General features: G+C 34.4%; 2 protein-coding genes across 2 annotated transcripts; both read left to right on the plus strand.

Annotated features, from left to right (window-relative positions):
- The first annotated feature begins 8,444 nt into the window (after positions 1-8,444).
- LOC149202725 (protein kinase STUNTED-like) lies at positions 8,445-9,730 on the plus strand. The gene is made up of 5 exons (XM_089400031.1): positions 8,445-8,731; positions 8,841-9,001; positions 9,154-9,233; positions 9,333-9,480; positions 9,587-9,730. Exons 2-5 carry the CDS (start codon positions 8,879-8,881, stop codon positions 9,704-9,706), a joined length of 471 nt encoding a protein of 156 aa, XP_089256157.1. The 5' UTR covers positions 8,445-8,731; positions 8,841-8,878; the 3' UTR covers positions 9,707-9,730.
- Positions 9,731-14,987: 5,257 nt separating this feature from the next.
- Positions 14,988-23,669, plus strand: LOC149202726 (disease resistance protein RPS5-like). Its single transcript, XM_089400032.1, has 2 exons — positions 14,988-15,859; positions 21,749-23,669. The coding sequence occupies exons 1-2, from the start codon at positions 15,099-15,101 to the stop codon at positions 23,571-23,573; spliced, it is 2,586 nt and encodes an 861-aa protein (XP_089256158.1). The 5' UTR covers positions 14,988-15,098; the 3' UTR covers positions 23,574-23,669.
- Positions 23,670-72,089: the final 48,420 nt, after the last annotated feature.

Consider the following 72,089-nt stretch of genomic DNA (forward strand, 5'->3'; position numbering starts at 1 on the left):
TGAAATTTTTTATAGGAAGAAAATTATAAAATAATCATTCAATGATAATTTCATAATCTTTCACTATTCTCTAAATATAATTCATTTTTACATAAACATCAAAATAAATCCTAATTATTAATTTTCACCACATTCCAATATTTTTTTCTTTTAATTTCCAATTTCTTATTAGCTTAACATTAAATATTTTCATATATTATGAATATAACAAGTATTTATTAAATAGAAGTTGACATCTAATTAATGTGATAGATACATGTACTCTCTCATGATGTGATTTTTTAAATATCACTCAATAACCTTCATTAAATCTAATCAATGTGCTTACTAAGCCAACCTCATTATATATATATATATATATATATATATATATATATATATATATATATATATATTCATTTAAAAGAGATGAGAAATCCATCCTATCAACTTAAGCTATACTACATAAATAAGTATAATAATTCTATAATTTATGATTTAGAATATTCTCTCGAAATAAAATATAAAATCACTTTTATAATTTCTCCCATATATAATGGCTTAGACATAAAACATAATTAAATTCATAAAAAAAATCACTTACAAAATTTAATTATAATTAATATTTAATATTCACCTCTATCACCATTACCTTTATCTTATTTATAATCATTGTCATTTAAAAATATTTTTATTCTTATACTTTATTAACCAAAATAGGACACTTCTTATAATACGCCGATTTTATTTTGATTCAAATATATATATTGGGTAAAGCATGAAAAACCCTCCAATACTAAGATCTCACTTAGATTATTAAAGCTATTGAGCCTAACTAAAATATCAAATAAATACTAAAAAAACGATGCTTGAGATCTTAGAAAAACATACTAGTGGTGGCCTGGGATGGGTATGACTCACTACAACATATTGGTATAGCGAACTCTTGTTTATGGGCTGTAGTCTTCCAATAATGGTGCCCTCCACACATGCTGGAATGAAATTGCTGCATGGCTTCTTTTGACTGTTCTTCGTCCAGACACCTTAACAACACTACAGATGGATCCCTCCAGTAGAGCAAATTTTGATTGATGCAATATTTAGCTGCTCTAAGTTTTAAAGTTCTAGCTTGACTTTGAGTAAATCCTGAAGGGATTTCTAGCCTCAGCAAGAAATTAATTATTACAGCATACTGATTACAAGAAGCTAGATTCTCGGCCATTAACTGCTTCCTCTGTGGTTCAGCTATTTCTTCCTTTTCTGCCTGACCATTTTCTGCAATTGTGCATAGGAAATCAATATCCAATGATCTGCAATTTTCTTCAACCAATAACTTAGCAAGACCCTGACCTTTAACTAGTTTAGTGGGCTTCAATTCTATATTAAATTCTATCATCTTTGCAATCCACTTTTCCCTTCTTCCATCAGCATCAGGTTGTGTTAAGACATCTTTTATTGCAGCAGAGGGTACATATGCAATTATCTTCAAATGCAAAATATAAACTCTAAAAGTTTTCAAGGATTTGATAAGAGCATATGCCTATTTTTCAATAATATCATACCTCAGTTCAGCATCCCTCAAGTTCTTGCTGAAAAATGCTATTGGATGCTCTGAACCTTCTTCATCTACCTGCAATAAAACAGCTGCAATGGTGTCTTCAGAGGCAAATGAAAATATATGGAACTCCTTGCTGTAATCTGGGCTGCTTAGTGTGGGAGCTTCCATAATGGCTTTCTTGATGGAATCAAATGATTTTCTTGCTGCATCAGTCCATCTTACCTCTGACCCTTTCTTCAACATGGAGGTCACGTGCTTAACCAATTCTGCAAAATTTGGAATAAACCTCCTGACAAAATTAATTTTACCCAGAAAGGATTGGATATCCTTCTTTGATCTTGGGACAGACAAAGTCTGTATTGCTTTTACTCTTTCTGGGTCAATCTGAACACCTGCAGCGGACACAACATGTCCTAACAGCTTGCCTTCTTCTAAAGCAAATTGAGATTTTTTGGGATTGACTGAAATTCCAAACCTCCTGCACTTCAGAAACACTTTTTTCAAATGCTGCAAATGATTTTGATGGCTGCTGGAGTAAACTGTTATATCATCAAGGTAGATAAGGAAAAATTTATCCTTCTCCCCCACAAATGCTATATCCATGGCTCTCTGAAAGGTTGCTCCAGCATTCATCAACCCAAAAGGCATTTTGGCATACATAAAAGTGCCCCAAGGAGTGGTGAATGTAGTCTTTTCTTGATCATCTGGATGCACAACAATCTGATTAAAGCCTGAAAAACCATCCAAGAAAGACATTACTTTGGCTCCTGAGACCTTTTGCAGCAAATGCTCCATCTTTGGTAAGGGATAATTATCTTTCTTTGAGCATTTGTTTAGATTTCTGAAATCAACACACAATCTGATTTCTCCACTCTTCTTCCTCACCACCACTAGATTGGCCACCCATTTTGAATATCTAAGAGGGACTATGATCTTAGCAGCCAACAATTTTTTGATTTCTTTTTCAATCAATGGAAGAAGCATAGGATTTATTGGTCTCAGCTTCTGTCTGAAAGGGATGGTGTCTTTCTCCAGAGGGATTTTGTGCTGGATTATGTTTTTATCATACGTTTTCAGATCACTATACTCCCATGCAAACACATCAGCAAACTGCCTCATTAATTTGCAGTATTCAGCACTTTGATCAGCTGACAAATGAGTGGACAAATTTACATATCTAGGCTGATCTGGACTTCCTATATCATGCTTACAGACTGCAGATTTGTCTTCTTTTTGGGCAGCCTTGTAAGGCACATCATTTTGGTCAAACAGTCTCTCAAGAGGAATTAGACCCTTAGGAATATGATTGCTGGGAAGCTGAACAATACTGTCTTTACCAATTTTATTTCTAAGCTGGGACTTGGGGTTTTCTAACAAGGCTTCATTATCTTGGTCAATTTGCATTTCGGAAAACTCATCAATGACTTGCAGAAATCTATTTATCTCATCATCATCATCAAAAACTTTCCAATGCTGGACATTATCAGGCAAGGATGGTCTATACTTCACTTGGACTTCATACACTAGTCTGGGAGGCATTGGAGGGATAAATAGACTAGCAGACACAGCAAGGGAATCAGCAAGCTGATTTTGGGCTCTAGGAATGTATGAAATACAGAAATAATCAAAAGAATCTCTGATTCTCCATACCTCATCTCTGTATGCTTTCAGCCTTGGGTGCTTTGCCTGAAATGTTTTATTTACTTGCTGAATAATCAAATCAGCATCTCCAAACACCTTTATGCATCTGATTCCTCTGTCTTTTGCTGCGTTGAGGCCCAATAGCAGAGCTTCATATTCTGCTATATTGTTGGTGACTTGGAAGGCCAACTTAAAAGACAGCTCTGTGCTTTCTTGTTTCGGAGATACTAGCACCACCCCTGCTCCTGCATTCTCCTTGGAACATGCTCCATCAAAGAACATCTCCCAAACCTGACTTCCTTGCTCTTCCTCGGCCTGAACTATTGGTTTCCTGATCTGCATTGAGGCCTTCTGAGATTCTTCTATTTGGAGGATACATGCTCCAAAATCAGTGTCCACTGCATATATGGGATGATTTGTAGGATTCTTCTCATCACTGATGATGTATGCCAACTATGCTTCTTTGTACAATCTCCTGCTTTCTCCTCCAAAAATTGGGACAGTTGCATAAGATAGATCATTTTGTAATGTCCCACCTAGTCTCTTAATCCATCCTCTGGACAGAAGCATGCCAAATTTAGGAGGGACATCTGCCACCACAATATCCATCATCATACTCTTCATGGGCAACTGAGTTAAGGTAATGGCCAGGTCTTTGATTAATCCTAGGCACTTCACTTTCCTTGAATCAAAAGAGAATAAATCATGATATGGTCTAGTGATATCAAGGCCTAACTCTTCCATGACAGCTTTAGACGTTAAATTGTGGCTAGCCCCTATATCTAGCAAGCAATTGTGAAGGATTTTATCATGAATGGTCAAGGAGACATAAAAAGATGGAGAATTATTATCAACAGGTTCAATCATGGGGCTGAGCACAATGCTAGGCTTATCATCTTGCAAATGAATAGAGTCAGTGGAGGTTTGTTTGGTTTCTAGCTCAAGGGCTTCAAGGATAGGCTTTCTAAACATTTCACTCTTTACCAACTCTACCAAAGGCACATATATTTTTAACTTCTGGACTTCTAACTCGAAGCTGAAAGAGAAAGGTAACTTATCAGAACCTCTTACCTCTTGAACTGGGGCTTTGAGGATGACTGGGCCAGCTGTTGGTCTTCTCTGCCTGATATTCTGTGACTCTATTTGGATAACAGCTCTTTGGGTAGGGCTCCCTTTGACATTATTTGCATGTGATCTTAGATTATACCTTTGCTGTTCACCAGTCTGCAGAATAGCCTCTCTGTCCCATTCTCTACTCATTTGGTCCTGCAACAATGACTCTTCGTATGCAGCTATTGTTAAAAAGGCAGCACTGCCTTTATCTTCCATGCAATGAATATCATCCTCATCTTCGAATTGTTCCTCCTCCATGACTACATTTTGGAAAGGAGCTTTAACTTTCTGTTCTTCTTTTGACTCTTCACCCCTCTGAATAATTTGTAACTGTTCATTTGCTCTTCTGAATGGATTTGTATTCCTTGGAGCAAATGTGTTCTGCTGCCTTGTTTTTCCTGAATTCTGCTCAACCTCCAGCTTAGATATCTTAGCAGCTAATGACTCCATCATTTTAGTCATTTTATCAAATTTGGGGTCGGAAGATGATGCAGATGAAGTAGAAGCCTGACCTCTCTGCCTCCTTCTGTCAGTTTGACTTTTTAGCTTTTCTGCAGCCATAATATTAGATTCCACCTCTAGTGCTGCATCCTGCATATCAACTAGAGTGGCACATCTCCTTTCTCTCAATAACAGGTAGAAATCAGAGTCAAAAGCATTGGCATAAGTGAGTTTGGCAGAGGTGGGGGTAGGCTTTACCTCAGCTGGTATTTTACTGTACATTCGATTGAATCTTTTATTAAAATCAGGCAAAGATTCCCCATTTTCCCTCTTCAGGCTACCAAACTCAGTATGATAATACAGCAAGTCCTTTTTGTCTCCCAAGTGCTTCAAAAATGCATCATCTAAGGCTTCAATATCTGTTCTAGATCTCTGGGGTAATTCTCTGAACCACTTCCTGGCCTCTCCATCAAGGCTCTGGACGAAAAATCTCATCCACACATCGTTTTCACTTATATCTAAGTTATCAGCATAACTATAGAAAGCTTCAAGGTGTTCTTCTGCTGTTACTCCCTCTGTACCAGTGAATTTGGGCATATACTTCTGATATTCCCCCACAGGCATGGGATTCAAAGGAACAAGCAAAACCAGGGGTCCATATCTAGCAGCAACAATTCTTTCTATTCTCGTGGGTGCTTGCTGGCCTGCCATGACTGGGGTATGTGGAAGGACACTGGCAGATTGAGTAATATGAAACAATGAAATGTATGACAGAGAGACAGGGATGTTATGGACTATATGGGAAACTTTCTTTGGACTGAGATTCGAAGGGGAAGTAACTGAACAAGGAGCTTTGTAAGTCTCTGCAGCTGATTCTTCGCTATCAGTACTAGGCTCTAAATCCTCAGACTGTGTATCTTCAATTAAAAACTTCTCATGCAGAGACAAATAAGATTTCTTGGGCTTACCTGATCTTGATGCTCCAATCTGTGATTGTTTCTTCTGCTTAACGATCTTCTCAGGGTCAGGCACTGGGTCAGCTGGTGATTTCTGAGGATTTCTTCGAGTATGTCTCACAAATTGAGCCAGAACTGCAATATGAAGTCGCCAAAGGTTGGTCTTCCTCCAGTGGAGTCGCTAGATAGATGATTACAACCAGAAATGTGCCCAGACTTTGTCTATCATCAAAATCTGGAACTGTGTCATCTCCCAGGGAAGCTGAGCTTCAATCTTCTCTCCCCGGCAACGGCGCCAATTAATGTTATCACCCCAAGAAACTCTCCAAGGTTGTATCTCAGAGATGCTCGGGAACATTACAAACTCAACAAAATGATGGAAATGGATGAATGGAAGGAATGATGCATATTCAAGCTAGATAACCACTCCTACTATGCTTGACTCCAGACATGGGTGAACACCCCCAGACTACAAGGCTTTAGACCACCAATTACTCACAGTTTGAGGATTTAGTGGATATGGAGAATACTGACCACACTAGCAGATGCACAGGACCCTGTGATGGCCGGCTGCAACCAGTAAAAGAGGTCTGCAAATATGTTTCTTCAGACAGGATGACAGCTCTCTATCACTAAGCAAACAGAAAATTGAATAACACATTCACTGAAATAATCAAGACTTTAACATAGAGGTGGGATGACAGCCCCTCTAATGCCAAACATCAAGAATCCAAGACAAATACATAACAAGCACAACCTAGAACAAGAAGAAGTGGAAAGTGAGCAATTAATAGCAAAAGAAGCTTGTATTAGCTAAAAATGAAAACCAAACGCTGCAAGTATCACAGTAGTTACAGTCTCCAGAAGTTGAACGTTACATCAAAAACCAAAACCATCAACCTTGATTATATCTGTGTTCTGGGTATATATAGAGTTTCTTTACAAATATGTTTTGCTGGGCTACATGAGAAGGGGTCATAATGGACCACCTAACATATTAATTCTCATATATGGGCCTCTGCTATGGTCTGCCTGTGTTTGCGCATGAATTCGACCTTCTCTGGTGCTATGCAATCCTCCTTTGAGCGGGTGGCGTGAAATATAAATGAAACCCATAACCATTGAATGCTTTGAACTGCTCGAGGTTGTCCTGTTTCCTTCTCGGCCTCTGTTATCTTCTAAATACAAATGGGAACTGCTTTCTGCTATAACAGAGAAATTATGCAACTGTGAGAAATCCCGCCAAACCTGCTTCTTTTGGACTTCAAAAGTCCTCAAGTATGGTTTAATTGTCTATCGGGTCCGCCCTTAGGTCGCTGTCGCCTATTGCAGATGGCATGTTCCCCTCGTTCCCTTTTTTCCTGGAAATACTTGAAAAACACGAAAAGAACATGAAAAAGGCCTCCCTCCGGACTTCAAATATTTAAACAATTTCATTCCGAAAACCCATCGGGTCCGGGTCTTATCGTATCGCAAGGCTCCAAGGCTCCCTTTGGTTTCCGCCAATAGCAATCCGACGATGTAATGTGGGCCGTCGATTTGCACACACGATCGACGGTCCATATTGCATCGCTGATCGCAATCGCTCAATGCACACTATCTGTGCCAATTTGCCTCTGCTGATGCGATCCGCCGATTAGATCTAGACCGTTGATCGACCAAATCGAACGACTGTCATGCAATGCCCAGTTTAAGCCTGCGGAAATGCATTTGCATGATTTTAGAGTGTTTTGAGCCTTCCGATAGTGCATTTCCGCTCTCCCGAGGGCGCTCCTCTTGCAACTATTTCGATCGGTGGATGACCTTTGACAAAAATTGGAGATTTCAACAGCATGAATGGATCCCTTGACATCATTTTAAGTAGATTTGCAGACTTTGGGAGTGTTTTGGATCCATTTTATCCTTTTGTATATGCAAGGGAAAAGATAGGGAAAAGATAAAGCGATTGGACAAGTCGTTATATTGGAAATATGCAAGGGAAAAACAATTATATCCATGAAACTATGATTTTTTGTTGTCTATTATCCAGTATGATGTGACTCCATCTAATCTAGTGATGGGCATCATCTCATTATGGATAGCAGATTCCTCTCACAGCAAAATATAGTTTCATATAGTATATATATGCTTGTTGTTTTGTGTTATATTTGTTAAATGTTTATCATCCTTATATGTAAGTTCATCTCTTTGTATTTTTTGCTGTTGCAGGAGTTGTTCATCTCTTTGTATTTTTTCTGTTGCAGGGGTTGGAGTCCATAGTCGTGGTGGTGCTGCTCTTCCTATTGCAATTAAAAACTTTCTTATTGATAAGGGGTATATATTCATCTCAGACTTTTAACATGAATTATCTTGTATTAGTGCTTTCATTGAAATTAACTGCATGTGGTTCAGTTGTATTTGCATTGATCATATTATCTTAGACTCTTATTGAACTGTGCCTGATTTCATTTTGATTAAACTTCTAGAATGAATAGGGAAAATTAGATATCCACCATGCACATTTCCTTACATCAAATCTAGCCAGTTATCATATCTTCTCAGCAGTCTATGACTTTGGAAGTTTTGGGTGGATAAGAATGTCTGTAAAAATGTTTTGATAGTTTGCTTAGCATATCTATTGGACGTGCAGGTACAAATTTAGTGAAGCTAGAGCAAGTGTGATTGTTGTTCGCCCTAAGTTCTGCTACAATTAGATTCCTCTTTTTAACTACCCAGCAGTTTGTATGTACATTAAAATGAGCGAGATGAAGAGAATGGTCATTGGTGCAGCATGTTGTCTGAGACAGGCAGCTCAGTTTCGACCTCAAATGAACAGAGTAATTACTCTTATTCTCTTTAGTTGCGTATATATGTTTCAGTTTCTGATCTTATGTCAAATTTAGTTGCTTGAAGATGTTTCCTTTCCTGTGAGGAGTTAGTGCTAGAATTGTTTTTGCCCATAACGAAGAAATTGTTTCATTAATTGGTTACTGTGTTGAAGAGAAGGAGTACTTTTTGGTCTACAACTTGTTACTGAGAGGAAGTTTGGAAGAAACTCTTTATGGTATGTAGTATGCCAATTTTCATGCATTTATCATGTTACGTCCTTGGAGATTTTTATTGTTTTTAGTGTTAAGTGTTGTTCCCAGTTCTTAAAAAAAGTTGGGTTATAGGAGGAAAGGACAAGCCACGGGCTCATTGGAAAGATAGGATGAAAGTGGCCATTGGAATTGCTAAAGCTTTGACTTATCTGCATGAAGGCTGTTCTCATCCTATCATCCATAGAGATGTGAAATCATCTAATATTTTGCTTTCTGAAGACTTTGAACCTCAGGTGTCTTGATCTTTGTGAGAGAAACAAGTTCTCAAGCTTCTGTTAAATTGTTTGTATTTTTTGGTTGGAGATGTTATAATAAGATTTGCTTGATCATTAACTAGCAAATCATCTTTCAATGGATTGCTTAACTAAAGATATTCTGTGAATAGTTGTCAGATTTTGGGCTGGCCAAATGGGCTTCAACAACATCTGCATATATCACATGTAGTGATGTTGTAGGTACATTTGGGTAAATATCCATTTTTTTCTTTACACCAGCTCTTTCATTCGGAAAATAAATGTCATTTATAATCAAGACTTCATAAAACTAGCTGCTATCATATTTCAGGTATCTGGCTCCAGAATATTTCATGTATGGCAAGGTTAATGAGAAGACAGACGTGTATTACTTTGGAGTAGTTCTTCTAGAGCTAATAACTGGAAGAAAACCAATCAATGACAAGAATCCTAAAGGCCAAGAAACCCTGGTTATGTGGGTAGGGCTCTATTGTCCTTGCTTGTTTTGTATTTGATAATTTTGGATTCTTTTGGTTTCTTTGTCTTGGTTCAGAATCTTAATCTCTTGTAAATTTCAAAATTTAGGCAAGGCCATTACTGGCAGCTGGCTTTGTAAAAGAACTTGCAGATCCACTTTTGGAAGATGCTTATGACATGAGCAAGATGAAGAGAATGGTCATTGGTGCAGCTTGTTGTCTGAGATAGGCAGCTCAGTTTCGACCTCGAATGAACAGAGTAATTACTCTTATTCTCTTTAGTTGCGTATATATGTTTCAGTTTCTGATCTTATGTCAAATTTAGTTGCTTGAAGACATTTCCTTTCCTGTGAGGAGTTAGTGCTAGAATTGTTTTTGCCCATAACAAAGAATGGCACATGAAATATCGAGTTGATATCCTTCTGACATAGAGTTAAGGATGTTTAGATCTAGTGTTTAGGGTTGTAATCTAAACATTTGTTCAGTAGTTCAATTTGTAAAATCATCACCCTTGAACAGGTTAGCCCTGAATGCTGATGGTGGATGATGGCAAAATATTCAAAGCCTCAATTGGCAATAATCTCTTTTTCCATTAATGAAATATAAGATTCTTTGAATATTAGCAAAAGAGATTACATCATATCTCAAACCAAAGCTTCAATATGCAAATTACCCCTCCCTGAATAGGCAAGAAGAGCCAGCATATTTGCTTTCGCTCCAATATCAAGAGAGCATATATCTTTCCTGAGAATCACTATCCTAGCTGAAATTTGGATTGCAAGATATGAATTGAAAGTTTTGGTTTCCCCAAATAAAGTGGCTTACCTTTGCATTAAACTGGCTTTGTCAAATTTCAAACAATGGATAAATGTTAATGTAAGAACGTGAACTTATTCTTCCTCATTGTTTGTCTGTAACTTATTATTGCAGATTTTGAAATTACTACGAGGAGAAGGAGATGCCCTACCTTATTGGACCAAGAGGCAATTGACAATGTCCATGGAATTAGATGAATTGATTGAGGATGAATTTGGAGCAAACTCTGGGAGTTGTGACATCCAAACTCATCTATAACTTGCAATGCTTGGAGTTGATGATGATTTGGTATCAAACAATAGTCCAAATCAAAGTGTAGATCTTGTACATGAGAGCAGAACCTTGGAAGATTATTTCTATGGATGTTATAGCAGTTCAACAAGCTTTGATTGATTTAAATCTACTTCTCTGAGCTTCATAATTTTTCTTACTCCTTGCTTCTGTAAAAGCTTCAATATTTTATACTTGGTGTATTACTATGAGCCAATGTCACTACTTAGCTATGTTCAATTTCAATCACTCTGCATATTGGCTGAAGCTGTGTTTGAAGTTGAGTGGAGTCCATGTAAAATCCCTTGCCAATTCCTTATATAAATGTGAAAGCCATTAGTGGTCACTCGTTTTAGTGACCCACTGGTGCTCACTAGAGCTGAAAATTTTCTTGTCCTTACCTTTAGAGCAATTATATGTATGTGGAAGGAAAAACAATTATGACATCGCTATTGATTTGCCAAACCATTGTTATGTACTTTTTCAGGTCTGAAGATGTGTAACTTGTGGTTTAGCTTGGTACATTCTCTTGTATACCAATTTACTTTGAATTTGTCAATATCATAAGCCCAGTAGCGATTTAAGTGTATGTCTGCATGGCAGAACTGCATTGGGCTTGAACTTTTCTAAAAATTTAAGTTGTATTTAAAGAAATATGGTGTCCAAAAAGCATGGAACTCCAAACATCAAATCTCTTTGCTCCTTGTAGGCTTGAACCAACATCTCTTCTAGAGAAATTCAACAATTCTAGTTTAATAATCCTATCGGCCTCTCTTTGTACCTTTTGGGACAATTGCTAGTATATATTATATTGTTTTCATTTGTCGAGTGCCATTTGGAATATTCGGCCACTAATTCAAATGTTTATCCAAATCCCAATATAATATGTCTCGTAGTGGTTTGTTCGACAGATTATTTTGAAGAAACCGAACTATAATATATACTAGCAATTGTCCCAAAAGGTACAAAGAGAGGCTGATAGGATTATTAAATTGGAATTGTTGAATTTTTCTAGAAGAGATGTTGGTTCAAGCCTAACGGATGAGCAATTTGAGCTGGCTAAAGGCTTTCTAATTGTTTTTTATTATGGTAAAATTATATTGATAATTCATTGGTTTTACTTTCAAAAGCTTGAAGGAATTTGAAGAGTAGGTATAGAATTGCTTTGTGGGATTTGATCCCAAAATCATTGATTTGTAAATACATACTCAATGAAATGTTAATTGGTTGAAACCCTGCACAAATGTTTGATATAAGCAAATAAGCCAAAAAAGTTGAAAGGCTTAGACCTGCTTGGGACAAGCATAATCCTTACTCCACTCCAAATAAGAGTTGCAGTATACGGATTAGGATACTATGCAGGAAAGCATGCCTTATGAACAGAAAAGGCAAAAGATAACAGTGTTTTAATTGCCATATGCAAGGCCTTCACAGATTGCCCCATGACAGCATAAAAGGAACTAACAACAGCATATAAGGAACTAACAATATAAAACACGCATCCATAACAGCAAAGGTAAAAGAGCAGCAAACATGCATTCATCAAAAAAATTGCAGCAGGGAAATAGCCAAACAGTATATATCTTCTTCCATTAATCATAGAATTTAATAATAGTGTGGTGACATTTAAATGGGGTTATAGTGGTGGGTATTGCTAAATTCTGTCACCACACTATTATTAATGCATGTCACCACACTATTAGTATTGCTAATTGCAATGGGGGTTATAATTCCGAAATCACACTATTAGTATTGCGAATTGCAATGGGTTATATTTCCGAAATTATTGTATAATAGATTTTAAAAAAATAATAATAATAAAAATCAAGAATATATTATTTTTATGTTTTATTTAAAAAAATCACGAAAAAAACTAAATAGAATGAAATTGATATTTGATTTAAAAACTCTAAAATGTCTGAATACTCGCTATGGAGATGACTCGCTGTTAATTAAACTCACATCGTGATAGTGATTCATTTGAAATTCAAGAGAGTGTTGAGCTTGGCTTGCGCTCGCAATGCCATCCTCCTTGACGCCAATTTCGCCTAATTTCTTGGTTTATTTGATACTCTATCTATTCTCTGACGACATATTTGAAATGAGGGCGATGCCCATCTTCTTGATGCTCATCAAGATTCTCGGTTCGAATCCAATGGAAAATCGGGGAGTGGGAGTGAGCCAGGAAGTTGTGAGTGGCGTGAAGCTAGCGTGTAGTCTGGTGGGACCTTTTTATATTTTAAAAATTTACAACAATAATAAAACTAAATTGACATATTATTTGGTTTAGATTAGAAACACCTCATAAAAGAATTACATAATAAACTGTGACATTAAACTCATCTCAATTCATAGTGATTTTTACCAAATCAATGTAAAACCATAATTGCCACAAACTTTTTGTTTTTAGTAATGAACACTTGTGATTAATGTTTATTTAAACAATGTATAAATATATTTTATTTACATATCATAAAAGAGTTAATTACATAAATACGTTATTTTTAAAATTATTATAAATTTACTTATCATAAAAGAGTTAATTACATAAATTAGTTATTTTTAAAATTATTATAAATTTTATTATATAAAATAAAAATATTTAAAATAATTTTTAGATTATATATATGAATTCAATACTCAAAAAAATCAAATTATTTAAATAATATTTATCACAATTAAAACAAATTTCTAGCCGATTTCAACATATTAAAAAAAAATTTTGCAAACATAAGAGAATTACTTGCATATGAGACTACGAAAAACAAATTCTAAAAACATAACACATCAGACTTGCATATGAGACTACGAAAAACACATTATCAGAAAAATGGAAATTCAAAAAACATTTAATGTGATGATCAATGTCCACTTCAATTTCCTTTTCTGGTCCCACTGATCTTCGGCGCGAAAGGAAAATATAAGTTCAAGTTAAACAATAAAACTCACATATTATTCAGTGTTCTTTGAAAAGATCCAATATAATAAGTTCAAGTTAAACAATAAGACTGCGATATAGATTCCCAAACAACATAATCTAATTCCTCCCTAATATACACATATATGATCTATGATCTTGGGTTAGAGCAAGGTTTTCTTCTTTAAAATAAGATCGCTATCTTGCAGATAGACATTGAAGTAAATATCTCCATGACCAGCATGAACGCCATATCTTTTATAACGATGAGTTGCAGGTTTGTGAGATCGATTATATGCAGCTGAAATTTACAAGGTTTATAGTGGATCTATTATATGCAGCTGAAAGTTACAAGGTTTATAGTGGAGATTAAATTCTAAATTTAAGTGTGATGGCTAATCCATTGATTGTTAAAACTGTAAATTGATGATCAAATCTTGGGATCGTTGTGATGTTTAGATCTTCAGATCTAAAAATGGCAGATCTAATTTTTAATAAAACTAAAGAAACCACTCATTGGATCGCCCACCCATATATATAGTGCATGCCATGGCCGGGAAAATTTGTGGACGCTCTTTGCCGGCGGGTCACTCACGGGAAATATGGAATCTAGGCCTCGGGAAGCCGACGGGTGGTCGCAGCCTTCCTATCTTGGAAATCCGATTTGTGGGATGGGAAGTGCAGAGCATCTTCTGAACTTGATAAAGCCGAGCGCGCCAGTTATGTTTAGGGCCACAAGCTTGACTTGGATGAACCAGGACAGGAATCTATCATTATTGGTGTGGGTTCCATTGTAGATTTTCCATGGCGTGCTTACAATAACTTTGAATTGTGTGTGAAAACCTAACCAAAGTCGGTGACTCATGGTTTCGGTCGAGCGCGCCAGTTATGTTTAGGCCCACAAGCTTGACTTGGATGAACCAAGACAGGAATCTATCATTATTGGTGTGGGTTCCATTGTAGATTTTCCATGGCGTGCTTACAATAACTTTGAATTGTGTGTGAAAACCTAACCAAAGTCGGTGACTCATGGTTTCGGTCAGGATAGTGATAATGTCTCTAGGTTTAAATAAGCGCGTTGTCAAACGATCCTGGAATTTGACAATAAGAATGCATTGAACCCATACAAGAAATTGTAGGGTTGTATGAGCTGTGCACACGCAAGCTCATTAGCTTTTGTGTTTAAAATCTTTGATTTTTCTGAGTTGTTTCTTTCAATCCTTGTTTTTTATGAGTTTTTTTTGGTGCTTTCCTGATTTATCAGCTTTTGTGTTTAAAATCTTTGCTTTTTCTGAGTTGTTTGTCAGCTATTGTTGTCATTTGTCGTGCCATCTGGAATATTCGGCCACTAACTCAATGTTTAATAACCACAATGATTGCTGATAGAATGCTTGTTTTAATCACACGCTACCTAAGTGAAATAGTAAAAAAAAAAAAAAAGAGGGAGGAAAATTGCAACATAAATATAGATCTTCATTCTTCAAGCGAACCCAAAGCAACTTTTGATCAATGAATTATTCATTGATTGATCTCAGGTTTACCTTTGGCCCCAGTTAGTTTCAGCCCTTTACTTCGATCTAACAATTCCCCTCAGCTCACTTGTCTTTAGCTATCAGCTATGGCGCAAATTGGGTTGGAACTGGCGACCAACGCCATAAGCGCCACTATTGTTGTGCTAGTGCAAACGATGAAGGATGTTAAGGAGTTGGAAGGTAACCTCCAAATTCTGGAAACGGACTTTAGCATTATGGAGGCCTTCTTAAACGATATCCGCGACCAGTTCCAAGATCAGCAGAGGAGTATCCCCGGATCGATCGAAATATGTCTCAAGAAGATGGACGACGCCCTTGGAGAGGCCAAACATCTGATCGATCGGGCTAAGCAGCATAGAGAGCGAGGGTGGTGTCTCCGTTGCTGCTGCTTCCTCTGCAACCCCAACATCCCCACTGAAGTTAGAGCATGGGAGACCAAATTTAATGGCCTCTTCCAAGAGCTTAAAACGTTCTTTTCAATACATGCCAATGCTTCGCAGGTTGTGTCCACTGCAGCCCCTGAGGCAGAACTGCTTCTTCAACCTGTGCCAGAAGGCGGCTTCATAGGCTTGCGCTTTCGATCAGCTCAGGGTCAGCTACAGGCATGGCTCACCGAACCTCAATGCCCAGCTCGCGTGATCGGCGTGTACGGCATGGCGGGCGTTGGCAAGACGTCGTTGCTGAAAGTCATCTATAACACCTACAAGCAGCAGGTCAGCGGTATCTTTGATGTTGTTCTCTGGTTTACTATTTCTGATAACTTTAAGGTTAAGGAGTTGCAGAATGCCGTTGCTGAGGCACTGAATTTAAAGCTGGACGAAACTTCCAGCACTGAAGAAAGTGTTGGGTATTTTTCCATGGAGAAAAATACCAAAACCAAACAAACTTAACACCACAGAGCCAATGCTCTGTTTCCTTTGTCCCGGATCATTTGCAGAGAACCTCTTTAATAAAAAATTAACTTAGAACACAGTCCATTACACAGTAAAAAAAACTTCTATTGATTTTAAACAAAAGACTGATACAAACTTCATCCTCTGTGCAAAGAGGGATTCAAAAATAAAACTCTGCTGCTCTCACAGATTTTCCACTGCTGTGGATATTTCAAAACAATTTCTTGCTGCTCCTATGTTTTACAATGACAAACAAACATTACATGCCTCCCCTGTTCCATTTTCCGCACTGCTGTGCGTTAACAAAAATTTGCTGTGCGTTAACAAAAACTTTCTCCACCGAGCGCAGCCACAATATAATACAATTACATAAAAATTGTGCGCAGGCACAATACACCTCACCCAAAAGAAACGCGCACAACACTATATGCTCCTGCAGCCACTCTGCACTAAAACTACTACACACATAGTCATATATGAAAACATAATAAAAAAAACTAACGTGGCCCATAACCATATTAAATGGCCTACACCTAAACTTACGTAAATGCATATATAAAAATATAAATGGGACGTATGCCCATAACCATTTAAAACAGGCCTCCACCAAACAATACGAACAGCATTAAAAGCCTCAGCGTTTCCTCCACGGCGGTCAACGGAAAAGACAAACCTTATACAATTTGGTTTTGGGAAGCCATCGGGTCCGCCCTTCATCGCATCACAACTTTACTCATGTCAAAGACCCCGACCCTATGACATTGCCGATAGCGATGTGCCGATAGCGATATCGGCGATCGCTCGTCGGAAACACAAAAGCTCCTTTATAATTCCTTCACTTCGACTTTGCCGATGCGATATCGGCGATCGCTCGTCGGCGATATTCATATCGCTGCCACTGCCTGCCTCCGATGCTCCAACCCGCCGATATGCCGACTTGCCGATATGCCGATATGATCTGGACGGTTTTATGGTTTCGTTCGGTGGTTTTTGGATGCAGCGTGCTGACAGAGTCGGCTGCCATTGCTGTCCCTGTCCGTCTGCAGTTGGAATTACCATTCCAACACTCCCCTTTAATTTCAACTGCTGGGCATTCAATCTTACCCAAGCACTTCCTCACATGGAGGGATTCACTAACTGCTGTTACAAGAATATCTTCCTCACATAGAGGGGTTCACCAATCTTCCTCGAATAGAGGGATTCACCAACTGCTTCTACTGCAGTTCATAAACAAACAAAGTTGTCTTCCTCTTAATAGAGGGATTCACCTGAAACTGTGCTTAAGAGCACCTTCCTCATGACAGAGGGATTCACCATAACAATGTGCTGAAGAGCACCTTCCTCTTGACAGAGGGATTCACCTGTGACTATGCTGAAAAGCATCTTCCTCTCAACAGAGGGATTCACCAAGGAACGCTTGAGTTCCACAACCAATTTCTGTTATCTCAGAAAATTACAGTTTCATCCACACAGGCTGTTGCTGAAACACGCCTGTAGAATGCATTGCTGCTCCAAAACACAGCGAGAGCATCTTCCTCTTAACAGAGGGATTTCAACATGCCTGCTTCAGAGGCACTTCAATCTGTCCAAATTGACACTACTGTATCTGCCTGATATTTTACACTGCTGTGTGTGAAAATATCTTCATTCGCATTGCTCTTCACAATGGCACTCAGGTTGCAATATGCTCTACACTGCTATTCATTACAGACTCTGTCTTCTCCTGAAAAACATTACACTGCTGTGTGTAAAATTTCAACACATTTATGCTGCTGCATATACAGCTGTCTCAGCACTGCTATCTCAGCAACTCTATCTCAGCACTGCTGTTTCAGCACTCTGTTTCAGCACTGTTGTTTCAGCACTCTCTCTATCACTGCACTGTTGTGCATAAAATAACTTCTCAAATTGCTCTTGCGCTGTTGTGCATTCCTTTCACATTTAACAACAAAAATACGCACTGCGTGCTCCCCTTCATTGATTACACTCGCACTGCTGCTGTGCCATTACCTTTCATTTCTTTAACAAAAAAAATTTCATGCTGCTGCATTTTCTTATATTTGCATTTCTGTGTGCTTCTCCTTCTTGCCATCATGTTGCTGTCCATAACTTCTTGCTGCTGCATTTTCTACACAAAAAAAATTAACACAGGCTGCTGCCTTTTCTCATGCACCCTTGCTTCACACAATCTTAGTCTTCATTTTTTTTAATTACACAATGCACTGCTGTGCAGTTCCTTTCATTTTTCTGCTGCCATACACATTCTCATTCATCCATGTGCATTAAAAATCTGCTGTCCCTGTTTTTCTTTATGCATTTCTTTGCATGCTGCATTGCATATGAAGAAAAAACATTATATTTGTTTTACTGCTGTGTGAGAAATTTCATTGCATTCTCAGCCACTGGGCATTTACGCTCTGCTGCGTTTTGCCTTCTCATTTTCTTCTCACTGCTTTGCATTTTCATCCCTGCTACAAAACATTTCATCTGCTGTGCATTACACTCATTCTGCTGTGAGTATATTCTCTCACATTACATAGAAGGAAACTACCTTCCATTGCTATGCATTTCAATGCATGTGCACCACAAAAAAAAAATTTCAAACTGCTGTTTTGTGTTCTATCTTCCCACTGCTGTGAGGGTCTCCATGCTTTGCATTTTTCTCTTATCTTGCTGCTGCTCTTTACATTTCAGCGCTGCCATCTTTTCTTCTTTATGCATTTCTGTGCATATTGCATAAACACAAAGCAAAAAACATTGCTGATTTCATCACTGCTGCATATTTCCTTTCAGAGGGATTAACAAAGATTTCATTTGCAACTGCTGCGCTGCAATACATCCTTCATCAACAAATGACTGTTAATACAATTCAGCAAACAAAAAATTACAAGCTCCCCTTTAATGTGTGCTTGTCTTCTTTTAGCAGACTCTTCTCAAAACAAATTTAGATCCACTGGGGAGTTCAAGGGGTTTTCAGATTGCCTTTCCTTCCTTCTCCACACTTGTGTAACTTTCTTCTTTTGCATGGGTCTAGCTTGCATAGGAGCCCATGTCAAGTTACAGTCACGTGCCATATGCCCAATGTTATGACACTTGAAGCATTCAACATTCTTCATGAATAAAGATTCATGATTTCTTCTTGTGAAATTATTTCTTGGAGATTGTCGGGGACCACAACATCTATCTCCATGAAATGTTCTACAGTCTTTTGCCATATGACCAAAGTTTGAGCAAGCATAACAATAACCATAAAATGAACTTTGGTACCTGGGAGATGGAGGTTTCCTTGATGCACTTCTGAAGCCTCGCTGCCTTGATATCCTTTGATGATCACCATTGCCTCTTGTCTCTTTGACATCAGCTACATTTCTTCTTGGAGCTGGTTTCCTACTTGGAGCAGGATCTCTTCTATTGCAGCCTTCATTTTTCTCCTTGTCTTTGCTGGAACTAGGAGCATCATACCTTCTTTCTGGCTTCTTCACATCTCCTTTGCTTAAAGCATCCTCATCCTTGTTTGAGGGTTCACCTACATATCCAAGTCCTGATTTGTCAAATGGAGATCTGTGATAGCTGAGCATGTCATCCAGAGCTTGAGAGCTCTTCATCATTTTGTTCATCCCTTCAACCTTCTTCCTGAGGAGGACAATCTCTTCTTCTAGCTTTTCACATTCATTATTTCTCTTTGCTAGTTGTCCCTCAGTTTCTTCCTTGCTACGAGTAGCTTCAGCTGCTACTATTTTGAAGGAGATAATCTCTGTCTTCATTTTGGAGATTTCTTCATCTTTTGCTTGACTGCTCTTCATTTTCTTTTCAGCTCCTTGTACCTGCTTCCTGGCTTCTTGTAGTTCGGACTTAAGAGAGGAGACCTCTACCTTGTACTGTCCAATCTCTTCTACAAGCTTATTCACTCTTATGTGCCTTTGTTCAAGTTGACTTGTCAAGACATCTTCCTGCTTCTTTGCTCTGTTCAACTGATTTGTCATAGATATGACTTCTTCATGATGTTTCTTCTTGCATTGGTCAAGCTCCTTCTTGAGCTTGGCTAGCTCTTCATCCCTTTCCTTTACTTGAAGCTTGATGAGGTCAAGCTTTTCATTCTCAACTTCTATGATGGGTTCTTCTTGACTCATTGTCATGGTCAGTGCTCCCTTTGCATGAAGGTCATGCAGTCTGTCCCATATATCTTTTGCTGATGAATATTTTCCTAGATTCCTCTTCACAGAATCAGGGAGTCCATCCAAAATTAGTTTTACTGCTTGTGCATCATACTCCATGGATTCTTTATCCATCTTGCTGTCATCAATCACTGACTCCCAGACTTCAATCCCCTCAGACATTAAGAAAGCCCTCATCATTATTTCCCATACATCAAAGTTTCCATCAAACTTTGGGGTTTGAAATAGAATGTATTCTAATGGATTGCCTTCAAGTTTAGTAGAAGGGGGAGACACATTTTTAACAGGCTTGGAGGCTTTCTTCTTTGACTTTGCCATTCTTATCTGGGCTTCTAATACTTGACTGTGTTTTTTTTAAAACAACTGACTGTCTTTAATAATAACTCAGAAACTTGGGAAATACCTGAATCCCTTTGGCTGAAACTTCACACTGCTGGAGAAGCTTTCTCTGCTGCAACCACACCTTCCTTCAGCTTCTTTGAGTCTTCAAAGAGCATGAACCTGCTCTGTCACCATCAAAGAGCCTGGACTTGCTCTGATACCACTGTTGGGTATTTTTCCATGGAGAAAAATACCAAAACCAAACAAACTTAACACCACAGAGCCAATGCTCTGTTTCCTTTGTCCCGGATCATTTGCAGAGAACCTCTTTAATAAAAAATTAACTCAGAACACAGTCCATTACACAGTAAAAAAAACTTCTATTGATTTTAAACAAAAGACTGATACAAACTTCATCCTCTGTGCAAAGAGGGATTCAAAAATAAAACTCTGCTGCTCTCACAGATTTTCCACTGCTGTGGATATTTCAAAACAATTTCTTGCTGCTCCTATGTTTTACAATGACAAACAAACATTACATGCCTCCCCTGTTCCATTTTCCGCACTGCTGTGCGTTAACAAAAATTTGCTGTGCGTTAACAAAAACTTTCTCCACCGAGCGCAGCCACTATATAATACAATTACATAAAAATTGTACGCAGGCACAATACACCTCACCCAAAAGAAACGCGCACAACACTATATGCTCCTGCAGCCACTCTGCGCTAAAACTACTACACACATAGTCATATATGAAAACATAATAAAAAAAACTAACATGGTCCATAACCATATTAAATGGCCTACACCTAAACTTACGTAAATGCATATATAAAAATATAAATGGGACGTATGCCCATAACCATTTAAAACAGGCCTCCACCAAACAATACGAACAACATTAAAAGCCTCAGCGTTTCCTCCACGGCGGTCAACGGAAAAAACAAACCTTATACAATTTGGTTTTGGGAAGCCATCGGGTCCGCCCTTCATCGCATCACAACTTTACTTATGTCAAAGACCCCGACCCTATGACATTGCCGATAGCCATGTGCCGATAGCGATATCGGCGATCGCTCGTCGGAAACACAAAAGCTCCTTTATAATTCCTTCACTTTGACTTCGCCGATGCGATATCGGCGATCGCTCGTCGGCGATATTCATATCGCTGCCACTGCCTGCCTCCGATGCTCCAACCCGCCGATATGCCGACTTGCCGATATGCCGATATGATCTGGACGGTTTTATGGTTTCGTTCGGTGGTTTTTGGATGCAGTGTGCTGACAGAGTCGGCTGCCATTGCTGTCCCTGTCCGTCTGCAGTTGGAATTACCATTCCAACAGAAAGGAAGATGAGATTGTATGCGTCTCTCCAAAAGAAGAAATTTCTGATCGTATTGGACGACATATGGACCCCAATCGATCTGATAAATACAGTGGGCATTGGGTTTGGCAGCAGTAATGGAGGCAAAATCATAATCTCCACTCGAAACAGAGAAGTGATAGAGAGAATGGGGACGCTTCAGTACTCCATGATCGTAGATCCCTTGTCCACAGACGAAGGCTGGGAATTATTTAGAAGAGGAGCTTTTACAAATGGGGTTGTTCCGGAGAGTAACATAGATGAGGCTACAGCCAGAGAAATTGCCTTGGAGTGCAAAGGCTTGCCGTTGGCCATAACTGTAGTAGCTGCAGCGATGAGTTGCAAAAAGACGGACGATGAGTGGAGACGTGCTTTGACTATGATGAAAATTGCAGATCCGTCCTTCCCAACTACTCACAGAACAATTGATGCAGAGCTCTATCAGCCTTTAAGATGGAGCTATAATGATTTGTCTGATCCTAATCTACAGATTTGTTTTCTATATTGTGCTGCGTTTCCTGAGGATGAATATATTAATGTGGAGGATCTCGTGCAAATGTGGAGTGGAGAACGGTTGATCTCTCAACGAGAACAAACTTATTTCATGGATATTGGGCGCGAGTACATAGATGTACTGGTAAGTAGGTGTTTGGTTCGGTGTATTGAAAGCTTAGGTAATAAGTACAGGTTTTTACGTATACACGATGTTCTTCGTGATATGGCAATTCATTTGGGTCAAAGGGAGGCGCACTGGCTACTTGAAGCTGGGCAAAAACTGAGAAATTTCCCCGGTGGAGGAAACATTAGGGATTGCAAAAGAATATCGCTGCATAGCAACGATGTCCGTGATCTACCAATGGATTTTAAATGCCCACATCTTCTCAGTTTGATATTATCCTCCAATCAAAATTTGACACAGGTTCCAGACGGATTTCTCTCAAATATCCCGTCTCTCAAGGTTCTCGATCTGTCGAGGACGTCCATAAGTTCATTGCCAAAATCAGCAGGGCAACTTACACAACTTGAATTTCTTAGCTTGTATGCGTGCAACTCCCTAGAGGATTTGCCAGAGAGCATATGCAGTCTTTCTCATCTTCAATTTTTAAATTTGGGACGGTGTGGCAGCCTACATTCGTTGCCCGCTACGATAGGAAAGCTTAAAAATCTGAAGCTCCTGAATTTACTCTTTTGTAGCAATTTAAAGACCATTCCACATGACGTCTTTCAGCTCACTTCATTGAACGAACTAATCTTGCCATATCAATCTAGTTGTGCAGTGAACGTAGAGGATCTCACAAATCTCTCAAATTTGAGGCAGCTCAGGGTTGTGATAACGCCACCAAATAGAGTGGGTACGCTTGGTCCTTGGTTGGACATGAGACACTTGTCGCTAACATATAACCATGGTGCAGGTCCATTGAATGGTGATGTAGACGAGCCTATTCTTTGCGAGAGCATCAAGCATATGAAGAAGTTGGAGAGTTTATATTTGGCGAATTATCAAGGCATAAATCTGCCAAATTCCATTTGTCAGCTTCAAAATTTAGGGTCCTTGTGTTTGACGGCATGTGACCAATTAAAGGAACTCCCTACCTTGGAGATTGGCAGCGAAAGTACACGTGGTTGCTTTCCAATGTTAAAGAACATGGAATTGAGAAATTTGTCCAAGTTAGAGAGTATGATAGGGTCATCAAATGAAAGAACACTGTCCAAACTTGAAAGTTTGCACATAGAAGGTTGCTTATTCAGAGATAAATTACAATTGGAAGCGGAGGGGCTGCCAAACTGTATAGATATTCTTTTGAGTTGATGAGATTGTTGAGGAATTGTCAATGTAGATGATGAAGCTTTTGAGTAGATTGTGAATGTAATGAATTATATTTAATAAGTGTTATAGGTTAGAAATTGTAATTACTTCTGTATGAGAAGTTGATTAAAATTAGAGAGTTAGTTAATTAAGTAATGAGTCGAGTGAAGTAATAGAGGAATTTAGTGTGTGGCTGTAGGTTAAGTTATTTTAAGTTAGTAGCTATGTAAAAATATTTAATCGTTTATCATCTTATCAATCAAGTTTTTGTGTGATATTTGTGTGATATATAGAAAAGCTGCCGCTCATGTGTTTTATATTAATTTGTGTTTTGCTTCTTATTCTTTTTCAACAAATTAATATCAAAACGAATTACAAAGAGCCAGAAAAAATTGATAACAACAATCCATAAAAGAGAAAAGAGAAATGCACTTTACAGTGGTATTCATTGCATTATTCAGTGCATTATAGCGTGGGCCTAACAAAAAGCCGCTTTACAAGTGGCAGCGTTAACATTTTAGCTTGGTGTTGGTGGCGTTAGAGCACTAACGCGATCGTGGGCAGCGATGGTACGCGGCCCAAATATATCACAAGCCGCGTTAATAAAGTTGAGATCGTTATTTTTTTGAAAGAACAAGGCGAAAGCATATCATTTGGCAAGTTAATAGTCACGTGTTGGATTGAGTTCTTATTAAATTAAATACGTGAGTGCATATTTTTTTTTTGAAAAAATTGTTTTTAAAAAGGGTCACACTAAAAAAGGGTTTGTTAAAGTCTCTTTAAAAGGTTTTGGTAAGACTTATTAAAACGGATTCTATAAATACTTGAGAAAAGATTTATAAAGGTTTTCTTTTATCAGTGGGTTGTTCTAAAGACATTGAAGGGGATTTAAGAGTTTTTTTGGAGAGATATTTATAAAAAAGAATTTTTTTTAATAATTAAAAGAAAAAGAAAAGGTGAGAATTTAGGGTTTTGCAAAGTCCATTGTTTTATAAAAATATTTTGTTTGTTTGTCAAGTATGACGGTTTTTGAGTGAAGATTATGGTTGAGGGGGTGTATATTGAAAATCATATTTTTTTCGGGGGCAATATGAAAAATGGCCTCATGCAATTAGGAAAGAAATTATAAGACAAAGGAAAGACCACATTCATGGGTCGCAAAGCGCGGTTGGGGCATATTAAGAAAAAAAATTGAAAAGAAAAGGCAAAGATTATTGCTATGGTTAGAGAGGTCCACAGCTGTTAGGTCCCTATAATACTAGTGATTACCCCAGTACTATTGTAGTTGTATCCCTTATTAATATTGTTTTGCCCCTATTGTCTCCATATTGTTATCACTGTGCCCCATAGAATCCCTCTATTGTTATTTTTGTGCCTTTATATTATTATTGTTAGGTCGGCTTGGTTATATTGTGACCCCTTAGACTCCTATATATAGAAAGGAGGTTTTGTCATTTGTATAATCAAAGAATTGTTCATTTATGTAATGTAAAGGAGGTTGCCCCCTCGAAGAGGCTGAATTATAAGGCGTTCATCTATCTTTTCTATCTTTTTTTTTTCAGCTGGTTTCATAACAACAGTGCATCCGAGGAACTGAGAATTCTAGCAGAAGATAAATAAAAAATCGAGCGTGATTGGTGTAGCTTTGATATGCTACCACCTCCTATGTTTACAATATGCGTTGTTTTAGCATTGAATTTTATAAAACAAGCATTGGATGAGAACTGTTTGTGCGAAGTAGTAATAGCTACATCTTCCAAGGAAGCATGGAAGATCGTGGAAGAAGAATTTGGTACAAGGGGGAGTGCCATGTAGTAACAAGTTATGTCACAAGAAAAGAAGTTAGTCACAGATCTGACAGTAGATGAGCAAGACTCTGAGAGGAAAACAAAGCTTGGAGAATCCCACTCAAAAGTGGATGATGGTTATCTTTTCTATCTTTTTTTTAGCTAGTTTCATAACATTTGGTATCAGAGCTTTGGATTCTAGGGTTTCGCTACTCCAAATAGGTCATCGTTTCATTTGCGTTATAACTTTTTTTTGCGACGTTTCAGTCGTTGAAACAAAAACCCATTTGTGTTGAAATTGTTCTGAACCTCAGGTTCGAAATTCAGAGCTTTTCGCGCTATATTTGTGGAGATATGATCTGAGGAAGTTTCCCTTTTTGCAGACTCCCGAATTACATTCCAAACAGGTGACCTGGGGAAAATAGTAATAACTTTTGTTTTAAGCATCAGATTGAAATTTCATAAGAAGTTGCAGAAAGAGGATGCACTGTAGTTTCCTATGTAGAGTTTTCAGATCCTAATGTCAAAACAGTGACACGTGGCACTTCATACAAGTTTTCTCTTCTAAAAAGGTATATAATCAGGTCATCTTGGGAGATTGTGCATAATTCTTTCTTGGAGAATCTAAATTCGATCAGACTAGTGACATTAGAAAGAGGACGCAGAGGGCTACTGCAAGTCGCAATTTCAGAACTGGAAGATCTGAAATTATAGAGATATATCAAATGCAATATCAAGCTCCTACAAAGTGAAAAAAGGTGTCTTGAGTTTTTAACTTTTTGCATAAGCTTGGTTTGAAAAATTAGTTGAAGAAATTCAAAGGGCATAGTGAAGCATTATTATCGGTAACTAATGCCCCTAGGAAAGAAAATGCAAACACTTAGTAAGTAACCTGAAAGCTCTAGCATGACTCATGAAGAAGAGGAAGAAATGCAACATGATATATCAAAATTACGAGACTAAGTGCAACAAATTTCACTCGCACAAAAAGTAACAGAATCTAAGATGGATGGTTTAAAGAAAGATGTAGAAGCTAAGATGTATGGCATGGAAGCTAAGATGAATGACGTGGAAGCTAAGATGGACGATTTGAAGACAGATTTGAAGACATATTTGACAAAGTTTCTACAAGAAATACTTATTAATGGTGAAAGGGTAGTAAAGGAAACTCATGATGAGAACAAAATAAATGTTAATCATGATTTCATAGAATCTAACGTTGGATCAAAGAACCACCATATTCCAAAAATCGATATGAGGAATTTTGATGGCAAGGATCCCACAACATGGATACTACAGATGGAGTAATTTTTCGATCTCCATAATGTGCAGAATACACAAAAGGTACGTATTGCAACTTTATATTTGGAACCAAATCAGTTTGTATGGTATCAATGGCTTTTCTCTCGTAAACAAATTATCACTTGGGAAAATTTTACGGAAGAAATGACAACACATTATGAGGATACAAAAAGCAACACTTTTTTTAGCCAATTGATAAGTCTCAAACAAAAGGGTTCAATGATGGATCACATTGAGGACTTCCAAAAATTGAACATAAGGGTAAAAAATATTCTAGAGGAGCATAGGATTGATGTGTTCATAGTGACTTTAAAGGATAATATCCAACATGAGGTTCGCCTTTGGGAACCTAATTCATTAGAGAAGGCATTCATGTTAGCAAGAAAAATGGAAAGCAAAATTATGGCAACCAGGAAGCCTACCGCTCACAACTATAAAGATGGAAGTGTTGTTTCCCTTAGCCTTCCACAACCTATAAGGTTGACACAACAACAATTGGAAAAAAAAATAGCAAAAGGGCTTTGTTATAGTTGTGATAGAAAATACACTAAAGGTCAGCTGAGAAGAAATTATTCTACATAGATTGTGAAGAGGAGGAAGAAAAGGGACAAGAAATGTCAAAAGAAGAGGATATACTCCAGGAACAAACCCTAGATAAAGAAGTAATGAATCCAACCACATCTTGTAATGCATTGGTTGGAATTACGACTCCTCAAACTATCAAGATAGAAGGACATATCAAGAAGAAAAAGGTAATAGTGTTGATTGATTCCGGAAGTACCCACAATTTTATTCATTGTAAGATAGCAAATGAATTGAATTGCTTCCTATATCCAGCACCAGAGTGTCAAGTGATGGTTGCAAGTGGAGGAACCATAAATTGCTCTGGAAAGTGCCATAATATCAAGCCATCCATGGGAGAATATGTATTGAATAGCCCAATGCTTTCCATTCCAATGGGAAGTGCTGATGTTGTACTAGGAGTCCAATGGCTACAATCCTTAGGTACAATAGCTTTTAATTTTCAAGAACTTTTCATGAAATTTTCTGCGGAAGGAAATGAAGTTGAATTAAGGGGTATTGCAGGGAAACCAGGAAAAATAATCAACTCTAACGGTATGACAACGCTTCTAAAAAAGGAACAATGAGGTGTAATTGCACAATTATGTTCGCTAGATGTTTCCACATCGAAATCATCTATTTCTCCATATCTCCAAAAAGTCTTGGACAATCATTCCAAGGTATTTGAGACTCCCAAAGGTCTCCCACCTATTTGTGATCATGATCATGCTATTCATTTGATTCCAGGAAGTGTTCCTCCAAACATCAAGCTGTACAGATATCCTTATGCCCAAAAGAGTGAAATTGAAAGTATGGTTGCAGAAATTCTAGAGGCTAGTATAATTCAACCTAATCAAATTTCTTTCCTTGCTCCAATAGTATTGGTGCACAAGAAGGATGGATCATGGCGCATGTGTTCGGATTATAGGGAGCTCAACAAGCTCACTATTAAAGATAAGTTTCCCATTCCTATCATTGATGAATTATTGGATGAATTGCATGGATCAATTTACTTCACCAAGTTGGATCTTCGTTCAGGATATCATCAAATCAGAATGAACACTGAAGACATTCTGAAAACAGCATTTAGAACTCATAAGGGTCATTATGAATTTTTGGTCATGCCTTTTGGCCTTACCAATGCACCTTCTACATTTCAAGGTTTGATGAATTCCATTTTCAAACCCTTCCTTAGAAAATTTGTGTTGGTAGTTTTGGATGATATACTAATCTACAGTAAGTCTTGGAAGGATCATGTTGAGAGGGTGCTACAACTATTGGACGAGAAACAATTATATGCAAAAAGATCCAAATGTTTCTTTGGAGCACAAGAGGTGGAATATCTGGGTCATATTGTATCTCATGAAGGAATTAAGGTAGACTCTAAAAAAATTAAAGCCATTAAGGAATGGAAAATACCCACATCCATAAAGCATCTGCGAGGATTTCTCAGGTTGACAGGGTATTATCGCAAGTTTGTTAAGAATTATGGGAGAATAGCAGCATCTCTAACAACATTATTGAAGAAAGATGCATTTTCATGGACTCCAGAAGCAACAAAGGCCTTCAAACATCTTAAAGAGGCAATGTGCCAAGCACCGTTCTTAGTTACACCAGACTTCCCAAAAACCTTTATTGTGGAATGTGATGCTTCAGGAAATGGAATTGGTGTTGTTTTAATGCAAGATGAAAGACCCATTGCTTTCGAAAGTTGTCCAATAAAGGGAAAGTTTTTACACAAAGCTATTTATGAGAAGGAAATGTTGGCAATACTACATGCACTTAAGAAATGATGAACCTACCTAATGGGAAGACATTTCAAGGTAAAAACGGATCATGATAGCCTTAAATACCTTTTAGAACAAAGATTATCCTTTGAAGAGCAACAAAAATGGGTCACAAAGATGTTGGGTTATGACTTTGAAATCATCTACAAAATCGGGAAGCAAAATGTTGTGGCAGATGCACTCGAAAGAAAGGATGAGGATGTGGAAGCATTGTTGTGTGCCATTTCTCTTATCCAACCAGATTGGATAAATGAAGCAAGGGAGGAACGGAAGAATGACAAAGAAGTGTGGGCACTTATTCGAAAGTTACAACAAGATTCCAGTACATCTGATACATTTGGCTGGAAAAATGATTCATTATGGTACAAAGATCACTTATACCTCTGTAAGAATTCCCAACTCAAATAGAATATTCTTATGGAATTCCACACTACAACTGACATGCACACCAACAACAACACGAACATGCTAGCACTGTCATGTTGAGTTGTGTCATGAGTCATGTCGGCCACATCACTACTATGGGCCATACTGTGTCAATCAATGTAATGTAACATGGAAGTCCAAGAGACCCACCTGTAATCTGAAGAGTCATGAAAGTCAAACAATCATGAGGGAAGTTGAACAGTCACAAGGGTCAGTTTTACCCTTGGCTATAAATAGCCCTCATTTGTACATGCAAAGGGCTTTCTCACTTTTGCTCCTCCCACATAGCCTTGAGAGTCTGTAATCTTTTCTTTGAGGAGTAAGTAGTGGCTCCAATGCCCCGTCCACGAGGTTAGTGATGTATGGTGAATCGATGTGTCTTGGAACTTTCGCTTAATTCAGAAGCTTGCTAATAGGCCAACACATTCACACATGTGTTGTAATTGTTTGTAAGATTTGTCTTGAACACTTGTAATACATGTTTCTTTAACCCGTGTTTAACACTTGAATTCATTCAACTATTCTAATAGATATATTAATGAAAATGTGTTGTATAACTTGTTAATGATGTCTTGCCCGTGTTGGTTACTTCTCAGACATCAGACAAAACCTTTAATGTAAACTTGCTATAACGACCGTTGCACTTGTGCGGATTGTCCGTTGAGTGTTGTATGTGCTATCTTCCCTTGTGTGTTTTGACTGCCGCATCCGTGTGGATTGCTCCTCTAGAAGCTGCAAACGTCTTGTTGTGTTTTGTGTTCCTAACAAAGTTGGGCTTCCTCCCATCCGACTTGGGACTCACTCCCACCCTCTCTCTCTACGGTGAAAGAACCTTGACACGAGTAACACTATCAATCACCAGGCACACAAACCTTGCCATTCAAAGACAAAGCAGACCACTCTCACGTGCTGACAAGCAAGAACGAAGGCATATCTTTAAGATAATGGCAGTCGGGCCATTGTACCGGATGGGACTCCTACACCAAATGGTGTGAGGTCTAGTTGGGACTTCAGACTGGGGAGATCCCCTAATGTTGGCGGGTCCAGCACCATCAATAAACTTGCAAGGAAAACTCTCCTGTAAGTAAACAAAGACAAATTAAATGAGTTGGGAACCTCTATGGGAAAGCCCCTTGCAAATTAAAAACACATGCAACTGAAATAATTGTTTACCTCAACAATGTAATGAAGGGAAGAGCCTAACGAGACAGAAAGACGAATTTTGGAATGGGATCAACCATAAGTCTCCATTCCTGTAACATAAACCCCAACATGAGATTGTCATCACAATGAAATCAAATAGGGTGAAAATTTGAGTTTAGTGGGTCAGAAAATACCTCATCATTGAAAACCTTAGTCGGAAAACAAGTTTGTGCGCACCATGACACTAATCAGAGTGTAGCAGAATCATGGAGGTCTTGACACCAATTAGAGTGCAATAGAATCATGGAGGTTGAAAGAAAGTAGTAAATGTTGAAGGAGTTGTAGATCAGAGGCCTAAAGCAAGGAACTTGCATAATGAGGCAACATAACATTTGCAAGGGGAGGGTAGTTACCCTCTAACTCCCTCCCCATAATCTCCACCGTCGATCCAACCCCAAATTCCACTCGTTGTTGATTTGGTTGTGATCCCAAAGGAAGTCTCCATCATGGATGAAGCATCAATCTCGAGGAAGGAGCAACCACGTGGAATCAAAGTTCTGGAGGGTTCAGAGGTTCTGGGTTGGGTAACCCATAGTTAATCGAAAAAGCTAAACTCATATAAGTACTAAACTTTAACAATGTGCTAAGATTGTTTATTCAATGATGCAAAAATAGAATATTTACCTCAATGCATGTCCCACAAATAGCAAGGAGTTAAAGAATTTTGTTATGGAGAAGTTCCGTAAGCGTATATAGGGAAAATAGTTGGGTAGAAAGAAGAAGTACTATGTTCAGGAATTCAACCCCACTTGTGATCTCTAACAAAAAGAGTACATTGGAGCCAATATTTCATGAAGAGAAAATATTATGATTGGTCAATTAAGAACTAACTCACATCAACTTTGGTGTGAAACGAGATGGTGGAAGAGACCTAAAGAAGCCTGGCAAGATTGGGTGTGTACTTTTTGGACTTCTGGGGCAGTGTAATAGGAAAAGCAGTTCAGTTTGGATTTGATGCTTTCAAAGACATCAGATACAGTTATGGCAGTATATTAGCCTCAATTCCTTGACATTGTCTTTTTAGTGAGGGGACTCTTAAAAGGTTGGGTCATCTCATCATCAATTTGAGTAAGAAAATGATTGAATTACAAAAAAATAAAATAAAATTGATAATCCCATAAATTATTTTTAATCTCATAAACATTAAAATATCATTCATTCATATGGCAAATAATGTAAATATCACACAAGCTTAATAATGTGCTTAGTTAAGTGTTGATAGCTCGTTAACTTTGTACATAACTCGGCGTATATATATATATATATATATAAAATAAATAAATTGTGAGGAATATTACACGTGCAAGCACAGACTCAATTCTCTTCATACCAAGAATTCAACACCGATATGGATATATACAGCACAAGTGCGTATGTGCATTGTGGACGGTTTGTAAGCTCACGGAATTCTTTATTAGTGAAAGCGACAGAACATAAATTCTTGGTGCTGAGATTGTTGGTTCGGGATGAAAATCTGGCTGCTAAGATAGTTTATGCAAGTACAGATGGGTGTATTGCACGCCAATTTGAATAGTAAGACTCTGTACAATCAGTGATTCCACCTCTAGGGACCTGTTGCATTTATTTATCATTTGTGAGAAGAGCATTATTGGGATGGAGCACTTACAACTAATATGATTTGAGGTACCTGGACGTTTTGCATCCCACCGACATATACCTCATTTCTTCTATGTAAAGTCTTATCTTGAAATAAAATAATTTCTTTTCACATATTGCCCAAATATTGTATTACTCGATTATAGCTGGAAGCAAGTTTCCATATACACACGGCCCCGCTTGATCCCATTTGAAGTAATGTTTGAATACTTTTTGCCCCGAGTTTCATATACAAACACAAGGCCCTGCTTGATCTGATTTGAAGTAATGTCCAAAGATGTTTTGTCCACATATCATGACTCCATTCCGATCTTCCAGAAAAAGGAGAATCCGTTCGAATCTTCCAAAAACTTGATACTTCCTTTCAATCACTATAGTTGGAAAGAAATTTGTTGTACAAATAGATGGCTGTTTGGCTCTTATTGGGAGGGTTTAATTTTGATCGATTATTTGCTTTTATCTAATTTTAATTTAACTTTTTAAAAATAAAAATAAATTAATTTAATTTCAACATATATAATATTTTATAATTAAATTATATATATAAACCAAAGAGTCATCGATTTGTATAATTCTTTTTTCAAATTTTTATTATTATTAAATAAGATAAAAATCATCATTAGGGGATTGCACTCGACTTAGGCCACATTAGCCCTTAACATGACTAGATTTCACCCATTGTTCTAGGGGCTTTGGATACAAATTTTACATTTTTTTTTTATTAAATACTATTTAATAATAATTTTATTTTCCTTTAACATATTATAATAATATATACAATAATAATTTTAATACACATTGATTGGTATTGATACTAAAAATTAACAAAAGCATATATATATATAAAATCTTAATTATAGAATATCAAAATCTTTTTGTCATGATCTCCCAAATTGTAAACTAAAGGAACGATAAAAGTTAACGTCTAGTATGTCCATAAACTAATAAATACATATAAAAATATTTTCTAAGTAAAATTTTATTATGCAAGACATTATGCCATAATAATAATAATAATAATAATAATAATAATTGAAGTAGAAAAAAACCATAAATTAATTGAAACCATAAAAAAAGACTTGGCAATATCAATAATACATATAATTAGTTAACAAGTAAAAATAAATATCAATTATACCTTTTGATTAAAAAAATAATAAAAGTAATCAAATTATACTCCTAATAAAAAATCCATAGTAATTTTCTTTTTTCCTTTTAACTAATAAACAAAATTGCTCTTCAAATTTAACCTTGGCCTCATTAGTTGTCCCTCCCTTCTATCCCACTAGCTTCATGGCCATAGACACAATTCCCCTCTTAACATGCATTAATCTTTCGAGAAACATTTCCACACCCTCGTTGTGCTCCTTCACGAATGGGTGTCGAGAAAAGAAATCTTCTCTCCATTTTAGAACCTTAATGAACCATGATTGACCATGATTGATTTTATAAAACATGGTTGACAATTATTGACTAATATTAAACCCAAGGGACTAATATTATAAACCCAAGGTATATGAACCTTAAGATAAATATTATAAACACTAAAATAAACATGGTAGATCTAGATGATTTTCATATTGAGACAATCCTTGTCACAATGTGACATTGGACCATGATTGATTTTCAAATTGAGAAAACCTTTGTCACAATGTGACATTGGACCATGGTTGATTCTCATATTGAAAAAATCTTTTTCATAATGTGACGTTGGACCATGGTTGACCATGATTGAATTTATAAAACATGGTTGACCATGATTGATATTATAAACCCAAGTGAATAATGAACCCTAGATATTAATATTAAAAACCCAAGAGATTATAAACCTAAGGGAATAACATTAAACCCTAGGAATATGAACCTAGGTGAATAAGATTAAACCCAAGGGACTAATATTATAAACCCAAGGTATATAAACCCTAAGATAAATATTATAAACACTAAAATAAACATGGTTGACCATGGTTGATTTTCATATTAATACAATCCTTGTCATAATGTGATGTTCAACCATGGTTGATTTTCACATCGAGACATTCTTTATCACAATGTGACATTCAACCATGATTGATCATGGTTGACCATGTTTGATTTTATAAAACATGGTTAACTATGATTGACCATGCTGACCATGCTTGACCATGCTTGATAGTATAAACCGAAAGGAATAATAAACCCAACAGATTATGAACCCAAAGGAATAATATTAAACCCAAGGGATTAATATTATAAACCCAAGATATATAAACCCTAAGATAAATATTTTAAACCCTAAAATAAACATGGTTGACCATGGTTGATTTTCATATTGAGACATTTCTTGTAACAATACGACGTTGGACCATAATTGACCATGATTGATTTTCATATCGAAACAATCTTTGTCACAATGCGATGTTGGACTATGGTTCACCATGGCTGATTTTCATATTGAGACAATCTTTGTCACAATGCGATATTGGACCATGTTTGACGATTATTGATTTTATAAAACATGATTGACCCCAATTGACCATGGCTGACCATGATTGATATTTTAAACCCAATGGATTAATACTAAAACCTAAGTGATTATAAACCCAATAAAACAATATTAAGCCCAAGGGAATAATATAAATCCAAAATATATAAATCCTAAGATAAATATTATAAACCCTTAAATAATCATGGTTGACCATCATTGACCATGGTTAATTTTCATAATGAACAATCTTTATCACAATGCCACGTTGGACCATGGTTAACCATGATTGATTCTATAAAACATAGTTGACCATGGTTAACTATAATTATCCATAGTTGATTAATAATAATAATAATAAAAATAAAATTTTGCTCCAACTCTAAATTTCACAATGAACTTTATTATATAAACAAACCAATAGTTCTGTTTTTTTTAAATAACATAATTTTGAAAAGATTAAATGCAATTTTGCAAGGCTATTTTTTAAAATTAATAATTTATTCTCTTTTCTTATTTTTTTTCCAAAATACAATGTTCAATTTTTTTATTGAAAAATAAGCCACTAGGTTCATTAAAAAAACTCTATTATATTTTTTAGAAATATGATCATAAAATTATTATTTAAAATTTTACCTTATTTGATTAATGACTTCCATCCATCAATTTTAATATCAAAATCCCTGCCAAACATTCCAAGACATCCAAATTATTCCTTTTAGGGTTAGTAAAAATTTAATGATAACATACTTATATAAATATATTATATAAAAAAAAATGAAATTCTTAACGTATTAAATTCAAATTGAAATTCATTTAATTAAAATAAATTAATAATTTAAATAAAATGATAATGTAAGCTTTCAACGAGAAAAACAAAATATGACGTTGAAAGAGCATTTAGTATTGTTTCTAATTATCAAGAAAAAGAAAATGTGGTACACGGTGACAAATATGAAAATCCCTTGAAATGTAGAGCCGTTACAAAACGAAAATCACTTTCATCGTGTCATTGACTCTAATATTTAGTTGGGCTACATAATTTCTTTTCGACATTCTTTCAAATTATGAGGTACGCTTTGAGAGAGCATCTAATATTGTTTCAAATTAACAAGAAAAACAAAATGTCCAACACCGTGACAAATATGAAAATCTCTATTGACCCCTCCTAAAAATTCCCTACTTCCGTTCATGACCTATAATATATAAAAATGAAAAACACATTTTTAAATTTTTTTTTACATAAATGATATTTATTTAAAATTTTTTAAATTTTAAATATTAAAATTTAGTTTTAATAAATATAATCATTTATTTTATTATATAAATATGTGCATGAATGTCATTATTGACACATAAATATTAGTATGAAGATAACATAAAATTTGATAATTACGAAAAAAGCTAGAAATGAACATTTCAGTTTTACCAAAAAATGGTTCCTTTTAAACTCTGAAGGGATAGAAGTTGTGTGAATGTAATTATAAACAAATATTTTTTACACTTAAAAATTAAATATAATAAAATAAATATTTTTTATTATTATAAATAATTAAAAAAATATATTTTATTATATTTAATTTTTAAGTGTAAAAAATAAAATAAAATTACAATTAGAATCTATATGTGTAAATTTTGGAATATTTTTGAAATTAAATAGTTAAGTCGTTTGACTTTGTTCATCGTTTTAATTTCCAAATTATTTCAAAATTATCAGTATAATTTCATTGCTTACTCATTAACCTAGGGTCATTTTTCTTGATAATCTGTTGATCACATGAGTATGTTTATTTTTAACAAATCTCTGTTGTTAAATTTTCAGTTTGAGTTTAGAACTTGAGGAAAGGTTTGCACCTCGTGAGATTTGGTTTTTCAGAGCTATGTTCGTTTTGAGCAACACACTCTTTATCTTTATATCTTTATACACAAATTAAATATTTTTGTTATTAATATTTTTTTATTGTATGCATATATTTAATTATTTTTGTTAATAGTATTTTTTAAAATGTTATATAATCAGATCCAGATTAAACATTGACAAAATTACAAATTTCCCTCATATTTTGAATTAGAAAGCACCTATTAATGGAATAAGAGTTCTCTCTCTTAAAATGTTTTACTCAACATACATGTTGAAATATTTGATGTATAACCCATATTAAACTTTTCTTTATTTATTTTTTTAAAATCTTATATATAAACTCCATCTTAAAAATAAAATAAACTACACGTGTGCATAGTAATGGGAAGTGAAATATATAAGATTTTATTTTATTTTTTTTAACTTAAATTAATGTATTTTTCCTCAATATAGACGTTGCTAATTTTTTTTTTATGATTGACAGTACTATATCTATATATATATAAAACTAAACATGAAATGAATAAAACATCATGTAATATCAATAATCTTATTTTTTGTCAATTCCATATTAAATAGTGAAGAAAGTACATATCTCCCTCATACTAAAAAGTAAATTAGTTTTTTTACTTTCAAGTACTTTATCTCTTTATACAAAGTTGATGTAAAATTAAGGTGGAAATTAAAGTATTTTATTTATGGCCTACATCAATTTTTTGGTTATTTCTATTTTTAATTTGTTAATGTAATTATTACTTTATTATTTTTAAATGTAACGTTACACGACAACATCTCTCCTATACTAGGTTGTAGAGCGCCTCTCCACACAATAATTATTACGTGAATGACATAGATTTAACTTTCATAAAATATTCAAAAATATTCATTATAGTATACACGAAAGAAAGTTTGATATTTATCTCCAAAGTAGTTATGCCCTTTTTCTCTTTTAATTAAATGGATTAATTAAAAAAATGTCATATGAACAAGTGTCATATGAACTAAGCTATGGTTTTTTGGGCATATGTTATTGTTAATCCATATTATTGGTCCATAATATTGTAATAAATCCTATTTATAGATTAAGAATTTATATGATAAAGTGGGGATAAATCTTCATGTTTAAGAATTTTGTTCCATGTTTTTTTAAATGTATATATGTTTAACTTGTATATTAATTCTTTTTATTATATAATAATAATATTTTAAAATAAATTTTTAGTTTAGTTAATTTTGATATATTTATTTTTAATTTTGGCAATGTGAGATATATCACGTAGTAAGTGTTTTGATATTCATTAATCTCTGCCCACGCATGACTCTAGTGATCGATTTGCAGTTTGACTACTATTAGTTTAGCTTTGACTGATACAAATCCTAATGTTAAACTTTAGAAATAAATAACGTATTTTTTATTATAATTAAAAAAAATAATTTGTAAACACTTGATTGGAAAAGAAATTGATGTCTTATTTCAGCCTTAATGCGATTTGTCCTAGTCTCACCGATAAGCTCTGCTAACTTTGAGAATAATGCAATATGGATAATTCCTTCCCTAATTTTCTATAATAATGTGTAGAAAGTGTTACAATTAATACCTGTCATTAAACAACATTGATACTCTAATTAATATCTAGTTACCATTAAACATTATTGGTCGTCGAAAAATAAGCTCACTATACCCAATTTGTTACTGACCCAGCCATCAGATACATTATCTTCATGAAAAGAGAGAGGCCGACTTTTTTCTCGCACTTTCTACCCGTCATCCCATAGCTATCTACCTAATTGCATGGGAATAACGACAAATGGAAAGTTTGAGTCCGAGGGTTGTTATCGATTGGGCTGAGAACATGCATGTTTAAATTTTCTTTTAAGTTTTGTGCCTGTTGAATTTAGAGAAGAGAATTTGAGGGAGACATTGGAGGTATGGGGTCATGTTTGTGCATCGAATTTAGGTACGAGATGAGAAGGACTTGTCAAAATTCTTTTTCATGATCTTAGGCATGCACAAATAGGATTAACGGGAATCCAGGAGCAACATTTGATGCAGCAAGCTTGAAGTAACACTACAATGCATATATGACACTCACATATTGACCTTCGAGGAATTCCATGTATGTATTATTTTGTTTGTTTTTTGGATATATATATATATATATATATACACTTTAGCTCACATTTGTTTGTTCCAACATCACCCTCTCAAAAATAAGAGATGCCATCCCTTGTAGAATGTCTGCTGAATTAATTCCAAAAATTTTAAGTTGATATATGAGAGAATTTAACTTTTCTGGAGTTAACTTGTTAAGAATCCCTATGACATTTTTTAAAACATGATCATTTTCTCTGAAGGCTCCCCTCATGACAAACTAGGGAGAATTAACCATAACAAGAGCACAAGATGATCCAGGCCCCAATGATATGAATTCAATCATTATATTGTTTGTCATCCATCTCGATGCTTTTAGTGTGGAAAAGGTGGAGGACTAAACTCACAAGACCATTTTTATCGGTGGGACCCAGTTTGGCAAATAAGGGTCTCAAACCTTCCAAGAGCATTTTTAGGCATCAAATAATATTTTTCGGGGGTAAAACTTTGTTGCTTTAGTGTGGCACCTTCTTTTCATATTATACACACAAGGACCTTTCCAATGATGCAAGAATAGCCTCAATATGAGTTCGTATGTAAAATTTATGCCACTCAAAAGTTGAGCTTCTTGTTTTCACTACCATAAGTTGAGAGGATGCCACTTCAACCCCCATTAATGAAAAGGGGGCTAGCCATATGGTTATGATGAAGAAGACTCTAGAAGATTCCATTTTGTAACTCTAGTTAACAGTTGAAGTGGTCAAACCTAATCACTAGTATGCTATCGGGTTGTGTTATAATCAAACCACTAAGAGAAAAAGGGGTTCCATTTCTTTTGAGTGCATTTATTGCATAGATGAGCAAAAATATTCTAGAAGGATAGGAGATAGAGCACATAAAGAGTATTTGTGCGTTGTAGTAGCCCATGGGCCACATACCATACTTCTTTATACTCACAACCATTTTCTATTTAGAGAAAGAGAATAGAACGACCTCACCTTCTAGCTGAGTTTTCTCACATAAAGGTTTCCCATGTCATATTTTGTATCAATGGTGGTTTTTGATATTTTATTTCGTTGTTCTCTATTATTTTGCATAATTTTAATTTGAATGCATGCATAATTAACCGTAATCTACAGATCTAAAAATATAAAGAAAAATAAAACCCTAATAATGTAGATTTCAAATTTTTAAATATAGTTTTATCAGATATGTTGTGATGAACTGGCCAATGGAATATCCATGCTAGTTTTTAGATCATATTGGTATAAGAGTAGGATTCTTTAGGTATATTGTGGAGATTTTTAGGGGATCTAAATCAACTGAGCTAAAAGTCATAAAATCCTAGTTATGGCCAACGAATATGTGAATAACCCTCCTGACCTTGTAGAGGAGAGGTTTTTGTAGTTGGAAGCATAAGTTGTAGATATAAATCGTAATGTAAATCTCCTCATATCATCCTTGAGTAATAAAATTGGGTTATTTAGAGAATATGAGCGTTCTAATGCAGAGGAAAAATCAGAGGGGAGGTTAGGAGATCAATAAGAATTAAAGAACTAACCAAAGAAGGGACCCAAAAATATCAACCCAATTCAAGTGTCATGAATCATTCACATTCCCTATTCAAAATGGAAGTGAAGGTCGATATCAAGTTGTACGAAGGTGATATTGATGCTTTGAAGTTAGATCACTAGTTGCAACACGTAGAAGTGTATTTCAATGTCCATCATACTAAGGAAGAATAAAGGATTTTATTTGCGAGGCTGAAATTAGAGGGCCATGCCCCAATTTGGTGGGAAATCCACATGAAGATCTTGAGTTTGGAGGGATATCCTCCAGTGACTAAGTGGGAGGGCATCAAAACCCTCATAAAGTCACTATTTTACCCTATTGGGTATGTACAGGACTAGTGGATCTCGTGGCACTACTTTAGGCAAAATCAAGGGCAGAGCATACATGAGTACATTACAGAGTTCATAAATATCCACCGAATGCTGGGTATCTCCCCAAATAACCCAAGTGTACTCCTCAAGTATTTTTGGGGTTTACATAGCCATTTGTGAAATAAAGTGATGTTATTCAAGCCCAAATCGGTAGACGAGGCTTGTGATTTAAACACAATACCTAGAGAACATATACCTAAAAAAAGGGAAATCAAGTGGATCAGATCAGAAGGAGCAACAATACGCTTCTAAGGAGGGGCAGAAGGAGTAGAAAGGGGGAAAGATAAAAATACAACAACCATAGTACCATTTAAATTTTTATGGGTTAATATTCGTAGGTGGGCTAATTTTCCATGTTTTTTCCAAAAAACAATATACAACAATTTCCGTTTTTCTAAAATTGGTTCACCCAAATTTTATAATATAAAATTATTTTACCTTAAACATTACCAAAATTTTACAGACATTATATAGAAAATCATTATAAATTTGAATATGTTTACTGAGATATCTCCAAATAATTATAGTTTGCATATTAGGAACTAGTAAGATTCACTGAGGTTTCTAAACTTTAAAATCAATTTCCATCCTTAAAATTTTCCCTACATAGCACACTAGTGCAAAGATCCCAACAACCATTGCAACATTGATGGTCATACATAGGAGAAGTGTTAGAAGTTGTATCAAGAGCTTAACCCAAAGAACAAAAAGAAAGATAATAATAAGAAGAATCCCATGGCCATTGATTCGAGCAACCAAGTTGAAAGTAGCTCAAGTGTGGATTATAATATTGTTTGTATGTTAGTGTACAAGAGGTGAGTTTGAGTAGCCTTTAGAAACAAGAAGAGAAAGAAATGACTAAACTTTTCCACATAAAGATATATGTCAAGAAGACAAAGATTGATTTCTTCTTTGACTCAATATCATAGGTGAATCTCATTGCAGTAGAACTGGCCCACAAATTGGAATTGGAAGTTCATGATTATCCGATCCCATATCCATTAGGATGGGTAAATAAAGATTTGGAGTTGAAGGTAACAAACTAGTGCAAAATTAGATTTTCCATTAGTGTTGATTTTATTGACGAAGTAGAACTAGATGTAGTTCCCCTTCATGTATGTGGAGTTGTATTTGGAAGCCCCTACATGTGCATGTGATATGCAATATTATGTAACAACCCTAATTAAAAATATACAAATAATTATATCAATTTATGTGATTAATACTCAACACACAACTATTCAACTATTTAATATAGGATTTTCAAAAAACACGAGTAGAGATGACTTACCTGTATCGACAATATTCCTTACTTGTGTTTTTGGAGTTGAATGCTCTTTGAATTCCGCTAACAATACCAAAGTTTTTGGGGACAAATCCCCTCCCAACCGTAGGCTCAATTGCACATAATCTCTTTATAGTTGGCCACCCTCAAGCCCTCAATCAACGTACTATTGCTAGGGAATCCTTTATTTCAGAACACTTTTCTCCCAAGAGAATGAATGAATAAATGGATGAATCTCATATTCTTCATTGTCCATTAAATAGACCAAAAAATGGAAAGGGATCTGCATGCACACATTCCATGTGTCAACATGCCAACTTTTATTTCTTTATTTTAAGTTTTACTTAATTTATTATTTCTCTTAATTCAACTCTTTCTTATTTTATTCCTTTTTACATTTTGTTAACTTTACTTATTCTTACTATTTTTATCGTTTACTTTCATATATATTTATTTAGAACTCCAATTTATTATTTTCTATTTAATTTATTTGTTATTATTTTTTTCCAAAGAAAAAATCAGTAACTTTCTATTAGTGAAAATGAAAAGTTACATTGAGTATATGCATAAAGAATTTAGGATTCGTCCTAAGGGACCCATGTCTGAACAATACACACGCATTGTAGTTGAGATACCAAGAAATTAAAAATAAAAATAATAAAAATAAAATTACAGATTGCCAGATGTGCTGGACTTTTCTTTTTTTCCTTTTTTCTTTTGAACTTTTTGCCAAACCCCAGGTGATGGGGTAGTAGTGACAATTTCCAGTTCATTATTTTCGAAAATGTTTGAGACTTCTTTATCTGAATCAGAACTTTTAGATACATGATTTCGCTTAACTCTACCTGCGCCTTGATCATTGTTTTTTTCCTCTAATGGGTTTTCAAGGGTCTGATCAGTTATAAATTTATTTGAACTCTTTGCTTGGTATTTCTGTCCTTCCTCCTCTTCTTCTCCCTTCTCTTGAGAGCCTTGTTGTTTTTCTATCTTCGGATGTTGTTGAGTTCCCTCCATTTCTTCATCATCCTCATTTGACGATGGGGGTTCTGAAAATTTCCATCCTTTTGGTTTCTGCGATATCTTTTTTTGTTTTTTTCTTTCCTTAGATGCATGTGTTTTGCAAGTGCGCTATTTGGTGGCACACTCTGCATCTAAATGCAGTGTTTTCAAAATCTAACCATCGTGTCCACTTGAAATCTTTGTGTGTCAGATGAACACATTCTGGAAGGCCTTTGCTTAAATCCATCTCTACACATATGTGAGAAAATGTGAAGACGCCTTTTTCCATTCTTTCTCGATCTAGCTTTAAGAATATTCCCAAGGAGTTTCCTATGCCTTCTAAGGCTAGATGATGCCAAAAAGGTAGTGGGAGATTGTGAAGTCTAACCCAAACTGGCATTTTAGAGACCACCATTGAGTTTGCGTCAAAACCAGGGAACCATGGGGTTATGAAGTACCCCGCCCTTCCCCAGAACCATGGTTCGTTGTTTCTGATATGATTGTAGTATTTTTCATTATCAAATTTAAACACGAAAAAACCTTTTGCACACATATAAATAATTTATTTGTTATTATTATATTCTCTTCATTATTTATTATTTGTTTACTATTATTATCTTTTCTTTATTATTTATTATTTACTATTATTATCTTCTCTATATTGTTTACTATTTATTTATTATTATTATCTTTTCTTTATTGTTTATTATTTATTTACTTATATTTTAATAGTATATTATATTATATTATTTATTATTGTTATTATTAGGAGGTATTATATACTCCCCCTCTTTAAGAAACTTCATCCCAAAGTTAAGTTGAATCATTTAACAATTTATTTTATTTAGTTATTTATTACTTCACATTTGCCCCACACCTTCTATTAAACTAGTATGACCAACAAGCATCGAAAGTTTCCACGACACCTAGGAAATCCCAAGGAATCTCTGTCATTTTTATCACTTTTGGAACCAGGCATAAGCCTCATTGGTCTATACCATAGCCCAAGGCTCGCACCCAACTTAGATCTCTTCGGTTCCAAGGCAGGCACCCGGCTCAGTACGCCATGCAATAGTACTCTAGGCATATCGAAAGGTTAGATCACTCCCTCCACACTCACTAAGGTGCACAACCCTAGGCATCGAAGTCCTTACACCTCCACCAAACATCGGCATATCAATCCATTATCAGGCACTTGACCTACAATATCAGGCACTTGGCCTCCTCAAGATGGTCCCATAACCCCTCAAGAGCTATCCATCAAGAGCTATACAAGACAAATGAACCACTGGAATATGTTGTGTTGATTGAGTATGTCCCCAACCCATATGATGTTTCATATTCTCCCTCGTAGGTATGGGCTCCCACGAGATCATCAAATAATTGGCACTCTCGATCTATTTGAAAATTTCCTATCAAGCACCACATCTCAACATGCAACCAATGCATTAGTTATAACATCATAGTATCATAGAAAAAAATTCACATTCCAAGTCTTTCATGTCATCATAAGAACATAGCATCATTGTTAATCACAACATTATGAATAATAACGAACTGCGTGCTCATGTATGACATAAAATTTGCATACAATTACCACATAAAATACCATCATAAGTTATAACATCAACATATCAACATCAAATACATATCATGACATCAGATAATAAACTAACCACATGTCAATATAACATCATATCATAACATCATAATCCCTATGCATATCATATACGTCATGAACATACAACATCATTATTATAACAAAATAAATAAATAAGAACCACGTGTGCATAATTATCCCCTCATCAAAACTATGTCTAATTACCACGTAGCTTCATATTATGAACCCTCTTCTCAACAATATACTTCAACAGTCCTATGTTGGCATAAAAATTAAGTGAAACCATAGTGTATGATTTAGATGTATAAAAAAATAAAATAATCAATAAGACATGATTTATACACTCCACAAAAGTATCTATCTAAGCTAAGTTATGCAATCATATCTAGTTCACGACACAATTTAATGAAATATATAAGGAAAGTCATGAAAAATAACATCTACATCTTCCCAAGTAGCTGACCCTGGGCTATATTGGTCCCATTGGACTTCGACTTGCTCAAACTCACGATTCCTGAATCGATGAACCTGACGATCTAGTATACAAAATGGTTTGACCAGAAGGACTCTCTCCTTCGAAATTTGTGGACTCCAAAACAGTGGCTTGGTTCTCATCGACAATGGTTTACAATGACATGAATTTGATGTTGGGTCTATGGTTTTTCTCTTTTTTCTTGGTGTCCTTGTTGTCTTAGCCTAGCTTGATACTTCAGAAAATCCCTTATGTAATGTGGAATCCCACATTCCCAACATTCTAATTGAACTTCATCCCCTATCTGTCCTTGTCCTTGGCCACCAACTCCTCTAGCTCTACTACTAGTTATTTTTAAGTACGACTACCCCTATGTTCTTCTATAGACAACCCAGAGGTTGCACTAGAAATCCTAGCAACATTGTTTTGTCTTCCTTGGGATTCATATAGGTGTCCCCTTTTCTAATTACACCCTCCTTGGAGGACTCCTTCTCTCTATTTTCATCAACCACCATTTAAATTCCTTTTCATATTTATCTCCTTTGGACTTGTTTGACCAAACTAGTGGTTGTTTCCATAGTGGTGGGTTTCCACATGGAAACTTCCACTTGAACCAAAGGATCAAGTCCATGTAGGAATCTTTCATCTTACCATTTATCATCTGCCACATAGTCCACATGATGGACCAACGCATAGAATTTTGCTTCATAGTCTTTGATACATCTACCATTCTATCGCACTGCATGGAAAACCCCTACTTGTTGGTGTTTGTATTCCTCTGATAGGTACCTAGTTTTGAAGTCTTCCTCAAACATTTCCTAAGTAATTGGCAATGGGGTGACTTGCATCTTCGTTTCTTCATTTACCCACCATAATAAAGCTTCTCCTTTTAGGAGACTCATTACTATTTGGGCCTTTTCCCTTGAAGTACATGCCTTAAAGCTAAGTGCTCTCTTGACACCTATTACCCAATATTTTTCTATTGAACCCCCCCATCTTGACTTGTGAACTATGGTAATTTGGATTTTGGACTTATCTGATAATATCAAGGTTTGTTTGTCTATCTTCAACATTGAACTAAGAATTTAAGTCTTGCCTCCGTTTTTGTTCCAACTCCCCTCCTTGACCTTGATCATTTCTTTGACCTTGACCTTGGCTTGTGACCCAATCCTTAAAGATATTTGTCATTTCCCCAAGGGAACGTAATATAGCTTGCTCAGCTGGGGTTCCAATCTCTGTAGTGGCAGGAGGTGGGGTTTCCACCTCAAGGGTGACTTGGGTTTGTCTTCGACGCTTAGGAGCCATGATCTCCCCTGTAGCGAACCAAGTTTGAATTCCACATCACTTCCAATGTTACATTTATCTGATACAACATTGCATAGCAAATTCACACTTACACAAAATAACACATCGCGACCATATAATAAGACAATCAATAAGCATTCAAAAATTTTATAGGAAAAAAATTATAAAATAATCATTCAATGATAATTTCATAATCATTCACTATTCTCTAAATATAATTCATTTTTACATAAACATCAAAAGAAATCCTAATTATTAATTTTCACCAGATTCCAATAATTTTTTCTTTTACATTTCCAATTTCTTATTAGCTCAACATTAGATATTTTCATATATTAAGAATATAACAAGTATTTAATAAATAGAAGTTGACATCTAATTAATGCGATAGATACATGTACTCTAATGTGATTTTTTAAATATCACTCAATAACCTTCATTAAATCTAATTAGTTTGATTACTAAGCCAACCTAATTTTATATATATATATATTTTTCATTTAATAGGAATAAGAAATCCATCCTATCAACTTAAGCTATACTCTATTCTGACATAAATAAGCATAATAATTGTATAATTTATGATTTAGAATATTCTCTCAAAATAAAATATAAAATCACTTTTATAATTTCTCCCATACATAATGGCTTAGACATAAAACATAATTAAATTCATAAAAAAAAACACTTACAAAATTTAATTATAATTAATATTTAATATTCACCTCTATCACCATTACCTTTATCTTATTTATAATCATTGTCATTTAAAAATACTTTTATTTTTATACTTTATTAACCAAAATAAAGCACCTCTTATAATATGCCGATTTTATTTTGATTCAAATATATATATATATTGGGTAATGCATGAAAAACCCTCCAATACTAAGATCTCACTTAGATTATTAAAGTTATTGAACCGAATTAAAATATCAAATAAATACTAAAAAACGATGCTTGAGATCTTAGAAAAACATACTAGTGGTGGCCTCAGATGGGTATGACTCACTACAACATATTAGTATAACGAACTCCTGTTTATCTAAAATAGGAACAATATTAATTTTAAAGTATTTTTAGATCTTTATTTTTACTAATACATAACTTTTATATTATTAATAATTATGTATGTCATATCAAATTAACTAAAACTTCTCTTTAAGTTTTGGGTTTTGGTTTCCAAGTTTGAGATATAATTTTAGTTATTTATAATCAGTTTACAATTTAGAATATAAATTTCAATTATTTATAATTAGCTTTTATTTTAGCTATTTCTAAAATAATTTTTAATTCCAAAATAAATCATAAAGTTTAAGATAACAATCAAATAACTTTCGGCCTGGAGTATGCCGTAAAACTGCTTCTGCTTGGCTAAGAGCTCGTCTTCCTCGGACGTAAGGAAACAGGTTAACGGCCCAAGACCCAGAGGCATCTGGCAGGAGTGAAAGCCTGCTCCCTTACGGACCACCAGCGGGTTATTTCAGGTGGCGTGGCTTTCCTTGATAACGGTGATGAGTCAAACCGACATTCGCGGATAGCAGCCAGAGATGGCTGTCCTCACTGTTGGTTTGACACCTGAGTTTGATAGGTTTTGCCACCTTCGGAAAAAAAAAAAAAAAAACAATCAAATAACTTATATATATATATATATATATATATATATATATATATATATAAAACTAACTTTTTTTTTTTTTTTTTTTTTTTTAAGTGTGGTTCACGGGCACCGGAGTGGCCGCTACGTCCACATAGAGAAGTGGGGCAGCTCCACCCGAAGGGATCTGCCGGTCGGCCATATCAGGCCTAACCCCGAGGGCGTTGAGGAGATTTGACCCCGTGACCTCCCAAACCGGGAGAGTACTAGCAACGGGAACTCGACCATTTGAGCTATCCCTCGGGGCTATATATAAAACTAACTTATGATAACTTTTTATTTAAATAAATAAGAATAATAAAATTTAAAATACTTTTTACTTCATGGTAAGGCAACCCATCTAATTCTTTATATATTGTTATTGTTTTTAAGAGTCAGTTGCTCTATCATTTCAATATTTATTATATTTTTGTTTTATAGTTTGCACCAAAAGTAATAAACAATATATTTAATCATAAAACTTAATATTAATTTAAAAAAAAAATATTTTATTACAATTAGTGTAAGATTTCGCACTCTATTATCGTTATCATCGCTGACATGCAATTTCTAAGTAAATTTATTTGGACACTACTTAATCCTATATATATATATATATATATATATATATATATATATATATATATATATATATATATTATTTTGAATGCATGTATTGAAAAAAAGTTTTAAAATTTGTATTTATTTTTCAATCATTTTTTACTAAATTCCTCTTTGTTATTAGAAGCAAAATTATTGAACTTCGGTTTATATATATATATATAAATTGTACCTAGAGGTCACATAAAATTTTTAAGTTGTTGAAGAATTTTGAAGACGAAGATGGACAATAAAAAACTCCAGGGACTATTCTCCTATAGGAGTAGTAATTGGAAATTTTAGAAATAATCGAAGTTTTCTACATTAAAATCCCCATAGACCCTAAGGGTTGAGCCTAGACTCGATACCATATGTAACAAACCCGATTTAAAATATACAAATAATTACATCAATTTATGTGATTAATAATCAACACACAACTATTCAACTATTTAACATAGAATTTTCAAAAAACACGAGTAGAGACGACTTACCTATATCGACGATATTCCTTACTTGTGATTTTGGAGTTGAATGCTCTTTGAATTCCGCTAACCACAACAAAGTTTTTGGGGACGACTCTCCACCCAACTGTAGGCTCAACTACACATAATCTTTCTACAGTTGGCCACCCCCAAGCCCTTAATCAATGTACTACTGTTAGAGAATCCTTTGTCTCATAACACTTTTCTCCAAAGATAATGGATGAATCTCATCTTCCTCACCATCCATTAAATAGACCAAAAATGGAAACGGATCCGCATGCATACATTCCATGTGTTAACATGCCAACTTTTATTTCTTTCTTTTAAGTTTTACTTAATTTAATATTTCTCTTAATTTAACTCTTTTTTATTTTATTCCTTTTTAATTTTTGTTAACTTTACTTATTCTTACTATTTTTATAGTTTACTTATATATATATTTATTTAGAACTCCAATTTATTATTTTCTATTTTATTTATTTATTATTATTATATTCTCTTCATTATTTATTATTTGTTTACTATTATTATATTTTCTTTATTATTTACTATTATTATCTTCTCTTTATTGTTTACTGTTTATTTATTATTACTATATTTTCTTTATTGTTTGTTTTTTACTTATATTTTAATATTATATTATTTTATTTATTTATTTATTATTATTCATATTCATGTAGGGAGCCTACTAGTACCAGTTCGTCAAGGATGGAAAATCATTCACCAGTAATGCACACAATGACAGGTTAAAATTTTTGTTGGTAAGTGCCAACCAAGCTAAGAAATCATTCAATTCTAGCAAGAGTATGTTTTACTATTTTTAAGAGAAAAGAAATCTATAGAAGAGTCTTTAAGAGGTAAGAAATCCCTAGAGGGGTGTACTAAGAAATAGAAAAAGAAATTAGACGCATTTCTATAGGGATATAGGGATGTGTCCTGGGAGCCTAAAGGGTTACCACCCAAGAGGGAAGCAAAGCACGTGATCCAACTATTTCCAGAATCCCCATTGCCAAACATTGGGCTATATAATAAATTTGCTATAGAAGCAAGTGAGGTGAAGAAATAATTGCAGCAACTACTGGAATAGGGTTTAAGTCGACTGAGTTCATCACCATGTGGGTCACCAACCATCATTGTGCCAAAGAAGGATGGGACTTGGCAGATGTGTATTGATTACAAGGTGTTGAACAAATTCACACTCAAGAATAAACACCCCTTCCTTAGGATAGATGAACTACTAGATCAATTGCAGCAAGTGAAATACTTCACCAAGCTAGACTTAAAGTCTAGATATCACCAGGTTCAAGTCAAAGAAGAAGATCTTGGAAAACTGCCTTCAAAACCAGGCAAGGTTTGTATGAGTGGTTAGTAATGCCATTTGACCTATGTAATGCATGAGTTACATTTATGAGGTTAATGAATGATATATTGCACCCTTTTATGGATTCATTTGGTATTGTCTATTTAGATGATATACTACTATACAATGCTATTGACATAGGATTTTAGACCTTAGTCAACAAAGGGCATGTGACCTAGAACAAGGCTCTTTAAATAGCCCAAGTTGTTTGGGATGGTCACTTGCAATAGGTTTATAGGCTCCATTGGCCTAAATGTCTTTTCCTCTTCGAAGGAAAATACAGGGGTTTGTCTATCATTATCCTACAATTAATCTAAAGTTTATCCTAAAACTATTGTTTATGTTAATGCACCTAATCTACAAGTTAAGTGATCAATAAATTCAATACAATAATGTAATTAATATAGCATATCAGAACATATGGTAGAAAAAATGTACAAAAATATAATACACAAAGTAAAAACCAAAAAACACTGTAACTGGTGAAGAATAAGTAAAAATGAATTTATATGAAGCTAGATGTTACGAAATGAAAACTAATTTTAATTTATATATGCAACTATAAATTAAAATTATCAATAATCCTTAATGCAAATAAATAAAAGACTTAGAACTACAAAAATGTAAGCTTCATATATTTTAAACTAAAAATAACATTAGTGTTCGTTTGAATAATTCGCATAAAGAATAAATCATATATCTAGAGAACAAACTAATACTATCTAAGGGTGAATGCATGATGATGGGTTATACTTTTGGGTAAAATGTGGCGATGAAATTTCAATTTTTTCCTCTTTTATCAAATTGAAGCCCTCAAAATTCATATAAGCATTATGAATTTTGATTCAGAGTAAAAAGACAAATTATGGAGAATTATGCTGTTGTCCTAATGATGTTTTTGCAAAAATATTTAGTGTCGTATAACATGTCAATTTTCCATTAAATGAAATGCTTGTTCTTATAATTTTTTACACATCTTAAGAGGTATGTGTGTGCTCATGTAGCATAACTTAGTCTAAATTGTGTAATTTTTAATATATATATATATATATATATATATAAACATGATCTACATGAAGAGAGCTAATTTTTCATATTATAAAATATTTTTTATACAAAATTATATTTTTTTATTATTTTTTGAAGTTGGCAAAGTAACATTTCAATTGCCTTTTGTAGACACATGTGCTCACATAAGGTATTTTCAACTATTTAAATAAATTGAAAAACCAAGAGTACCCTTTTGAAGTGGACTCATAAACAAAGATAGTGGTATCTTTTGAAAAAAAAATTGTGTATATTTTATGATATTGATTTTTCGTTCAACCTCTTTAAAATTGTTCAAAAATTTTTCAAACATTATGTTTAAAAGAAATTAGATGAAAAATATCATATGAATTCAAAAAATGACAAACTCATATGCCATTGGATAGAGGATTCCTTCATGAATCCAACATGATCAATTCCGCCATCTAACGACAAATTTTGCTCTAAGTCTGCTAGGGTACAAAATGGTGTTGCAAGAAATTTTGTAGAAGGGGTGTTGAAATTGTGGATTTTAGGACTTCAAAGGATCAATCGAGTGATTAAAGAATTCAATCGAGCGTTTAAATTTCAAATTCAAATAACTTAATCAAGGGTTTCACAAACCCTCAATCAAGCCATATACGTGGTTAACAAGGGCTCAATTGAGTGCTATGGCTCGATTGATCCTTTATAAAATAAATTTTGAATCCCGTAATTTAGATTTTAGAATCAATAAATATCTAAAATTCCAATTTTTACCACATTTTAGAATTCCAAATTTTATTATAATTTTTGTTATCATGTCATGTAGAAACCTTATTAAATTTAATGTTAATATTACAATTTTATTATTATTATTATTATTATTATTAAATCTAATATTAATATAAAAAATTTAATATTAATATATTTTAATGTTAATATTAAATTTATTAATTTTGGACTAATATAACTTTAATATAATATAAAATTTGTTATATTATAGTATATACTAGCACAACCACATTAATAAATGTGAATGATATATGCCATATGCGTTAGCAAAAGAGCCATTAGCACAAAAAGAGTCATACAAGATGTCTCAATATGTTAATTTTATTTAACCTATTTTTCTAATAAATCTGACATAATAAAATATATAATATTTTTAAAATATTGAAGTAATCATAACCTAAAACTATCTAAAGAAATAAAACCTAAACAGTTTAAATTGGAAGACATGAAGTTATGTATGTATCTCCAATGGAGATAGCTGGAACATTAATATTTTGAAAAATTTTAGATAATATTTCCATGGAAAAATATCATTTCCCCTCCAGGTGAATGTACAAAACAAATTTGAAATGTTGCATTTTAAATATGTATTATATAAAATAAATAAATTGTAGTACGACATTAAAATTATATATATATATATATATATATATATATATATATATATATATATATATATATATATATATATTTAAACATAATATTTTAATTTTCAAAGTATTTTAAATTTTTGAAATATAGAGGAGAGAGAGTGGGAGAGAAGGGTAAGAGAGAGAGGGGGGGACACAAATATGGAGAGAGGGGTAGGAGGAGAGAGTATCTGAGAAAGAGAGGGAGCTCGAGAGATGGAGTTGGAGGAAAATATAGGGAAGGAAGAAGTTCAAGACATATAGAGAGAGAAAGGTGGAGAGAGAGAGAGGGAGTGACAAGGGAGAGATGGAGAGAGAGTGTGTATGTTTGGGGGTGAGATAGAAAGACAAAGAATGATAGATGGAGAGAACAGGGAGAGAGAATAAGGGAGGGAAGGAGATAGTCAATAAAGCTGCAGGATGAAGCTCAAGAGAGAGAGAGAGAGTGAGAGAGAGGCGAGGGGGAGAGATACAGGGAGGTGGGAGAAAGGAAGAGAGAGAGATGAGGGGGAGAGATGCAGGGAGGTGGGAGAAAGGAAAAGAGAGAGGACTTGAGAGGTAGGGAGAAAGAGAGATGGATTTGGAGGGGGAGAGAGAGGGAGGTAATAAGAAATACATATAGAGAGAGAAAGGTGGAGAAAGAGAGAGGGAGTGATAAGGGAGATGGAGAGAGAGGGAAAGAGGAGAGTTGGAGGGAAGAGAGATAGAAGGAGAGACAGAGGGAGAGAAGGGGAAGATAGAGAGAGAGGGAGAGGGAGGAAGATATAGATAGATATGGAGAAATAATGTGTATATTTGTGAGGTGATATAGAGAGATGAAGAAGGAGAGATAAAGGGATATAGAGATATAGATGGAAGGGGGAGAGAGGGAAAAAGATAGAGATAGAGGGAGGGAGGGAGAGATATATAGATATGTAGAGAGAGAGAGAGCATGTGTGTTTGGGGGGTGAGGTATAGATACAAAGAAGGAGATATGGAGGGATATATCGATATAGATGGAGGGGGGAGAGAAAAGGAAGAAAATTGCTTGCACTAGATATATTGATTTTAGTGTACAAATGCTGATTTCTAATCCTATTTGATTTTTTGCATTAGATGCATTAATTTTCATGCATTATATGCATTCATTTAATTTCCAATCCTATTTGATTTTTTGTATTATATGCATTCATTTCATTAAAGATGTTAATTCCTAATCTTGTTTGATTGCTAGCCTTAGATGCATTGATTTCAGTGTAGATATTGATTTCTAATTCTATTTGACTGCTTGCAGCATTAGATGCATTGATTTTAGTGTAGATGTTGATTTTTAATCCTATTTGACTACTTGCGACATTAGATGCATTGATTTCTAATCCTATTTGATTGTTTTAATTAAACAAATTGTTTTTAATGTAGATGTTGATTTCTGATTTGATGTAACTAGATATATGGTGTACATTAATTCCGAGGTAATTATTTTAACATTGTACATTGATTTCACTGTAAGCACAAAAAAAGTATTGACGATGTGCATTATGACTAAGCTTTGGTAGAAAACCTCAAACAAAATAAAATCAAATAAAACTTGTATTTCTAAATTTTACATCTCCACATCTTTTAAAATTGAATATAACTTATTTCAATCATATTTGAGTTTTTAAAAATTGAATAAAACTTATTTCAATCATAAGGAATTGATTTATATACTTGGACAACTACTTGTAAATTTAGGAAAGTTTATAACATTATATAAAATTATAGATATGTTGTCATATATTGTTTTTTGACCTATATATTAAATTTCTATACGATTGACTTATATCATGTTATGACTATTGCACTTGTAGATAATTTCAAAAGAAATAGTGTTGAATAAAACCTATTTGTTGTTTGCATGACATCTTCTAAAATTAAATAAAACTTATTTCAATCCTATTTGTGTTTTTTAATTGAACCTTTAGATAAGAAATTGATTGAAATACTTAAAAAAAGTTGTCCATGCAATGGTATATGGGTGGGACACAATTTTTTTCATATATATAAATATATATGGATGACTTTATTATTTAAATAATTTATTTTTAAAATTGAATTGTAATAACATAGATGTTGATTGCACTAAAAGAGATTTTCTACAAGCCAATATGAAGCATGATTATAAATATTTCCATGTTCAATATTAAATTGATACATGATATATTTTAGTTCATTTTAAGTATCAAAGTGACTTGCATCATAGCTTAAGATTGTATTTATTTTCTTAGTCTATGAAACGAGAAATCAAAATTGTTATATTTTACTAATAAAAGTTATAGCCTATATATTTTATTTTTTATTTATTTTTTTTAAATTAGAAAAATAATTCTAACATATCCATAAACTTCAATTAATGAGCATCCATAAACAAGATTAATACAAATCCATAAAGTGAAATAGTGAATACATGTATCAATAAACTATTCATATGAAAATATATACAAATTACAAATATCAAATTAAATAATAAGCATCCATAAACTAAAATAATGTCCATGATGTATATCCATAAACTGAAATAATAAGCATTCATAAACTAAAATAATGTCCATGATGTACATCCATAAACTGTCCATGTATGAAAATATACAAAGTCTGTATCACATGTGAATGTGACCTATGAAATGAGCCTGAAAATTTACAAACTATCGACTCTAAGTGCCACCAGAACTCATATGTCAGTTGCGTTACGCAAAGTAAGTGTCCATAGGCTAGTATTACAATATAACACATCCAAATTCAAACTAATTAGATCATTATTTATACAAAAGAAAAAATATGAAAATAAATGATTTTGAACCACACTTTTAATTACATATAAATGAATCTACTAACCTCAGTCGAGTCCAGATGCAAATCAGATAGGATGACGATCTAATGAATCTAGGTTTGGTGCTCCCCTACCTATGGCTCAATGATTGGGATATCCATCAATGGACCTGCATCATCAGTGCCTCTAAACCCAACATTCCCACTCATATCTCCACATAATAGTGGCATCAACGACACTTTGCATATGGGCATGTGTACATAATGGCAAGGAAAAATCATAGTTAGTCGACAAATTAATTAACATATATGTGTAACTTAAAAAAAAATGTTGAAACCTTAGGAATAAAAAAGTTTACCTCAACTGTTGGTCCATGTGGTTGTACATAATGACTCTCCTCCACATTAATGAACATATAAGGTGTAGGTGGAGGTGGAGGAGAATCCATGGAAACATGCTCTGGTCAAGGATGGTCTGGCTAATCAACTTCCCCCTCGGTTGACCTCATAAGCTCATCCATGTAATTGGGATGTCTTTACATGTTATCATGAACTTATTAATATAAATGAAATCTAATACGAACTATAATTTTTAATATTAATAAATTATGCATAATTTGAAAATAAGAGTAAAAAGTTTTGTATATATATGTACATGGTCTGTGTCACGTAAGCCTTGCATCCTCTAAGTCTCACGAATGACATCACGATACATACATTTATATGCCAAAAGTTGGTTAAAGGGTAAACTCGCAATAAATGAATCAACATATAAGGGAAATGGCAGGTCACGAGGCAATGGTGGTAGTCTCCTAATATCTCCATCCAATGTAACACACACATTAGCCAATGGAATTTGCATGTTGTCTGCAATAGTCTCCCGAATCGCATCACCGAGTTGTGACAAATCCTCTAGTTCTGTTGATAACACCAAGATCTGATACGATAGTGGCAAGAATATTGAAGGTTGTGGTACATGCCCAGGGTCCTCACGAGCCCCCTTGCACTCATAGGTGCATCCCAAGCCAGCTCCATAATAATGAGATCCGATATCAGTGTAATCTAGCCTCATATGTTACATGAACTCAACATATAAATGCTTAGCAAAATAAATGACGACCTAGTCATGGTGGGGGAACTGGCCCCAAGATCCAATGAATATATCATGCACAAAAGGGGTTTCATTAACATTCATAAAACATTTCAGTGGAATTGGACCTCAATGTCTAGCAGGGATATCTAGAGGGATGTCAAACATCTCCCCACGAACATCAATGTCCTTGATGGCCTCTTTCACCACCTCCCAAAAATCTGGGACTCAAACTTCATGCCCCCTAATCCTCTATATGGATAGTAATATGTGGCTATGTGGGCCTGAAATCTGGTATGTCTTAATCAACCTATTGATGTTATCCATCATCAGATACAATGCAATATGAGTCGGTGAATTGGAAAGGATTTTCTTTATCTCTGTTGTGATCTATGTATGATGGGTCATAACGTCCTCTAAAGTGATCTAAGTTGTAGCTTCATCCCACGAAGGGATCGATGTCATACTCTGATCCTCAGCTTCAACTTGTTGAGGGCTTGTAAATCATAAACATAATTTAACATATATATAATTAACAAACTAGAAGCATAATAACATATAAATTAAATTCAAATACATCAGATAATTTAAAAATTAAAGACAATTTCAAGACATAAACACATAAAGTTTAAAGAGGATTTAAAAATGTAGGAGGTGTACGTGAAATGGGCGAAGAAGGTCCACTGGATGTAGCATGGTCATCAACAGAGACAAAAACACTGGCTCTGACACTCTGACTGATGTTAGAGGAAATATTTATGAGAGGAACATGAACTCTCGGTGGCCTACATGATCTACCACGAGCTCGACCATGTATAACAGAACCTTTCACATTGCAATGACCTGAATTCGAGGCACGTATATGGGATGCCTCAACATATTACATATAATACATATAAACTAATCCAAGAAAAAAATGTTGACAAAAAAACCATTTTTAAACTCAAGCAAAATAATCTAGCCTGAAGTCCTAAACTTTAAAGTCTATTTTTTGATAATTTATCAACCAAAGTATTGATTTCTTTGTAAACAGAATCAAAAGAAGTGATCAAATCTACCTCAACACTTTTTTTCATTTCTAAATAATGCATTTTATTCATAGCGCATAAATATGTAAATATATATGTAAAAAATTCAAATAAACCTATTTACAAAACTAATAAAATTTCATGCCAACCAAATACTACAATAGACTTTAATTTCTCAATATTTGAGTTTAACACATGGCATGTACTAAGTGCAAGCACATGAAGACATTGTTTTTTGTACAACACACTACATAATGAAACAATATGGTACAAATTAGAAAAGAGTGCAAATGCTTTTATTCACTAGACCAAATGCACTTTTCATGATGGATTTAATGTATCTATCAATGATGCATTGTTGAAACATAAACTTACATATATAGTTATATGTTAAATTATATGTGTGTGTGTTATGTTTTAAATAATTATGTTATGTTAAATGTTATAGTTATAATTATATTATGTTATAGTTATGCACAATACATGTTACACTATGTTATGTTATATATATATATATATGTATATATATATATATATATATATATATATATATATATATATATATATAACGTCAAAGAGCTTTATGTTATGATAAATAGTTATAGAATTATATAATTATGTTATAAATTATCTAATTTTTATTATAATTATAGTTATGTTATCTCTCTCTATATAAAATAATTTTATATTACGTTAAATAATTAAATAAAACTATGTTATGTTATATTTTATATATAGAACTATAATATATAGCTATGTAATGTTATAGTTAAATAATCGTTAAATATAGTTATGCTGTGTTATATATAGTTATATATATGTTATGTTAAATGTTATAATCATATATAGTTAAATATTATATATAAGTGAGTTAAATGTGTTGTTTTATATTTATTTATATATATATCAAAAAAATATTTTTAGATTTTTAACTTTAGAGGTTAATATTTTATTTTTAAAATTAGAATCGTACTATATTTATTGTTAAAAAGATATTTATATTATTAATTTATTTAAATTTAAAATAATAAAATAAATTAAAATTTCTTATTTTATAAATAAAGGTTCACCATAAGGAATCATATTCATCATGTCAATCTCAAGCTTCTAATTTATTTATTTATTGGTTATATTTTTGTTGATTTTTGTTTTGGAGTTTTTTGGGGTATATTTTTGGTCAAATTTGCTAGAAACTTAAAATGCATTTTAAATAACAAAAAATAAAAATAAAATAAAATTTAATTCAGAAAATTCCTAAAGAAAAACTTTAAAACCTAAAATAATTAGAAAATATGTTTTTACCATTAAAAATAAGAAAATATGCATTTAATAAATAAAGCATTGCAAGTAAGAAACAAATTTAAAACCTAAATTATAGTTTTTTGTTGGTTTCAAAGTGTTTTCTAAGTTGTTTTGAAGAGTTTTTTGATGGTTTTCTAGGTTGGTTTTGTGGTTTTCAAATTTTCTTTGAAGGGTTTTTCTTTATGGTTTTCTTGGTTGGTTTTGTATGTTAGTCTTTTGGAGATTATTTTTTTTTTTTGTGGTTTTTGTATGGTTGTTTTTTAATAATTAATTGGTTTTCATGGTTTTTGTATATGGTTTTTTTTTTTTTTTTCACCAAATAAAATTAAGAAAGACAAGAGATAGAATATCTACCTTCATTTGAGCCTCTGGGACGTTGGCAAGGTGGTTGGCTAAATTGATTTGAATGCTCCATGCTTCAATTACTCGATCGAGCCACTGTCACACTCTCGGTTGAGCTCCTAGTTTACCCGTGGTCTATGCAAACGACGTGCGCAGACTGCGGGAGTGCTATTTATAAAAAAATGGTTCAATCAAGAGTTAAAGCTCAATCAAGGGTTTTTTTAACCCTTGATCGAGCTACCTTTTTAGTGCATAGGGAGATCGATTGAGTGTTTTAAAAATGCTCGATCGAGTGCTTAAATGGCTTGATCGAGCCATTGCTTTTTCCACCCTTTTTCGCCAAAAAGTGTAACCCAACTCCATGTTTTCACACTAAAGTGAAATAAATAAAAAATGACAGTCGCGAATGTGAAAGCAACACTTGCAAAAACAAAGGTGTGCCATAGTGATAGTTGAGAAAACTCACTAGAATAGAAGTACATTTACAATCAAAGTGATGGAGAATGTTAATGGAGAGTGTGCACTTACTATTAACATGTGTCGCATAGTACATTATTCTTACGGATTACATAGTCACTATCACCAATGATCGCATAAGCCTTATCTTTAAGAGTTGCGTATTGCTTATGTAAGCTTGCATTGAAAGAAGTGCACATGTAAATTGTTCAAAAACTGAGCATGCATAATCAAGTGACTTTGACACTTAGAATAAGACTCATTACTTTACAAAAAATTAGATAACCACGAAGTGACCATAGAACGACAGATCACAAGATCCTTATTAGGCTCCAAAATTCATGTGTAAAATTTTTTTTGGAGGGTGTTTATCACAACGACAACACTTAGTGACACATTGGTAGAACTCCAGCTTCTTTGCACAGGTTTCATCTTTAAGTGAAAGGTATCAATATTTTAGGAGGTATTGATTCTCCATGTGGATTATCCTGACTTTGCTACTTATCCTGGTTGAAGATATAATCCCTTCTATTCCTTTCTTAGCTTCAAACACCTCAACGTAAGACTAGTCACACCTCAATCATTTTGATAAGGGAGAAGGATAATAAGTGTATCGATCCTTTAAGAAAATTCCCCGATGGTTCTCCACTACTAGCGAGCCTAAACAATACCCATCCAAAGTCACCTCTTGGAACCACAAGCATTGCTTCGCTACCAACGAGCCTGAACAATACCTCGACAAAGTTGCTTATTTCACCTCTCTGCACAGGAAGCCTTTATCTTCTTCACCTCTTTATTTAGTTAATAATAGAAAGTGTGAAGTAACTTATTCATTTTGATGGTGGAAGAGGGATCCCAACTTATTGAGAAAAAAATAGGTTGGTTCCTTGTTTAATCGATTTGAAAGATAACCAAATTTAATATGATCGTTTAAATTTTTCTACTTTCCCTTGTCTACTCGATTAAGTCAACAGGTCAAAACACCATTTAATACAAGGATGAGTCAAAATGGGATATCCTAATAAAGATATGGGCTTTGTAGTTCAACCAAAGGCTTTTTGTCTGGAAAAAAATGTATTTTCCGTTCAGACTTCATTGACTTTAAAGATATGTAAACCCCATATAGAGAAGAGAATGAGAGATAATCCAAGCATTGTTCATCGTCACATATTCCCTTTTCAAGTTTTGCCACATTTCCTTTTGAGCCAAACAAGAGAACCTTTCTTGCAAAACAAAATATGAAAAAAAAACAAAACAAAGAAACAAGACCAAAAGGAAAGCAAATGGAGGTTGAATATAAAGCAATATGTAGATAGAAACAAAGAAAAAGCAGAGACCAGATGGAAAGAAAATGTAGGGTGAGTGAAAAAAGGAAAACTAGAATACAGTTAGACCTACTCCTAATCTAAGCAGCTAGAAAGTCAGGGTCAAGTGTAATGAGATTTCCAATGTAACCACTATAACTATTCTCGACCGCAAAAACAAAGATACCAATAATTAAAACTGACATATGATAATGTGCAATAGAAAAAATAAGAACTTGAATCACTTGCATAATATATTGAAGGTCTTGCCGAAAGGAAAAAAGATGTTCCATAACAACTAACCTTAACCATCCTGCAACCTTACCTTTTCGATTAGCACAACAATCAAACAAACCTTGAGAAATTCTTGTGAATGTACCTGCATCTATGTTGTCCTGCTTAACAAACATCTAAAAAGATCAAAACTTATTTTTAGCATAAGGGCTTGCTAAGTAAGATGCTTCCATCCAATCATAAATTCGGTCATGAAATCCAAAACAATCCTCTTGAAAACCCTAAAATCCTTGAAAAGATGGATTTTCAATTAAAGGCATAGGATCAAGATGAGAATTTTGTAAGGGAAAATAAGTTTGATCATGTTCAAAAGGCTTGTCAAGATAGTGAGAACCTGGATAACCATCAGTGAATATTGAAGTGCCTCAACTGTTTGAAAAAAATATGAACAATGAAATGATAAATTATAAAGACCATTGGATTCAACTAGATCAAATGATGTAGAAAAATCATCATCAAAAATACTAGTGGGAAAATGGTTATTGAAATAACAATTGTTAGATCCAACATTATGATAAGATAGATAGATTAACATACAAGACTGTTGATTGTTGATCGGTTCCATTTGTGTCCAATTCTATATTAGACTAGTAATATGAGAGTTTGTAGAATCAAAGGAAATTGTTGGCCTTGCAAATATAGGAAACCAATTGAATCAACATTCTGAATTTTTTTTAGAGGAATATTTCAAATCAAATCTAGAATCCATATCAGTATGGGGATTTTTATCCACTAAATGATTCAATACTTGAATAATGTTCAGAAGGATTGATTGGGCAGAAACAAAAATGACTAATTGAGTAACATTCACAATGAATATCAAGAGATGATTGTTCACCATAGCATTCAATAGATATAAATTCTTCAACCAAATATAATCTTTATATTGATCAGCTTCACAATTATGTGCATTAATAAAAGGCATACATTTGAATCCGAAGTTAGATACAAGAGTTATAGATTAAGATGAATTCATTATAGCAGTATCCTTGATCTGATCAGAAACCCGATCTTGAGTGTGATAGGCCATTTTGTCACATCTTGTCAACAGGCCTGCAAACCAGATCAATCAACATCTGTGAACATGTTCTCATCATCCCCTCATAAATCCCTAAGCATGACCCTTCCAAAAAGTTAGGGTTTCTATAATTAATTACTCAAAATCAATGATTTTAGCCCTAGTGCACCTTGTCCCTTTAGCCATCCACATTCAACGTTTGTTGCTCCCTTCTGCACTAGCGCTACTGAGCACTAGTCACTCCTTTCTATAGGTGCATTGATTCTATAAATTTGGGAAAATAAAAATAAATTCTAAAGCTTCCTCTTCTAAAAGATTCAAAGGGTTTTTTTAATAAGAAGTTATGTGAAATTAGAGATTTTGGGTTTGATACCCAGTGGAGTCACCAATTTGTTATGCAGAAATTGGGAAAACATGGTACTTAAATTATTAATGGTAGTGAGTCACTCTTGAACATGACACTCTCTCACTTCATCTCCGTGACTGTTGGGTTGGGAAATCTTCTTGTCTTTTGGTTCATCACACCATATCAAAGCCTCCACATTTGGTTTTGGGTCAATGCTGCCAATTCTATTCAGTGTCACTGATATGTTCAAGAGAAGTCCCTTACTTGATATATGCTACGATACACTTAAGACTCATTTCATGTATGCTGCTCCTGAACCAACTCTACATCAGTCTCATTATATCACCAAAATCTTGATACCTATTTTGTGTCGTTGATGGGGGATACATTAAAGCCCTCCTACGATGGGTCGCTTCCTGTCGACATCGTCTCATTATCCAAGTTGTTGAATTAGAAACTCCCTTCAATGCCTTGAACTTGCATACATTAATGGAAATTTTCCTCTCTCTCGGTAGTAGGTCTTCATCATTGGCCTTCGACCGAAATATTTTGTGTGGTTTTCAACTTCAACTCATTCATTCACACCATACAGATTTTACTATGGTACATTAAGATCCATTAACATTATTGGTGGTTTCTCTCGCATCTGTTAATTACTTACATCATTGGACAGTAATTAGATGGTGTCTACCATGTTTGAATCAAGATTATTTATTCACATGGTTAGACTCGTATGTTGGATGATCGAGTGAACGAGATAGAAGACCTTGGATCTAGTTCCATCCATCCAGGATGCGATTTCATGATTAATACAAGATTAAAAAGTATGATGGCTATGATCATATAGGAAATGATCCAAGCATGGTTCCAGTCTCTGTCATTAGTGGACATGATTTTTTGATTATTTCACATGTAATGTTAGATTATGTGATGAGTATGGGTATGCCTCCCTCAGCAAATATATCATGATGAAAATGTGTTGTAACAAATGATGATCTTTGCCAATTGTTCTTGATCCGAAATTGTCACAATGTAAAGCACTTTAGTTATCAGTTGTCATTTCAGACTTTGTACTTTAGGGGAAAATTTGTTGTAGGCCATTTTGTCACATCTGGTTAATAGGCCCACAAACTAGATCAATCAACATTTGTGAACATGTTGTCATCATTCCCTCACAAATCCCTAGTCATGACCTTTCCAAAAAGTTTGAGTTTCTGGGATTAGTTGCTCAAAATAAATGTTTTTAGCCCAGTGCATTGTATCTCTTTAGCCACCTGCCTTCAGCGCTAGTTGCTCCCTTCTGCATCAGCACTGGTCAGAACTAGTTTCCCCTTTATACAGGTGCACTGATTCTATAAATTCAGGAAAATTAAAAATAATTATGAAGCTTCCTCTTCTAGAAGCTTCTAAGTGTTGTTTTAACTATTTACTATGGATAAGAGCTTGAATCATATTTGATCCTACATTAGAGACTTCACCTCTTATCCCTTGAGCCCATCCTCCTATAATATCTGGATCTCAATCTATTAATGGTAAATCCTAAACTACCATCCTTCTCCTATAAAGTTACTTCCATCCATAGCATCAGGGTTGGATTTTGGATATTGATTGTGCCCTCATTCTGCTACCTTGAACCTAAAGGAGTCATAATCTTCATGCATTAAGGTTGATATTGAGGTGTGCTTTGTGGCAAGGAAGGAAAAGTCAACTTGGGTAGACTTTGAGAAGATCAACTACTATTTATGGTTGTAAGCTCTCTCCTATTTCTATTAATACAAAAAGTATCTTGTTTTCCTACATGTGATATATATGTTAGCACTCATGTATTTCAATGCCTTGCTGATTCGTTGAATAGAGATGCTACTTATCTATTGTAGATCATTTTCTTATTTCAATAGTGTGTGCGGGTTCTAATTATAGCACTTAGACCTACAATTAGAGCTTACAAGAGGAGGAAAGAGAAGCTTGCTACATATTTGAGGTAGGGCTCTTCAAAATTCCCATTCTCTAACTTCTCTAAGGAAAATTCTATATTCTTTGTCTTCTTTTGTTTTTGACTAGTACATTAGGTCTAGGGAATTAACCTTTGTCCACAATCATAAATTCCACATAACATCGAGAGATAGAAAAATTATGACGAGAAATCCCAAAATCCATCAAGGATGAGTTTTCATCCAATGAAACAATACGAAATAAAGAGTTTTGTGAGGAAATCCATATCTAACATGGTTCGGGGATCTTACCAGGATTGCAAGAACCTGACATAACCATCAATAAGAGTTGAAGTTCCTCGACTTCCTGACAGATTTCATAACTTTGAAAAGATAGATAATAACATTTTGAGGATTGGGTTAGAAAAAAATTGCATGTGGAAAATTGTTATCAGTTAAAATAACATGATCATTATTATTTGGGCCGAAACCATCTGCATCACTGGTTCGATCATATTTTTTAACCTCAAAAAATTGATTACTCAAGTCATAATATTCTTGTGATAGAAAATCTAGAGACGTATGAATGAGATAAAACTCATGAGCAACCTGATTTGAAGGATTATCTTCATGCAAAACAAGAGATTGCAAGGAATGGAATAGATGTTCTATGATTTCATTGCTTTCTTTTTCATTTTGGATAATCTCACTATCCTATGTCATTTCAAGATTCAACTCATCATAATATGAATCCATAGAGCATGGAGTATCTTCATCGCAAGTTGATGCATTACAAACAATAGAGGACAAGGAATAGACAATTGAAGAGGAAGAAGTGTTCATAAGATATTCTTCTTTGACTGGATTATAATTAAGATCTAAATCTTTCGAAACAAAATCTTCATGAGAGACCAAAAGATCAATTGGTGCACTTGTGCTTCCATCATCATGTATATCAATAGAGTCACCATCATCAGAAAACTAGTTTCCCAAGACTTCAGGGTGATTAGGCAAATCGATTTCATTTAATTGACTACCAGATTCAATATCAGTCAAGAATGAGGAAACACCATCTTCACACGGAGGACTTTGAAAAAGAGAAGAAATATTGGAATGATATTCACCTTCATGATCCTCTACCTATGAAATGTGACTACCTTTCACCTTTTCATTGCCTGGATTTGGAAGAGATTTATTGGAAAGATCAAGGGACAAGGATTCATGAGAAAGATAAGATAGAGGATGAGTGTTAATATCATCTTGTATAATGGAGGGGTTGGTATTCACCTTAGGATCCATAAACCATTCCAAGGTTTCCTCCATTGGATCTGGATTATGAGAAATGGATGAAGGTTGAAGAGACAGATTAACCATTTGATTTCCAGATTTCCCATCTTTGACATCATTACAAGGAGGCACCAACATCGAAACTGAAAAAGGAGGAGGAAAAAGAACAAAAGGAATAATAGGTTCCTCTTTTGAAATTAGAGGTGTCTCATGATTTACAAAAGTTGGGGAAACAAAAACATCAATGGGTTCAGGCTCACCATGTAAAGAGATATGAACCAAATGCTCAAACTTTTGTTTAAATAAATCCCAATCCATATCTTCCTCAGGAAATTCATAACATAGGTGAAGGAATCGATTAGCAAAATCCTCAATTGATTCACCAGGGTTCATTCTTAGTTGATTAATCCTTTTAAGGACATCCCAGTAATCATACTTATCAAATGTTAAATGAAGCTCCTTGATAAAGTGTTCAAAAGAATGGATGGAAGAATATGGTAAGGTATGACACCATCGGTTAAATCGACCTTCAAGGGTGAGGAAGAAAATTATAAGAGAAACATCTTCAGAATCGATTTTATAAAATTCATAAAAATAGAGAAAATTAGAGATGTGCTTAGCTATGGATATTTCACCCTCACCATCAAATTTTAATTGAGACAAGTTATAAAGAGAATCTTCAAGGATTGAAATTTTACAATTGGATTTATTATTGAAAACCTTGAGAGTATGATTTGAGGATGATCCATTTAAGATAAGAGATTAAAAAGAGACTCAATGGGCACAACTTGTCATATGGCCCTCCTTCTAGCACCAACTATTGACGGTGTTGGAAATTTGTCAATCAAGGTGGTCTCCCAACTATGAAGTCCCAATTAGACCTCACACCATTTGGAGCAGGTGCCCCATTTGAAGCATCAGCCTAGCCACCATAACTTAAAGATTTTCCTTAGCTGCAATGAATAACATAAGAGAGTATGCACATAACCTTTGAAATCAGAAAGTAAGTTGACATTGTGAAACACCAAGTGTAATGTGTAAAAGAAGACTTTCATGAGGGGAGAGAGGAGTGAATCTTTGGGAGGTAGTAATAATAATAACCTAAGAGAGACACACGAGAACATGAATATTTTTTTTAGTTATCTAGCAAAGTAGTTCACATAGACACAAGGATCATTAAAACAAATACAACACACATTCGACAATATAATTACCAAAGCCACCAAAATAGTTCAATTTCCTTAGTACATGTCATTAAAACACATACCACAAATATATAAAGAATAGTATTATTACATTCACTGATCTAGATCTTGTGGGGATGCCCCCAAGATGTAAAAAGTTGAAATTCCAAGAAAATATTAGAAACACAATATACAAAACCACACAGATTTTTTTTTTATTAAAACAAAGAATAATTGTAAAATCTACATTGTGGTGGACAGTCTGTCGTTATACAAAATACGACTTGTTACTTATAGCCTTTTTTGTTTACAATACCACAAGTAAATTTCATGGGTGGGTAAATACCATGGGTGAATGAATACCATGGGTGGATGTCACTTACAATACCATGGGTAAATTCCATGGTTCAATAAATACCATGGGAGGATGAATACCATGGGTAGATTCCACTTACAATACCATGGATAAATACAATGGGTGAATGAATTCCATGGTTGTATGCCACTTACAATACCATGGGTAAATTACATGGGTGGATAAATACCATAGGTTGATGAATACCATGGGTAAATTCCATGGGTGGATGAATACCATGGATGGATGCCATTTTCCATTCGGATCATTCCTCCCTCCTTAAGAAACAATGGTCCCCATTGCATGAAGTTCCATCCTGAGAAGTATTTTTGAATATGAAGAGCCACTAAAGAGAATGGTTTTGTGTGGTTAACCCATAACCACGATGAACGAAGACCCGAGGATAGAGATACCCTGTAATGCTTGTGACCAACTGTGATTCTAACAGTGTGCGTCCTAGAAAATGCACTTCAATGAAGTGTGGGTTTGTGGATGACCCATAACCATGAAAAATGAAGATACGAGGATAGAGAAACCATGTAATGCTTGTGACCAACTGTAATAATAATAGTGTGCATCCTAGCAAATGGACGTCGATGACAAGGGTTTTGTGCCGTTGACCCATAACCTTGATGCTGACTATTGAAGAAGTAGAAGGTGCCTACATAGCCTGGGGTGGGAGGGAACATATCCAAAGAACCAAACCGGATGCTGTTATCAGGGAAAATTTTAAGAACCCCCCCTAAATTTACATGTATAATAAATGGGCGAATCTCCATGGTATATAAGAAAAATGGAAGGCGATTTTATCAATAATATGATATGTATATATAATTTTTTGGCGAATCTCTCACTAGGCATGGCGAATATTTTACTCAATTATAAAATCTTGTGTTTATTGAATAAACAAATGAAATCATTGCATTTCTTTAAAATATCTTTTGAAATCAAAATTACCGAAATTACATATCGATAACCTAGTGGGTGTAGGATAAAATTCACCATGCCATTCACAGAAAGCATGAGAAAAAAGCTAATACTATATATAAAACCAAGAAAAATTCAAATTCATCACTTCTAGGGACGTCGTAACCACCCTGCCAATACACAAGTATGTTCCTGTTTGCAATTAGAAAAATTACCCAAATTACAATCTGTTTACTCCAGCATATGTTGGAAAGTTATAGAAGGATGACTAGTGCAATCAATCCATTTCTTTTAGCCCTGGATTTGTTTCAGTTTAAAATAGAAGTATACAAATATACTTGTCCAATGTCTATGCTTTAACCATTCACCTTAAGATGTTTTTACAATATAATTTCCTAAGTCTGTTTAATATCTTCATTATCATAAAAACCAACCTATATCCATCTTAACTCCACATCTACCACTCTTAGGGGGATGAAATCTATTTATCCCTTTGAGCACTTGGTAGACCCAGAATTAAGATGGATCTAAGATGATAAAATTTCCCCTTTAAATAGTCTATGCTCACATGAATACCATGGTATTACCATGCGTTAATACCATGGGTTATCATAAACCTGGAGCTTAAAAATTACTATTAGTAATTTATAAAAATTAATAAAATTAATAGTTGATTTTTATTTTATTTTTTATTTTAACCAAGCTAAAATGTTTAACATACATTAAATTACAACATCCATTTTTACTCTTGATCGGATCAAATATTTTTTCACTCTATGCTAGTTTGCATATCATGATATTTGATACCTCTCGGGGGTTAGTAGATCCAGAGTAAAATGGATCTATGCTGGTTTAATTCCCCCATTTAAATAGGTTACATTCCAGGTGAATACCATGGGTCAATACCATGTGCCATTTTGGTGAATACCATGGGTCAATACCATGTGCCATTTTTATTTTTATTAATACTAATATTATGGCTAATAATGTTTTTTTGCATGGTATTAATAACAATCTAGTCCATGGTATTTGTCCCATAGTATTTTGCCCATAGGTTTCACCTAAATATAACACATTTTTTGAGTGTTCGTAAATATAAGGTGACTTATGGAGTAAATATAAAAAAATGTTTTATTTGTTTACCATACCTCTCGTTTATTTATATTTTTATTAATTTACCATACCTCTTTTACAAATATGGTATTTGGCCCATAGGATTCACTTAAATAAAACCTCTTTCTTGAGCCTTCATAAATAGAACGAGGGTTGTGGACTAAATATAAAAAGAGGTTTTATTTATTTACCATGCGTCTGGTTTATTTATATTTTTATTTATTTACCATACCTTTTGAGTAAGTATAAAAAGACGTTTTATTTATTTACCATACCTCCACTTTACTTATATTTTTATTTATTTACACCCTTGCATGTATATAAGGTGACTTATGGAGTAAATATAAAAAATGTTTTATTTATTTACCATACCTCTCATTTATTTATATTTTTATTAATTTACCATACCTCTCATTTATTTATATTTTTATTAATTTACCATACCTCTTTTATAAATATGGTATTTGGGCCTTTGGCCCATAGGATTCACTTAAATAAAACCTATTCTTGAAAATGGGTGAATGGATTCACTTAAATAAAACCTATTCTTGAAAATGGCCGAATGGAAGGTTGTAACTCCTAATTTCAAGGGCTAAATTTACCTTTTTTACCCTCTCCCTTAAAATAAGGTGGGCTATTTGAGGTGATTTGTAAAAATGTACTATGATACAAAATATTCGCCCACTAAAAATTTAAAACCCCTTAATTTCGCCAAAGGGTTCGCCCCTAAAATTTTCTATGGCTGTTATGCTGAAAATCATGAATATGAAGGAGGTTCTTACTAAAGAGGGGTGGGAGGGCACATCTCCAAAGGGAACCCGCTCCGAATGTTGCTTCAGATATAAAAAATCATGGCTTATGGGTGGGGTATAGAACCAGACCACACTAGAGATGTACCTAAACTATAAATATGTTGCAGACTTGTAAAAAAAGTGGCTATGGGTGTTGTAGATTCTCCTATCTAATGAGCTTTTGTAAATGATTCTTTCACATTATAAATCTATTACTACAACTTTGCTAATAACTTATGCTATAGGTGATGAAATCAAATTCCGTCAAAGACCCATTTGATCTATTGAAGAGATATTTCCATTGATATAAGACACTTGAAATTTGATGACCTGTGGAGTGAGAAAATGATTCCAGAAACTCATGGTACGTGCAGTCGCGCAACGTTCTAGACATGTGTAACTTCAATTTCTCATATCTCTCAAATCAAGAAACGAAATCAAATTCCATAAAAAACCCATTTGAGCTAATGGAAAATAATTTTAAATGAGGTATTTTGAACCTTCTATAATTATCTTTGGAGGTCATATAAATTACATGAAGTCTATTGAAGATTGCTGCAAAATTTTGAAACTGAAATATGCTTCAAACCCTCATTCCCATGGAGTCGTAACCTGAATCTGATACCACTGATCCAGATCTTGGGGGGAGCCCCCAAGATCTAAAAAATTGAAATGTTGGGAAAATATCTGAAACGCAGTATACAAAACCACAAATACTTTTTTCATTAAAACAAAGAATAATTGTAAAAGCTACATTGTGGTGGACAACTTGTCCTTATAACAAATGCGACTTGTTACTTATAGCCTTTTTTGGTTATAATACCACTGGTAAATGCAATGGGTGGGTAAATACCATGGGTGAATGAATATCATGGGTGGATGTCACTTTCAATACCATGGGAGGATGAATACCATGGGTAGATGCCACTTAAAATACCATGGATAAATACCATGGGTGAGTGAATTTCATGGGTGGATGCCACTTACAATACCATGGGTAAATTCCATGAGTGGATTAATACCATGGATAAATTCAATAGGTGGATGAATACCTTGGGTGGATGCCATTTTCCATTTGGATAATTCACGATACATGCATGAAAATGTGTTGGCTCATCGAGCTTCTAATTATTAGGTGAAAGATCCAAGTACATAGTTACAATGGTGAGTCACTAGCTCCAATAGTGGAACATTAAGTCACTTCTTGCTTCACCAAAAAATGATCTTCTCTCCTATGCTAAAGTAGAGAAGCCAAGGCTAGCTATCCAAAGGCTAAGCCTCCAAAAGCCATTTGCTTGAGTTATGAGAGTGCATTTATAACAAGAGGAATGACCTTTCATATCCCCATGTCTCTTGAGCTTCCCTCATGACTCTTAGACTTCTAATGTGACCTTTGGAATTTTATATGACTTTTGGACCTTTCTTAAAGACTCTTTTGTCCATATATGACTATGTGAATTTTCATATTCCACATATGACTCTTTGATTTCCACACATTACATTTTTTCCTTTACTTTTGATAATTACATCATTACATATGCAAATGATGTGGAAAGACACATGGAGACACATCACATTGTGATGGAACTAGTACAAGTCAAAACTTGACAATGATGACATGGAATCCATAATGAAGTGGCAATGCAAAGTTATTCATATTCCTACTTTGTCTTCAATATTCATGAACGGTATGTTCAGTACTTCATCCTCATGAAATACATGCTTTATT

This window comes from Pinus tabuliformis, chromosome 2_1 (genome assembly GCF_031772625.1).
Source record: "Pinus tabuliformis cultivar Carrire ecotype Pingquan chromosome 2_1, CPIR1, whole genome shotgun sequence".
Lineage (NCBI taxonomy): Eukaryota > Viridiplantae > Streptophyta > Pinopsida > Pinales > Pinaceae > Pinus > Pinus tabuliformis.

Coding starts and splice junctions, on each gene's coding strand:
- LOC149202725 (XM_089400031.1), top strand. CDS start 8,879: ATGAAAGTGGCCATTGGAATTGCTAAAGCTTTGACTTATCTGCATGAA. Junction 9,002..9,153: donor CTGAAGACTTTGAACCTCAG/GTGTCTTGATCT, acceptor TTCTGTGAATAG/TTGTCAGATTTTGGGCTGGC. Junction 9,481..9,586: donor AAGAAACCCTGGTTATGTGG/GTAGGGCTCTAT, acceptor TTCAAAATTTAG/GCAAGGCCATTACTGGCAGC.
- LOC149202726 (XM_089400032.1), top strand. CDS start 15,099: ATGGCGCAAATTGGGTTGGAACTGGCGACCAACGCCATAAGCGCCACT. Junction 15,860..21,748: donor AGCACTGAAGAAAGTGTTGG/GTATTTTTCCAT, acceptor TCCAACAGAAAG/GAAGATGAGATTGTATGCGT.